The sequence below is a fragment of the Gopherus evgoodei genome, chromosome 1 (genome assembly GCF_007399415.2).
Source record: "Gopherus evgoodei ecotype Sinaloan lineage chromosome 1, rGopEvg1_v1.p, whole genome shotgun sequence".
Classification (NCBI taxonomy): domain Eukaryota; kingdom Metazoa; phylum Chordata; order Testudines; family Testudinidae; genus Gopherus; species Gopherus evgoodei.
In genome coordinates, this window is record NC_044322.1 from 329,547,211 (window position 1) to 329,619,299 (window position 72,089).

The following is a 72,089-nucleotide window of genomic DNA, read 5'->3' on the forward strand; positions in this document are numbered from 1 at the left end:
TGATTTTCAATAGTCCTCCACCCCACAGTTCCACAATGCACTGAATCCTCTTCTTCCTGACCCTTACCCATCCTATAAAGGTCCCTGCCCCCCCATAGTACCATGCTGCTCTAATCACACCTTAACTGCTTTCCACTGCTTTTTTGATTAGTACAAGTTAACATGGATCCTGCTCCTAGAGCAGCCACCTGGCCCACCAATCATACCTGGGAGCTGATCAATGTGAGGTTGGACTACACCATCCTCCATGACTTCACCCAGAGCATCAGGAATATTCATATGTACTGGGAAATTTCAGGGATGCTGTAGCAGGTGGGCGTTAAATGGACTTTGGCCCAGGGCTAGGTTCCGGAAGGGGAAGGGACCACTTTGTTTATCAGAGGAAAGTTATTCACAACAGTCTATTCTTCTTCGAGTGATTGCTCATATCCATTCCAGTTAGGTGTACGCGCCGCGCGTGCACATTCGTCGGAAAACTTTTACCCTAGCAACTCAGTGGGCCGGCAGGTCGCCCCCTAGAGTGGCGCCACCATGGCGCTCCATATATACTCCTGCCGGCCCACCCGCTCCTCAGTTCCTTCTTACCGCCCGTGTCGGTCGTTGGAACAGTGGAGCGCGGCTTAGCTGACCTCCACTTCCCTAGCTACTCGTTTTCTCGTATATAATTATGCAGTTATAACACTTTTATATATATATTTGTATGGTTAGTTTAGTTAGCGGGGTTCAGGAAGTAGCCCCTTCCATGAGCCCAGTGCCGGAGCCATGCATGGCTCACCGGGTTTTAAAAAGGGGCCCGGCTTGCCAGAAGCCGCGGCCGAAGAGAGATCTACATGACTCCTGTTGAAGTGCCTCAGGGAATCACACTTGACAGATAAGTGCCCCATTTGCAAGGCTTTTAAGCCGAGAACAAAAAGGTGCGGGACTTTCACTTGCCCCTCCACCTTGGGCGCGGAGCGATGTTCAAGCGGCGGGCAGAAGCGCCTCCTCGGCACCGGACCCCGCCGGTACCACCAAGGCCTTTCGGCACCGACCGTCGCCGGCACCGATGTCGACTCGGCACCGCTCCCTTCTTCCGAGGTCGAGAGAGTCTACGATTCCTGCTGGTGCCTGGCGGCTCCCCGGCACGCGCCGTGGTTGAGCCCCCTGCTCCCGCTACTTCCGTGCCACCTGCATCGCAGCCAGAGAGCTCGCCTCAGTTGCGTTATCCGGCACCGTCTCCTGCAGAGGCACCGATGACTTCGGCTCTGTCGATTCCAGTCCCCCAGGACCAGGGAATCCGCTGCCTGGCAGCTCCCCGGCTCGCGCCGTGGTAGAGCTTACTGCTCCTGCTGCTTCTGTGCCAGCTGCACCACAGCTAGACAGCTCGTCTAAGATGGCTCGCCCGGCACCGACGACGTCGGCACCGTCGATCCCGGTCCCACGAGGGCCGTAGAATCCGGTGCCTGACGGCTCCCCGGCACGCGCCGTGGTTGAGCGTATTGCTCCTGCTGCTTCCGTGCCAGCGGCACCGCAGCCAGAGAGCTCGTCTACTCGGATCGCCCGGCGCTGACACCTGCTACGACACCGATGACGTCGTCACCGTCGATCCCGGTCCCATAAGGGCCGTAGAATCCGGTGCCTGACGGCTCCCCGGCACGCGCCGTGGTTGAGCGTATTGCTCCTGCTGCTTCCGTGCCAGCGGCACCGCAGCCAGAGAGCTCGTCTAGTCGGATCGCCCGGCGCTGACACCTGCTACGGCACCGATGACGTCGTCACCGTCGATCCCGGTCCCACAAGGGCCGTAGAATCCGGTGCCTGACGGCTCCCCGGCACGCGCCGTGGTTGAGCGTATTGCTCCTGCTGCTTCCGTGCCAGCGGCACCGCAGCCAGAGGGCTCGTCTACGTCGGATCGCCCGGCACCGACACCTGCTGCGGCACCGATGGCGTCGGCACCGTCGATCCCGGTCCCACATGGGCCGTAGAATCCGGTGCCTGACGGCTCCCCGGCACGCGCCGTGGTTGAGCGTATTGCTCCTGCTGCTTCCGTGCCAGCGGCACCGCAGCCAGAGGGCTCGTCTACGTCGGATCGCCCGGCACCGACACCTGCTGCGGCACCGATGGCGTCGGCACCGTCGATCCCGGTCCCACACGGGCCGTAGAATCCGGTGCCTGACGGCTCCCCGGCACGCGCCGTGGTTGAGCGTATTGCTCCTGCTGCTTCCGTGCCAACGGCACCGCAGCCAGAGAGCTCGTCTACGTCGGATCGCCCGGCACCGACACCTGCTGCGGCACCGATGACGTCGGCACCGTCGATCCCGGTCCCGCAAGGGCCGTAGTATCCGGTGCCTGACGGCTCCCCGGCACGCGCCGTGGTTGAGCTAATGCTCCGGCTGCTTCCGTGCCAACGGCACCGCGGTCAGAGAGCTAGTCTAAGTCGGATCGCCCGGCACCGACACCTGCTGCGGCACCGATGACGTCGGCACCGTCGATCCCGGTCCCGCAAGGGCCGTAGAATCCGGTGCCTGACGGCTCCCAGGCACGCGCCGTGGTTGAGCTCCTGTTCCGGCTGCTTCTATCGGCACCGTCGATTCCAGTCCCACAAGGGCTATCGAATCCGGTGCCCGACGGCTCCCCGGCACGCGCCGTGGTTGAGCGTATTACTCCCGCTGCTTCAGTGCTGACGGCACCGCAGCCAGACAGCTTATCTAACTCGGTTCGCCCGGCACCGGCACCTACCGAAGCTCTGATGACCTCGGTACCGTGGATCCCGGCCCCACGAGGGCCGTCGAATCCGGTGCCTGACAGCTCCCCAGTACGCACTGTGGTTGAGCCTGCTGTTCCCTGCACGCCGGAGATGTTACCAACGGCGAGGGCTCTCAGTGCCATGACAGAGTCAGTGCTGCCTGACCCGGGCACCGCCGGTACGGGTAATACAGTCTCTTCAAGGGACTGTCCCCTGTCAGTACAGCAGAGCGGCACCGTCCATGATCACGGTCCCGCAGACACTCCAAGTCCTGTCGGCACGCCGGACACCACTGACAGTCCCGGTACTGTTTTCCTCGGTACTGGTCACACTCGCTGCACCGGTCGGTATCCCGTTCGCCGACCCGCTATCGGCACCGTTCCGACATCTGGCACCGGGGCAGGTACCTTGACTCCTGTAGCTCTTCTCCGAGCCTCGAGATCTCGGTCGACCTCCCGACACCGTTCTGGTTGCGGGTCTGGATCTCGTTCCAGGTACCGATACGCCTCCCGATGCCGGTCCCCGGTGCCGAGTTGGGCAAGGTCCGAGTGAGTCAGAGACTCGGCCCGTGCCTTCTTTTAGTACCTCCATGGCCATCCGGACACGCATCCGTGTCATCCCATATGCGCAGATTTTATGCTCAGGACCACGATCCTGATATCATGGCCAGCGGGCGCCAGCCCCGAAGCAGAAAGAGCCTTGGCGAATGCAAGGTGTACTCTGCAGGGGCCCTGCGCCTCTGGGTAGCAAAGCAACAAGCCTTGCTTAGCTGCGATAATTATAGCACCTGGGTGGAGGAGTTTCTCCCTCGAACCTCCCACCTAGAGTTCGCTGCCGTCTTGGAGGACGGGGGAAAGAATTTACCCTTTGTTGGTAAAGGCATCTTCGCGGCAGAGACAGCCCCAGACTGCGAAGCCTGCTGGACAATAGGGTCCTAATGCGTCTCAGCGTGTATACGCTTGCGACCAAACGCAGGCCTTTATGGCCCCAGCCGCCATACTCTGTGCCTAGCCAGAGGCAGAACTCTGGAAAACGGCAAGGCCAAGGTGGTCGCAGACAAACGTCAGGCCCCCTAAAAAGCCACAGTCGAGGTCCCTCGCAATTACCACTGGGACCAAAGACGGACCTTCCAAGGTTCGTCGGAGGGCGGTGTACCAGTCGCAGGACGGGATCCTGATCCCGCTTTCTCCTGGCATGGCCCCAGTTACTTTTAGATCGCTGGGTCCTGCGCACGATGGAGCATAGGTACCACCTTTAAATTGCTCCAGCCCTGTCCCCCTTCAGCGGACGAAAGGGGCTAGGGGTTTTACTCCCATTATGCCCTAGTTCCCCACTCGAACACAGGTCTCAGACCTCCCTGGTCCTGCATGGACTCAACCGGTTTGGGATAAGGTTGAAGTTCTGCATGGTATCCCTGGGAACCATTATTCCATCCTTGCCTCCTGGGGGCTACTATGCCGCCCTGGATAGGAAGGACGCGTACTTTCGCAATGCCATCTTCCCTCCGCACGGGAGATGCCTCCGCTTTATAGCCAGCGGTGAATACTCCCGGTTTACGGCCATAGTCGCCGCCTACCGTAGCTATGTCGGATATGCGTTTTTCCGTATTGGGACGATTCGCTTATCCGAGGAGACTCTGACACACAACCCACTCAGCCGTGGGCATCGTCACGGTCTTATTCACAGATCAAGGCCTGATGATTACTATAGAGCAATCCACTCTGGTTCCCACGCAGAGGTTGGGCTTCCTAGGGGCTATCTTGGTCTCCTACCTAGCCGGAGCCTGCTTATCGCAACTGCGGTTTTAGGCGATGGCATCAATCATCTGAGGTCTGAAGGCTTTCCCAACGACCTCAGCTCGTTCTTGTCTCAGTCTCCTGGGTCCATGGTTGCCCGCAAGTTTGTAACCAAACACGCCAAGCTCTGCCTCCGTCCTCTCCAAGTCCCGGCCCACCTCGGCGTACCGCTTGGACAGGGAGCCAATGGTCATGGTAGTCACCGTTCCCTCGAACGCCTTAGGCTCCCTAGAGTGGTGGCTAACCCCCTCCTTGGTGTGGACAGGATGCGGTTTCATCCGCCCCAGCCCTCACTGCCCCTGACGGCGGACGCATCATCTCTCTGCTCGAGTGCTCATGGTCACCTCCGAGCTTAAGGCCTTCGGTCTTCTAGGGAGCTGGCATTCCTCATTAATGCCCCAAAAATCAGAGTAGTCCGCCTGGCATGCCAGGGGTTCCAGCGGCAGCTGCGAGGCCGTTGTATCTCGGTGTTTACAGCCAACACAATGGCCAGGTGCTTCATAAGCATTCAGGGGGGACATAGTCCTCCCCCCTTTTTTGTCAGGAGGCCATCCATTTCCGGGTCTTTTGCATGGCCCGCTCGATGGAGCTGGCGACGTCCTTTCTCCCAGGCGTTCGGAACGTCTTATCTCTTTGACTCAGCAGGTCTTTCCTGTCTTACGAGTCATCACTCTGCCCCATGTGAGGCGTCCCGCTTTCCGGAAGTGGAAATGGTTCCTCACACAGACCTGTTCGCTCACCGCGAGTGCAGGAAATGCCAGGTGTTCTGCTCCTTCCAAGGTCTCTCCTCGGAATCGATCTTGGACGCATTCCTGATACCGTGGAACGGCCAACTGCATTATGCCTTCCCGCTGTTCCCACTGGTTCGTTACGTCCTGCTCAAATTCCGCAGGGGCGGAGCGTGCGTCATCATGATCACTCCAGAGTGGTCCAGGCAGCACTGACATACCACGTTGCTCGGCCTGTCAGCCCAGACCTCATCACTCAGGGCAATGACAGGCTTCGTCACTCGGACCTGCAGCCTCTTCGCCTCACGGTGGCTCCTGCGTACCTGAGTTGGGGTGACAGGCAGCCTTCCACCTGGTCAACGTACCGAGCCAGGTGGAAGCGTTTCCTTTACAGCTGCAGTACGCTCGATCTTGCTCCTGCTGAGGTCTCGATCCCCTCTATTTGGCCTGCCTCTGGCCTTCAGCGGCAGGATCTGGCGGTATCATCGCTGAGGATACTCTCAGCAGCCGTCCCTACCTTCCGGCAGGCTAAGATGGACGTTCAGTGTCCCACGCTCTATGGGTTCGAGGTCCCTCAAGGGCTTGGAGCGCTTGCACCCTCGGGTGCGCCGCCCAGCCCCGCCCTGGGGCCTCAACCTAGTCTTGGCCAGACGGGTCTCTGAGATCAGAGCTCTTACGAAGGTTCCACAAAGACAAGGTGCAGTTGTGACCGCACCCGGCTTTCCTCCCTAAGGTGTTTTGGCCTTTCATGTTACCCACAGCTCAACGCAATGGGCATAACCGTTGCACTCCTTGGACATCTGTGGAGTGCTCGCATTATGTTGTGCTGACAGAATCATTTCCTAAGGTGCCCCAGCTCTGCCCCGGTAGCGGGCCAAAGGGAGGGCTTGCTTGTTTTCCTCTCAGAGGATCTCATCTTGGGTGATGGCGGACATCCCCACTTGTTCTGATTTGGCTCATATTTCCCCAAGCCACATCACCGTGCATTCTACCAGGGCTCAGGCTTCATCTGCCGCCTTGCTGGCTCGTGTTTCTACCCACGAGACCTGTCGCGAAGCTCCATTGGTCCTCGGTCCTTACCTTTGCTTCGCAGTATGCCCTGGTTCAGCAGTCAAGAGAGGCTATAGCCTCTGGCTCGGCAGTTTTATTCTGCCACATTTCACTCCGACCCCACCGCCTTTGTAAGGCTTGGGATTCACCTAACTGGAATGGATATGAGCAATCACTCGAAGAAGAAAAGACGGTTACTCACCTTTGTAACTGTTGTTCTTCGAGATGTGTTGCTCATATCCATTCCGCACCCGCCCTCCTTCCCCACTGTCGGAGTAGCCGGCAAGAAGGAACTGAGGAGCGGGTGGGCCGGCAGGAGTATATATGGAGCGCCATGGTGGCGCCACTCTAGGGGGCGACCTGCCGGCCCACTGAGTTGCTAGGGTAAAAGTTTTCCGACGAATGTGCACGCGCGGCGCGTACACCTAACTGGAATGGATATGAGCAACACATCTCGAAGAACAACAGTTACAAAGGTGAGTAACCGTCTTTTCCTTGGGCAATTACAAAATGTTTACTGTCCCTCTCCTTGGTTTCTGGCCTCTGTGCACTAATCATTGATACACGAGTGGCAAAAAGGGAAGTGAGAGAAGGATCTGGTCTTACAGATGGATAAACACAGTGTGGTGTCCTTTTGTGTTAAGAAGAGAGGGACCTGTGGTGCTGATCTGACACTGTGGTGTGTCTCTTTCTTTCCTTGTCCATATCATCTTTGTTAGGCAGGCCCATGGGCAGGATTTTTGGTGATGCCAGGGATGGAGTGGGGCAGGTAGTTTTCATGCTTTGCATTTCCCGTTGCACAGAAGTTCCATAAGCTAGCTGAGCATATAGTCAATACCCAGTCAAATTGCTTCTGAGTCCTGTAACCATATTTCAGTAAATTTCTCATGTAGGCAGGGCCGCCCAGAGGATTCCGGGGGCCTGGGGTCTTCGGCGGCGGGGTGCTCCTGCTTCAGCAGTAATTCGGTGGTGGTGGGGTCCTTCCGCTCCGGGACCCCCCGCTGAAGTGCCCCGAAGACCCACAGCAGGGGCCCCCAGCCGCCGAATTACCGTCGAAGTGGGGCCCACCACCAAATCGCAGCTGTGTCTTCAGGGCACTTCAGCTGCGGGTCCCAGAATGGAAGGACCCCCCACTGCAGAATTACCGCTGAAGACCCAGCTGCGTTTCAGCGGCGGGTCCCGCTTTGGCGGTAATTCGGTGGCGGGAGTCCTTCTGCCCCAGAGCGGAAGGACCCCCCACCGGCAAAGACCAGGAGACGAAGAAGCTCTGGGGGCCCAGCCCCCCAGTTTTCCAGGGCTCCAGGAGCGAGTGAAGGACCCTGCTCCAGGGGCCCCAAAAGCTCTCATGGGAGCCTCTGCCGGGCCTGGGGCAAATTGCCCCACTTGCCCCCCCCCCCGGGTGGCCCTGCATGGAGGAGAAAGTCCAGCTGGGTCTTGAGGTTGAACAGCAGTGCAAATCTGCTTAGTCCACCTTCATAGATGACCAGACCCCTCCATGCATCAATACGTTAGCAGAAACATCTTGCTGGCATTGCTGGATTTCTTCTACTGGACTGGAAAGCCACCTCTTTTCTATTCTGGAACCTTGAAAACAACCGTTTTCCAAATGTAGACCAGCTTTTAAAGAAGAAACTGCAAACTGGTAACTTAGTACCTGAAGGATCTGCCACACACACACACACACACCCCGCCACCTCCCACTTTGGGACACTGAAAATTTTAATTTTTTAAAATATCAGTACATGTATCTTACTATTAGTAGCCTCTGCTCCTTCCCCATGGGCTGCAAAAGTTATCTGAGAACTGAGGAGAGTCTAACAACTGTATTCCTGGAACAATGAAAAGGGGAGACATGGAGAGGGTTTCTCAAAGTCTTCCAAAGCATATATATATATCCTTGTCTTCGAACTGTCAGGACTATCTGGTTTCCAAGAGAGAAACCAGTTGGACCTTGGAAGAGTTGCAAGGGTGGACAGAAGGAATCAGAAACAGTTTGAGTTCATCAGGGCAGGGGAGTATCGGGCTTTTTAGCAGGAAGAGACATTGATGAACTGGTTTATGGAGTAGGAGGCATGGCACATGGAACAGGATCATTCTCTAACGGAGAAGTTGATAGAACTGGTGACCAAACATGTTTGGAGTCTGTCTATTGCCATGGCCACTGCACCTCTCTGTGAACCACAATTACCAGCTTTTTCTGCTCTAGCTGCCACCCAGGGTGCTGCTGAGCTGGAGGACCCAATCCCCTCCGAGTGACCAGGAGGAGTCTGCAGGACTCCCAGGAGCACACCCTCCACTCACATCTGGAACCCCTTCCTCCTGAGCATCCAGGAGGGGAACAATATGCCTGAAGGAGTCCCTGAACCCCATTAAGTGCCTGGCCCCCACAACACATACAAGAGGTGACCCCAGTTGTCCCCAAGAACAATTTCCCCTCATTACATAAGAACAGTCATAGTGGGTCAGATCAATGGTCAATCTGGCCCAGTATTCTGTCTTCTGACAATGTCCAATGTCAGGTACGTCTGAAGGAATGAACCAAGCAAACAATAATCAAGTGATCATTTTCCTCCCTAGTCAGTGGGAGGGCAAAGAGGGGTTCCATCTCTTTTTAAAAATGTTTTACTTACACTTTCCATATAGTACTTTTAAGAAATGTTACAGTTTCCTTGACTTGTGTGTGGGCCCTCCTTCCTAAGTATTATTAACTGCAGATATTTTAGGTTCAGGGTTAGGTCCCATGATTTACAGCACATAAATTGGAATGATATAACTTTCTGGTGCCATCATACTGCAAGTGCTTTTCTGTCTGTACCTCCCCTCCCCCAATCTCAGGTCAAACATTTCTAAAGAGCCAAGGATACATGGGAGGGATGAGGAAAGTACAATTAGTGTTATGTGGTTACAGAAAGCACTGCTAGTTGTAAATATGCAGCAGAACACAAAATATGGTAAATAAACATTTTATTGTTTGGTTCACATAGAGAAAAATGAAACACAGTTCAAATATCAACAAAGGCATCTGCAACTACCCAGTGAGTAAATTGCCTCTTTTCCCCAGTTTCAACTTTGGTAGGGATTAGTGCTTCATAACAGCTGCTTTTGTCAATTAACACCACTGACAAAAACAGTTAAAAAAAAAAAGAATCAGTGCACCACCACCCCAAAACAAATGTTGTTAAGGCCATTAAGAAAGACTGAGTGCTCCCAATAACAAAGGTGTGTAAACAAGTGCAAATAGTAAAGACAGAAGCATTGTGCAATAACTGCATTACAATTCAGCCTCCACCTCTGCAACACAAATCCAACCCTAAGGTGTTAACCCTCTGGAAGTGCCCTGTTATAATTTTCTATAATGTGTGAATTGTCACAGGAATGAACAGCTAAAGGTCTTCAGCTACAGGGAAACAAAACTCTCACAAAATAAGTAGCCCCACAAGTGTATGCCAATGTACATGCCTGTGCTTTTCCAGCATCTGCACAAAGTTGTGAAGGCATCCCTTGGCACGGGCAGATATCATCCTCTGTGTCCCAGCTGTGCCAAGATATGTGAACAAATGGTATCCCTGAGTTCCCTCACCTACTGGAAACTTGGTTTGGATCCAGCTGCTTGTACAGAGTTTGTCCTGAGCCCCGTTGGGATGGAAGCATCCCCTTCCATGCTCACAGGCGTTATGGAATGTGCAGCAGGTGATGCTTATATGAACAGTGTTTGCCACACTGGCATCCAGATGGGTGTGTAGGCAGCATCAACAAGATCTAAGCTTTTCAAATGCACTCTCCACAACTGTTTTGAAGCTAGGGAGTTTGTAACTGAATTCCTTTTTTCCAGTGTCATTGATGTCAACGTTTGGTTTCATGAGCTAAGGTAGGAGTGGATATGCACCCAAACAACAGTTGACAAAGACATACTGAAAAGAACCATATCATTTCTGGGGAATAAACTCCCTTCTTCCCCCTTCAAGTACACTCCCAATCTTCTCAGCACTGTGATGCCATGAACCTTTCCATGTTTGTATTCATGAATCTGCCTTGCAGCCTTTTTGGTTCACATACACACTTGCCCATTTTGGTAGCTAAAGTATTGGGATACGGATGTCATTGATGACTCCCTGTACTGTTTGGAAACACCAGCCTCTCAAATCTAGCTATTACTTCAAGAACTTTTCTTAAGTCAACCACTTGTGGGTAGATCTCAGTGTTAATAGCCTCGTAAACCTGCATAACTATTATCCTGACAGTGGACTTTCCAACCCCACAGTAGTTTGCAATGGATTGATAGCTGTCTGATGATGCCAGCTGCCATAGGGAAATAGCCACCCGCTTCTGCACAAGTAGGGCTTCTCTGAATAGCGGGTTCTGGTGCTGGAGGTTTGGGGCAAGTTCCTCACACAGCTATATTAAGGTATGTTTCTTCATTTGCAAGTTCTGAAGCCACTGCTGGTCATCTCAGGTTTTCAAAACAATGTGATCCTACACCACCCTCACCCCCTGCTTGTTCTCCTGCAGCAAAAGCAATGGTTCACCCACAGGCACATGGTGGCAATACCAGCATTTATCATATCTGTATCATGGGAGCTGAATAAATTGTCATTGACCCTCAAGGTCAGCTGTCTTTGATGTGCCAGAAAGGTCTCCCCAAATTCCATTCAGCATCTTGCTGACAGCCTACTCCACAAACATTTGTTCTGCAATAAAGAGAAGGAGCAGAACCACATCATAATTCCATTGTTCTATGTTTTCTATTCAATTTGATGCAGGGGGGAGACGTGATCAGGAAGTGCCATTGGCAAATGTGTGAATTCAGTGGACAGTATCAACAACACACAGCAAAGCACTTCCTCGAGCATTTCCCTGTGACTCATGGAACTCTAGGATACCTCCCCTGAAATGCAGCACTAACGTTATGTAACAATAGTGGCAGTGTGGACATGGGTATACATGTATACGTAGCATTATACCTGTGTCCAGCACAGCATAGGTAGACATGTGGTGCAGGTATAGGGAACGTGCACACAATCAAGTAACTGAGTTTGTGTGTCACTCTGGAGCAGGTGCATATGTTGTAAAAGATCACATAGGCCTGCACTGTGTCCCATACGCAAGGCCACCAGGCGACATGAGAGACTAGGTGCTGAGTTTTATAGCAGTCAAAATATCCTGCTAGAGGGATTCATGACATACTTGGTTGTAGTCCTCAGTGGCTCAGGAGGAACATATTTATGCCCTTTTATGGAGATTTCCCAATTTTGAACATAGTGGTGTTCCTTACTTATGGCTTCCTGCTCATCAGAAGGGATTCTGTGAGCCAAGGCTGATCACATGAAAGCTCCAGAAAATTATGCCCATGGCTGTAGCTTGATTGAACAGGGGCAAGCTGGCTGTTTGGTTTGTCCCCTCCTTCCCCCCAAAGACATCTTTATAATGACTGTATTTGGATGCAAGTTGAGGACCGGAATCAAGGGGTGGCTCTACTGGGCCAGCTACCCCAGTGTGAGACGGCTGGGGAACTACCGCATGCTGACCATTTTCTGGGGTCAAGTTGTGCTGCTGGCAAAATACGGTTGCATAGATGCATCAGAAACTAAACTCTTCCTGAAATGTATATGTAACCTCTTAGCCCAAAAGTGACACTGATTTACACCCCTTGCGGACCCAGGCACAATCTTCAGTAGAGAAGGAGCGAGTACAAGGAAACTACATATGGGATCAACCTTAATGAAAAACCCACTGTTTATATTAGTAATCATTTAAGCACCTTGAGTAACTGCAGTTAGAGTTAAGTGACAAAATCAAATTAGCATATCTAGGGAACATGCACATCATGATTATAAATTAAAAATATCATCATTTACTGGTTTCTGACTGAATTGCTCCTTTCAAATGTCAGTGATTTTTTCCAGTAAAAAGAAACTGGCACAGGTTTAGTTTTCCACTTTACTTACTTTTGGCCATAAGCATTCCCATACTCCTCCATGCACTCCAAGCTAATTTAGACTGCCATGATTTAGTATAGTTAATCTAGAATTGATTAGATATATCATAATCTCAGCTAATTAGTCTTCCAACTCTGAGAGAGTGGGAGGGGCTGACATCAATGGAGCTATCCTGAATTATACAAGCTAAGGATCTGGTCTTGGTCCCAGAAGTGTTTTTTCTGGAGAACTAAACAACAAAATAGCAATACTGGCCAAATCCTGCAGTGGCACAGGATCCATATACTTAATATGTCAGTAGGCATTCTCCAGTTTTAGGGTGACCAGATGTCCCGATTTTATAGGGATAGTCCCGATTTTTGAGTCTTTTTCTTATATAGGCTCCTCTTATCCCCCACCCCCTGTCCCAATTTTTCACACTTGCTGTCTGGTCACTCTATCCAGTTTTCAGACACATATATTATTATTATTAGAATAGTAGTAAAAATTTAGACAATTGCAGCATTCAAAGATCCTAATTAAGGTTTGGGGCACCATTATGCTGGATGGTGAAAAACCATAGACAAATGATAACCCCTGCCTCAAAGGTCTTATGTTATAACAAACAGATAGCACCCAACTCATTTTTTAATACTGAGAAATGTCACAAGCTCTTTGCAAATGATCTCTAGGACCATCCATATTATTTGCAATATGAAGTAATTACACTGATTACTGCAACTTATACTTTTATTTAAACTGCTCTATTGACAGCTGTACTATAAATACATTAAAAAGGGTATATAATCAGATATCGACACACCTGGTTTTGTTTTTATCACTGGATCAATAGTCTTAACTTATATGGAACTACCCTCCCTCTCTCTTAGGAGGGTCCATTCAGGTCAGGGTCAAGGGACATGGATGTGAGCAGATGCCTGGAACATCAATCTCCAGAGCTTTCACTGGGGCCCTTTTCAAAGTTCATAACTTCATAATGTTTCCCTAAACAAAAAAGATTAGCTCACCATTGTAATGATTATTGTTTTATTTCTGAAGTTTACATGGCAGTGATTTGTAAACCCATTATAGCATCTACATACATAATTTTTTATTAAAAAATAAGTCAAGCAAATAAACAGGCACAGCTCCATTCTGCAGAAAGTCTTACACCCCTCTGAAATCCTAGTTCCTAATATCAAAACTGGTGGTGGCCTTCAAAAACCAAACAAAACAAACCCCACAGACTTTTGAGTTAGCTCCTGTCATGTCTCCCTCTTTCCCCATTATTTTTCAGAAGGACATGTAATATTTGCATGTAGAATCACAGAGATTTCTTTGGGACACTGTAAGTACCAAGTCCAGTACACACAAGCAGGACTGAAATTCCTGCTTAATTTCATCAGCCCAAATCAATCACATACAAGACAACAACTTAACATGAAGATAAGAATATAGTGCCATCTACTGGTGGAGGTGTGGTCAACACAAAACATTACAGAACCAAGGCTAGATTCCAGTGTCCTGAACTTGAACTCTGCACAACTTCAAGCACAATCATCTAATGGAAAAGGAAGAGGATGCTGGTAATAATTTTTCTCAGGCTTCTAACTCCATCTCATATGTAGATTTCTTCTTTTTTGTCCCTCTCAGTTCCATTCCTTTTTAACTTTGCGAGTACTGACCATGGATATCATAGTCACTTGGTAAAAATAAAATGCATTTCAGTAAGAACATCCCTTCCTACACAAACCCCAAAACAGTTATACTTCGGGCTTCTGTACATGGTGGAGTAATGTGCTCTATAGGGGTGTGATTTCTAAAGCAACCTAAAGTGTCACACATTCATTGGCCTATTCAGACCTTGCTGGTGCACTTTCATATAGTGCTGTTTGAAACTACATTTATGCACAGTAGGGAACCTTTAGTGCACACAACCTGGGTCTACACAGACCAACTAATGAGCAATACGTTAGTACACTTTAGAAATCACACCTCTATAAAACAAATTAGCCCATCATGTAGGAAAGCCCTTAGCACAGTGATGCCCTTAAGCACTCTTAAAAATAGTAAGTGGAGGCAGGGCCACCAGCCAACAGAGCAAGCTATCCATGAAGGACAGCATGCACCATAAATCTTCAAGACGGAGCTACTATAAGGTGAGTGAATAACTGGTTGGAAACCCATAACCAGAGAGTAATCATGAGTGGTTCACAGTCAAGGTGGAAGTGCATATTAAGTGAGGTCCCACAGGGATCAGTTCTGGGTCTGATTCTGTTCAATATCTTCATCCATGATTTAGATAAGGGCATAGAGAGTACACTTATAAAGTTTGAGGATGATACAAAGCTAGGAGGGCTTGCAAGTGTTTTAGAGGATAGGATTACAATTCAAAATAATCTCGACAAACTGGAGAAATGGTCTGACGTAAGGTATCAGAGGGGTAGCTGTGTTAGTCTGGATCTGTAAAAGCAGCAAAGAATCCTGTGGCACCTTATAAACTGACAGACATTTTGGAGCATGAGCTTTCGTGGGTGAATATGCTCCAAAACGTCTGTTAGTCTATAAGGTGCCACAGGATTCTTTGCGGTCTGAAGTAAATTAGATGAAATTCAATAAGGACAAATGCAAAGTACTCCATTTAGGAAGGAACAATCAGTTACACATATACAAAATGGGAAATGATTGCTTATGAAGGAGTACTGCAGAAAAGGATCTGGGAGTCATAGTGGATCACAAGCTAAATATTAAACAGTGTAACAGTGTTGTAAAAAAAGCAAACATCATTTTGAGATGTATTAGAAGGAGTGTTGTAAGCAAGATAAAAGAAGTAATTTCTCTACTCTATTCTGCGATGATTAGGCCTCAGATGGAGTATTGTGTCCAGGTAAGATGTGGACAAATCGGAGAAAGTCTAGAGAAGAACAATAAAAATGATTAATAGTCTAAAAATCATGATCTATAAAAGAATATTGAAAAAATTGGGTTTGTTTAGTCTAGAGAAGAGAAGACTGAGAGGGGACATTATAACAGTGTTCAAGTACATAAAAGGTTGTTACAAGGAGGAGGGAGAAAAGTTGTTCTTCTTAACCTCTGAGGATTGGACAAGAAGCAATGGACTTAAGTTGCAGCAAGAGTGATTTAGGTTGGACATTAGGAAAAACTTCCCAACTGTAAGGGTGCTTAAACACTGGAATAAATTGCTTAGATTCATAGACTTAAGGTCAGAAGAGACCATTATGGTCATCTAGTCTGACCTCCTGCACAATGCAGGCCACAGAATCTCACCCACCCACTCCTGTAACAAATCCCTAATCTATGTCTGAGTTATTGAAGTCCTCAAATCGTGGTTTAAAGACCTCAAGGTGCAGAGAATCCTCCATCAAGTGACCCATGCCCCACACTGCAGAGGAAGCCGAAAAACCTCCAGGGCCTCTGCCAATCTGCCCTGGAGGAAAATTCCTTCCTGACCCCAAATATGGCGATCAGTTAAACCCTGAACATGTGGACAAGACTCACCAGCCAGCATCCAGGAAAAAATTCTCTGTAGTAACTCAGAACCCACCACATCTAACATCCCATCACAGACCATTGGGCATATTTACCTGCTAATAATCAAAGATCAATTAATTGCTAAAATTAGGCTATACCATCATACCATTCCCTCCATAAATTTATCAAGCTTAGTCTTGAAGCCAGATATGTCTTTTGCCACCACTACTCCCCTTGGAAGGCTGTTCCAGAATTTCACTCCTCTAATGGTTAGAAATATTCATCTAATTTCAAGTCTAAACTTCCTAGTGTCCTGTTTACATCTATGTGTTCTTGTGTCCACATTGGTACTAAGCATAAATAATTCCTCTCCCTCCCTGATATTTATCCCTCTGATATATTTATAAAGAGCAATCATCTCTCCCCTCAGCCTTCTTTTGGTTAGGCTAATCAAGCCAAGCTCTTTGAGTCTCCTTTCATAAGACAGGTTTTCCATTCCTTGGATCATCCTAGTAGCCCTCTCTGTACCTGTTCCAGTTTGAATTCATCTTTCTTAAACATGGGAGACCAGAAATGCACACAGTATTCCAGATGAGGTCTCACCAGTGCCTTGTGTAACGGTGCTAACACCTCCTTATCTTTGCTGCAAATAGCTTGCCTGATTGGCTTTTTTAACGGCCATATCACATTGTCGGCTCATAGTCATCCTGTAATCAACCAATACTCCAAGGTCCTTCTGCTCCTCTGTTACTTCCAACTGATGTGCCTCCAATTTATAACCAAAATTTTTGTTATTAATCTCTAAATGGGATGTTGTGAAATCTCCATCATTAGAGATTTCTAAGAGCAGGTTAGACAAACACCTGTCAGGGGTGGCCTAGATAATATGTAGTCCTGCCTTGAGTACAGGCGACTGAACTAGAAGACCTCTCAAGCTCCCTTCCAGTCCTACAAATTTATGATTCTGTGATATGCAACAGTGGATGCCCTACCACTATGACTTTGAACACCTTTGTGTCTCGCTGAGGAATAGTATAATAGAAGCCACTTATGGTTAGTGAAAACTCATTATATGGCGCATCCTACTAAATGATGAGCACCTTCAACTCCATTTGATGCCTTGCAGGATCAGGCTGTATAATAAAAGTGGAGTGTGATATATATGAGAGGCTGTTAGCAGGACGGGGCCCTCTAAGTGAAGTCCACTAAGCAGCGTTCCTTCCACTTTATCATTATTATTACCAAACATTGATATAGAGCAATAAATTGATATTCCACTTTACAAACATACAAAAAGGAAAGTGGTTTCATTATAATTTAGTTCAGGGTACATCTACAATACGGGATAATTCTGATTTTACATAAACCAGTTTTATAAAACAGATTGTGTAAAGTCGAGTGCACGCGGCCACGCTAAGCACATTAATTCGGCGGTGTGCGTCCATGGTCCGAGGCTAGCATCGATTTCCGGAGCATTGCACTATGGGTAGCTATTCTGTAGCTATCCCATAGTTCCCGCAGTCTCCCCCGCCCCTTAGAATTCTCGGTTGAGAGCCCAGTGGCTGATGGGGTAAAAATCATTGTCGCGGGGGGTTCTGGGTAAATGTCGTCAGTCATTCCTTCCTCTGGGAAAGCAACGGCAGACAATCATTTCGTGCCCTTTTTCCCTGGATTGCCCTGGCTGACGCCATAGCACGGCAACCATGGAGCCCGTTCAGCTTTTTTTTTTTGCAGTCACCGTATGTGTACTGGATGCCGCGGACAGAGGCGATACTCCAGCGCTACACAGCAACATTCATTTGCTTTTGCATGATAGCAGAGATGGTTACCAGTTGTTCTGTACCCTCTACTGCCAGTATAATTTGGCAATGAGATGACAGTTATCTGTCCTTCTATGCTGTCTGCTACTATCATGGGGGCCCCTGGCTGAGATCGGCCGGGGGCGCAAAAGCAAAACTGGGAATGACTCCCCGAGTCAATTCCTCCTTTATGGTTTCTAAAAATAGAGTCAGTCCTTCCTAGAATATGGGGCAAGTGTACTAGAGAACCAGTGTATCAGAGAGCACAGCCACTCTGTGTCAGATCCCGCAGAAATGATGAACTACATGCCATTCACGGGGGGTGCCACTGCAATAACCCCACCCGTTGTTTCTCTCCTCCCCCAACCTTCTTGGGCTACCATGGCAGTGTCCCCCCATTTGTGTCATGAAGTTATAAAGAATGCAGGAATAACAAACAGTGACTTATTAGTGAGATAAAATGAGGGGGAGGCAGCCTCCCTGTGCTATGACAGTCCAGGCAGGACATTAAGTGGTGCGGGGGAGAAGAGCCCAGCATGCCGCTGCTATGATAGTCCAGGCAGTACAGAATCTTTTCTTTACACAGGAAAGGGAGGGGGCTGATGGAGCTCAGCCCCCAGTTGCTATGATGAGGATGATTACCAGCCGTTCTGTCCTATCTACTGGGAATGACCAGGAATCATTCCTATTTTTTACCTAGGAGCCCCTGAGGCCAGCCAGGGGTATTCAGCAGTTATCAAGCACGGGCTAATGGTGACGACAGATAGGAGTCATATTGTACCATCTGCCACCGGGGCGGGGAGAAGAGCGGATATTGCTCTTCACTGCTGCAGCATCGCATCTACCACTAGCATTCAGTAGACATAGGGTGACATTGAAAAAAGTCAAGAAACTATTTCTTTCCCTTTTCTTTCACGTGGTGGGGGGAGGGAGTAAATTGACGAGCTATACCCTGAACCACAGTGGACAATGTTTCTGAACCTACAGGCATTGGGAGCTCAGCCAAGAATGCAAATACTTTTGGAGACTGCTGGGGACTGTGGGATAGTTGGAGTCCTCAGTACCCCCTCCCTTCCTCCATGAGCATCCATTTGAGTCTCTGGCTTCCTGTTACGATTGTCACGCAGCACTGTGTAGCCTGGAGATTTTTGTCAAATGCTTTGGCATTTCGTCTTCTGTAACAGAGCTCTGATAGAACAGATTTGCTTCCCCATACAGCGATCAGATCCAGTATCTCCCGTACGGTCCATGCAGGAGCTCTTTTTGGATTTGGGACTGCATTGCCACCCGTGCTGATCAAAGCTCCATGCTGGGCAAACAGGAAATGAAAATCAAAATTTCGTGGGGCTTTTCCTGTTTACCTGGCCACTGCATCCGAGTTCAGATTGCTGTCCAGAGCGGTCACAGTGGTGCACTGTGGGATACCGCCCGGACCAATACCATCTATTTGCGGCCACACTAACCCTAATCCGATATGGTAATACCGATTTTAGCGCTACTCCTCTCGTAGGGGATGAATACAGAAATCGATTTAAAGAGCCCTTTATATCGATATAAAGCGCTTCATAGTATGGACGGGTACAGCGTTAAATTGGTTTAATGCTGCTAAAATCAGTTTAAGCACGTAGTGTAGACTAGGCCTCAGTCTCAGTGATTCATTGTATTATTAGAAATATATGCAAAACCTTGGGACATAAAACAAATAGCAAGTCTTACACCCCAAATACTGTGATGTGTGGAAAAGGCGCTCTAGGTTTTTTTTGTTTTTTTTCAGTCAACCACGTCCTGGACTCCTTTTTTCCACATTGGAACTGTTAGAAAGGGATACTTGAAGGCTAAATTATTGCTTAAACTGTTATGGTTTATGATGGAATTATTTTGTCATTATCAGACTCCATAACTAAAACACCCACTCCCGTTACACTGTTCCCAAAGTTTTGTCTTTAAGATTTTCAGTGCATTTCTTGGAACACATATAATGGGGTTTGTTCATTAATACTAGACGGATTTTCAATGGCATCGTGTATAGCTTGTTGAGAAAGCTGCAAAATCACACGCAAGTATTCCACGAACATCTACTGAATAAGTTTCAATAGCACCTTCTCCTATGCCTATTGTACACACCCCTCTGTTCTCATGAGTAGTTTTTTGCTATTCTGCCAACCTTTCCAACACGTAAAACATCATGTTCCAGTGAGCTGGACCCTCTCATTTTAATTTCTCCAAAAGTAATTTGTCTTTCTTCTGCAGTTCACAGGAATTTTATGGTTCTCCTTAAAGAGTGACTCAAATGGGTGAGATTTGGTGCCAGAAGGCATTAAAGACAATAGTCATTCTTAAGAAAATCATGCAGCAGGAGGTTCAGACAGTGGACAAAACATGGCACATGCATTAATTGACCCCTAAGTACTGCCCTTATAACACTGGTGTAACATTGGGTTGTAATAAAACCAGAAGACAGAGCCTGGGAGGTAAAGTTTTTATTCTTGCAGCATATTGCCTGTGGTACATTGGTTATGAAATCCAAAGGGCATCTTGTTTTTGAAAGTGTCTGCCAACAGTTGACAGATGCTTCTTGGAATGATACCAAGAGAGAACTGTAATCATTATGTAGTATGCCCCATTGGTCCACAATTATTCTGATAAATGTGCCTACAATCAGCCCCTTTCATAACTTGTTCCATCAAGGTTTAAATGGTGTTATGCATCTATGACATTGGACAAAGTGTGAACTTAGTCAGAGATCTTAAACCATACCACTTTGTTGGCTGTGAATTGTTTATATACTAAGTGTATACAAACAATGATGGCGTTAACCACAATTCATAGATTGGGAATGAAATGGTAATATTATTTATATGTTTAGATAGATAGATAGATAGATAGATAGATAGATAGATAGATAGCAAGCAATCTAGGGGAAAATCTTTTTTTTTTCAGTCAAAGCTATTCACCAAATTCACCCTGAATTTGCTAATAAGTTTGGTGACCCCAAAAGTGCTTTTTTCACAAGTTTATTATTCACTGACAAATTTTCCCCTATCTCAAATGTCTTGCCTCTCTACTCCCTCAGCTTTACTTTGAAAAATAAGGCTCTACCTCCTATTTGTAAGGTTCACAGTTAGGCTATGCCATACAATATGCCCAAAGCATTGTTAAACCCTTTCAGTTCATGAAGTTAGAATATTTATTTATTTGCAGGTTCTGCATAGCTCAGTGTCATGGTTTACACAGCAGATCAGAGCCCACATAAATACCTAGATAGATTTTCTTTTAAGATTGCAAAAAAGAAAAAAAAAGAGAGGTGGTGGTAGAATATCTGTTATGCTATCTGTCCATTCAAAAACTAAACTGAGAATAGCAACCAACCTCACCTATGTTGCCCAGCAGCCATCAGCTGGTAAAGATCTTTGGCCAAAACTGGCAAATGATGCAAAACCAATTTAAAATAATCACTTCCACCATGCTCCAGAAACACGTAGTGGGTTTGTTTTCCATGAACATTCATACAATCCAATTTTACTGAATGTTCATGGAAAACAAAATTCAAAGTCATATGTCTGTGTTTTTAGAGAAACAAAATTTAAATTTGCATGTGTGCACTTATCTAGTCAAACAGAAATAAAACTGTGTGATGTAACTAACCAGTCATAGCTAACCAACTCAGTTGGAATAGCAAATTCTCAGAGAGAACTGCTTGAGATAAATCCAGAGTTAATAAAAATTTTAAAATAATCTGAACACTCAATTTTTAAAATAAAGTGATGTAGAAGAAATTGCAATGTGCTTTCAGTTATAGTGAGAACAGAAAAACATAGGTGAAATTGGGTGAATAGATTATCCCTGGCAATTATTTACTTATCTAAAACCATGACTAATTTTTGAAGTTTATATCATTTCAGTTAATTCCTTTGTTTTCACCCTTTTATTCCTCAGATCCTCTGAACTTTCTAATTACTTTTGGTAACATAAAACCTGTTCTTAAAAGATTTCCAGCCCCATTTTAAAGTACAAATTTTCCAACTTGAATCTAAGCTTTTGTCCAAAGCTGTTCAAAAATAGTTTTCGTTAAGTAATTAAGTATGAAATATGGAAATTTTGAAAAACATTTGGAAACAGATATAAAAAGCCAGAACATGGAAAAATAAATGCAATGTCATTTTGTAAAGTCATTTAAAATCAATAAGTTGCATGTATTTTTCATTTAAATAACAGAATGTAGCTGAAATCTTTGTGAAGGCTTCACTAAAGGCATGTATTATAAATACAATTCCAGAATTTTCATTTCCATAGTAACGCAGCAATAGCAATCCAATTATTCAAAAACAAGTTTCAGAACCTATACATTTCAAGTGAAGAATCATGCATTTGACATTTTAATCCTAACCGATATAATTTATGCAAATAAAAAAAATATTTTCCTCTGACAGTCCTTAGGAAGAGAGAGGACAATGAATATGCTAAATATTTAATCTGTTCCTTCATGTATAGGTGGGATGTCATAATAAACAAGAGTGGCTGACCTGTGCTCTTTTCTTGTCACCAATGAAAGAGGGAGAAAAAAGAGAGGAAGAAATATATTATTCTAACACTGGAATGAACCACGGTTGTTTAAAAACAAATGCACTTATTGCACATATTGCTATGTAAAATCAATTTATCAGATCACTAAGAATCATGTGATTTCATCATTGCATAAACATTTGAGATTCATCTAACTGGAGAAATGTGACATTTGATGGACTACTAATAAAAACCTGATCCTACAATTTTTATTCAAGCTATAACCCGTGTAGGCTCTAATGAGGTCAACTGGAGTTTTGCCTGACTAAAAACTACAGAGTTGGGCCCTAACTGTGGCATTTGGAGCTGGAAAGCTGAAATGTAATAATATTTTGTGTGTGTCACTGAACAATCTAAACCAAAATGACATGAATGCTGCATGCTCTTTTAAAATGGCCCACAGGTAGAATTCAGAGAACATAAAATCACATAATTCCATTACTGACCACGTGTCAGGAACCATGGGTCATGAAGGCTAGTTCACAAGGCTCTTAGGAGATAGTAAGTTCCAACCTGCTGTCCAGAAATCTGCTAACCATTGCTAGAATAAAAGTTGAATTCTGAAAGAGGACTTCCATTCTAGAATCTGATTGGAGGAATGCTGGGGGGTCCTGATGGGCTCCCAGCTTCTGTTTAAATCAAGCACAGGAACAGGAAGTTGTCCAGGCAACTGGGTTCCCTTTGCTTAGGACTGCTTCCCTTGTGCTACCTGTTCTTACTGGCTGACTCTGATCTCCTGGTAACCTGACCCTACCTGCCTCCTGACACCTGACTCCTGGTTTGCCCTCTGGCCTGTCTCAGACTCTTATCTGCTGGTGTCTGACCCAGCCTGGCACCGGACTCCTGCTCCAACCGCTAGGTCAGACTGCCCATGTCCCAGATCCTACACCCACCTCTGGCTGAATTGTTCCTATTAACTGTCTCCTCTTTCTTCGAGATAAGTACAAACCCTTGATCCTCTGTATGAAGGGCCATGGCTACACTTACAGTTCTGCAGCGCTGGTAGTTAGAGCTGTGTTCGTACAGCTGTGTAGGGCCAGCGCTGCAGTGTGGCCACATTTGCAGCACTTGCAGCGCTGTTGGGAGTGGTGCATTGTGGGCAGCTATCCCACAGAGCACCTCGTCCCATTTTGGTGCTGTGGCTTGTGGGAAGGGGAAGGAAGTGTGCGGGTCTTTCCGCTTCCTGTTCCAACGCCCCGTGGTGCTTTGCTACACATTCCGAGCAGTTTGGCGGCATTGTGAGTCTGCAGCGCGATTTCTGAGATTTCTGTTACAAATGGAGCCTGAGCTGCTGAGGACCTGGCTGATGAATGTTGCCAGCACATCACACATGGCAGTGGAGCTATTCCTTCAGCTGCAAAGTGACAGTGAGGAGTCAGACGATGATATTGAAATGCCTGACGCTCAAGACACTCAATTGCTTGTGGCAGTAACAGACGTGTTCAGCACCGTGGAATGGCGCCTTTGGGCTCGGGAAACCAGCACTGAGTGGTAGGATCACATCGTCCTGCAAGCCTGGGATGACGAGCAGTGGCTGCAGAACTTTCGGATGAGAAAAGCCACTTTCATGGGACTGTGTGCTGAGCTCGCCCCTACCCTGCGGCGCAGGGACACGAGATTGAGAGCTGCCCTGCCAGTGGAGAAGCGGGTGGCTATTGCAATCTGGAAGCTGGCAACTCCAGACAGCTACCGATCGGTGGTGAACCAGTTTGGAGTGGGAAAGTCCACCGTTGGAATGGTGCTGATGCAAGTTTGCACAGCCATTAATCTCACCCTGCTAAGAAGAACTGTGACTCTGGGGAACGTGCAGGACATTGTGGATGGCTTTGCACAAATGGGTTTCCCTAACTGTGGAGGGGCAATAGATGGGACGCATATTCCTATTCTGTCACGACCCCACCTGGCATCAGAGTACATTAATCGCAAAGGGTATTTCTCTGTGGTTCTGCAAGCGCTTGTGGATCACCGTGGGCATTTCACTGACATTTACTCAGGATGGCCCGGAAAGGTGCATGATGCACGCATCTTTCGGAACAGTGCCCTGTTCAGGAAGCTGAGGGCCGGGACTTTTTTCCCAGACCGCAAGATCACAGTAGGGGACGTCGAAATGCCCACTGTGATCCTTGGAGACCCCGCTTACCCCTTAATGCCTTGGCTCATGAAACTGTATACAGGGAAGCTTGACAGGAGCAAGGACTGGTTCAACTACAGGCTGAGCCGGTGCAGAATGACTGTGGAGTGTGCTTTTGGCCATTTGAAAGCCCGCTGGAGGTGTCTTTATGGGAAGCTAGATTTGGGGGAAAGCAGCATCTCCGCTGTTATATCCACGTGCTGTACCCTCCATAATATTTGTGAAGGGAAGGGTGAAAGATTCAGTGAGGAATGGACCTCCGAGGTTCGACGCCTAGAGGATGAATTTGCACAGCCAGAGAGCAGGGCTACTAGAGAGGCCCAGGAAAAGGCTTCAAGGATTAGGGATGCCTTAAGGGAGCAATTTGATGCTAAGAGCCAACAGCAATGTTTGGTTCCTTTGCTGTGCTCCTTTCTACCTTGAGGTACAGTATTTACCACTTTCTGCAATAATAAAAAGTATTGTAAAAGCCATAAAATCCTTTATTCAAAGTACAGTACATAAAAGGCCAGGGGGGTTAGGGTGGTGGACTGTACATTCGGAGGTTTGAATATGTCCTGTTTGGATTGCTGTTCAATGTCTGCTGCACTTCAGGATTACTATGCTGCAGAGTAATGGGGGTGGAGTGCACAGGGTAAGGATTGTAGTTATCAGGGCTGGTAGGTGATCGTACAGGTGCTGGGGGCAGCTGGGAGTAATAAGAAACTGGCTGCCGGAGAAAGGTGTTTTGTGCAAATACTGGGGAACAAGAAAGAGAGCTTTGGGAGGGTTGTGGGTTACCACGGTACAGATCTGCCTGCATGGCTACGAGAGACTCGAAAGAGTCAGTTTGGTGAGCCAGGAGGCTTATCATGTGCTTTGAGGGTTTTTTGGTAGCCAATTCCTTTCTCCTGCTTTGTGTTTGCCTCCACTCATACATTTTCTCTCTCCATTCCTGCGTCTTCCTACTTTCTCTGTTGTAGTGATTCATAACTGCTTTGATCAATTCTTCTTTCGATTTTCACGGATTTTTTCTCAAGTTCTGCAAGCGACGTGAGGCCGGTGATCCGGCTGCATTAGTCAAGGTCACTAAAAAAAACATAGATAGAAACATGTAATACACAGAGGCTACATTGTTTATTATCACACAGTGAAGGAGTTTGTAGACTTTTTGTAGCATCATTCCCACATACCTAACATAACACAGAGAGGCCAGGGAAGTGAAGGCATGGCGAGCAATGGGGTGAGTGTTTCTGCCCCGACTTCACCTGAGAGGGGGAACTGACTGATGGCTCACTGGGGTTTATCTGCACTGGGTAGAGGAGGTAGCTGGTGGCCTGCACAGGGGACAGTAGGGAACATGAAGCTGGTGAGCTGCTGGCGGGGGGGGGCGGTCCATGGAACTGCCGGCCTGCTCGGGGGGGGGGGTGAATGCACCGCGGTGCTGGCTACCTGCTGGAAGGGGATGGGGAGACCGGAACGCACCGCGGGGCTGGCTACCTGCTGCAAGGGGGTTGGGGAGACCGGAACGCACCGCGGGGCTGGCTACCTGCTGGAAGGGGGGGCGGGAGACCGGAACGCACCATGGGGCTGGCTACCTGCTGGAAGGGGGTTGGGGAGACTGGAATGCACCGCGGGGCTGGCTACCTGCTGCAAGGGTGGGGGGGAGACCGGAATGCACCGCGGGGCTGGCTACCTGCTGCAAGGGGGGGGGAGACCAGAACGCACCGCGGGGCTGGCTACCTGCTGCAAGGGGGTGGGGAGACTGCGAAGCTGGTGCCCTTCACTGAAGTATCCCTAAATTCTCAACAGGGTTTCCTACTGCCAGATATATCACTGCTGCATGTTACCTGGGAAGAGAGGGAGGGTCTTCTACAGCAATGTGGATTCCGCCCTGGCCCCTATGCAGCTTGCCTGTGTGCAGCCATGGTACCCCCACCCCTCGCTGCACAGTGGATCGGATGAGTTAGCCTGATCGGGACAAGGACCACGGTGGCTCTCCCTATAAACTTGCGAAAGCACATTGCCCACTCTCTGGCTGCAACTTTTCAAGAGATTACCGAGGCCGATTACAGAGACGTGATAGAGCAAATCAGTGGGCTATTCCATGTTTAGGCATGCATGCAGGCAGCCATAACCCAAACCGTCCTCTCCCAAAACATAAAAATCTGCTTACCCCGAGCACTCTCACCAGCAACTTCCAGTTGCTGCGACTGGCTAGCCTCCTCCTGGCTTGAGAAGAGCTCCTGGCTGCATGCCTCCTGGGACTCCAGGGTGTCTCCCTCCACCCCAGTAGCCTCACTCTGGGCTTCCTCTACACCCTCCCCCACTTCTCTCTGCTCTGAACGCTCCATCGTGCTCCTAGGATTGGCAGTGGGGTCACACTCAAGTATGGCATCCAGCTCCTTGTAAAAACGGCAGGTCGTGGGGGCAGCTCCTGAGCGGTGATTTCCCTCACGGGCTTTGCAGTAAGCACTGTGCAGCTCCTTAATTTTTACCCTGCACCGCAACGTGTCCCGTTCATGGCCCCTTATCAGCAAGGACAGTGATATCTGCCCATAGGTATCATAATTTCTCCGGCTGAAGCGCAGCTGTGCTTGCACAGCTTCCTCACCCCAAACACTGATGAGGTCCTGCAGCTCGGAACTGTTCCATGCTGGGGCTCATCTGGGGCATGGAGGCATGGTCGCTGATTGATTGATTGATTGATTGATTGCACTCCACACCTGGCTGAGCAAACAGGAAGGGGATTTTTAAAATTCCCTGGGCATTTAAAGGTGGGGTCAGCTGAGCTCAGGGCAGTGGAGTGTGCAGGATTACCAGAGAGGCTTAAAAGGTATGCTGGGATACCTCCTTATACCCCGGAGGTCAATAAAAGTGCTGGTGGGGTCCACACTTGCTGACCAGCGCTGGATCACGAGCGCTGGAATCGCTACACCCGAGGCTCGACCGGGTGTACAGCCAGCGCTGCAACCACGGAGTTGCAGCGCTGGCCGTGCTTTGCAAGTGTGGCCACATCCTAAGTTGCAGCGCTGTAATCCCCTCACCAGCGCTGCAACTCTCTAGTGTAGCCATGGCCTCAGACTCTCATCTGCTGGTGTCTGACCCAGCCTGGCACCGGACTCCTGCTCCAACCGCTAGGTCAGACTGCCCATATCCCAGATCCTACACCCACCTCTGGCTGAATTGTTCCTATTAACTGTCTCCTCTTTCTTTGAGATAAGTACAAACCCTTGATCCTCTGTATGAAGGCACATACCTTTTGATAAGTAATGGAACTAGAGTAAATCTCAGCTGTGACTTTTCCAAATTCTCCATCCTTGTCATAAGGAATCCCGTGCTATGACAAATCCATTTACTAGGGCTAGGCATTAAGATCAAGATATGATCCTTTGACTGTGAGAAAATCTGAGAGCAGAGAGTGCAATTTACTCAATGGACAGTGATCCCACACTTTACAGGCAGGCAAGACTCACACTGACTAGTGTGGGCCTTTGATCTGATCACAGCAACAAATGGCAAAATTCAAGATAAAATTTCTACAAAAAGGTCATTAAAAAATAAAACTAAATTGCACAATACATGCAGAAGACACAGCACAGAAACATAACACTCAAATAGCCTGTTTCAGAACACAACATAATCATTTAAATTGAGTTAACACAATTTTTTACTTTGTGGTCCGGGGCAGCATCAGGTGGGAGCCATCCCTGCATCTGTAAAACACAGACTGAGGCTGTCCTCAGCCCTTCATTCTCTTCCCTCAACCCCACGCATTCATTCAAGGTCAGGGACAAACTAGGCCTGTATAAAATAATGACATTTAAAGGCCATCAGCAACAGGGAAATATTTCACTTTGTGCCTTTCTTGCTTTCTTATGATATATTAAAAAGGCCTGAAAGGTGGTAGTGCTTTTTAAAAGAGCGATGTTTGCTTTTTTTTTCACATTAGAATTTCAGGCTTTTTCTGCCCTGGAAGAATCCAAGGAAGAGTATAGAAGTAGCAAGTTTCTGACATAGTATGCACCAAGGAAGAGAAACTTGATTAACTGAGAGCTGAAGTGATTGAATTGTGTTTGTGTTTTGTTAAATAGGGTAACCAAATACATAGGACCTCTCTTTTCTAAGGATTCAACACTCCCACCTCCTTCAGTTAAGCGTTAAAAAGTCTGAAAATGCCCTTTCCAAGTCCGCCAAAGAGTTTACCATCAAAAAATCAGGAAGGATGAGACTTGAAATCCCTGATATTTCTGAAGTGAAAAATACACAGAAAAAACAGAGGAAAAATCCCATCATCTTCTCAAACCACTTTTACATCACATAGTGACAAAGAAAAGCAGAAAACATGGTTTATCTCCTTTACATATGTTCTTTTAAAATACCTTAAATCAGTACTTGCATTTTGGTCATAACTGAAAAATTATGGTCGTCAGATCCAACTCTTTTACCAGCTATTCACAAAATAGCTTTTAAAGCATTGTATGATTGAAAGTAACACTGGAGTTAAATGAAGTTAATATTATTATTTGCAAGTACAGCAAACCCAAAAATTTATGATGCTGCCCAGTCATTGTTTCTACCTATTTAGAGGACAGTAAACTGGTAAGTGTACTCTGTACAAAGGTGCCAATGACTGATTACTGCCTCTGAAGCCCTTCAAAAGCATCTTCAGTGGAAAAACGATCTGTACAACAAGAATATTTCTCCTGGATGCTGAAAGGTATCCATAAGAATGGGCCATTTTTCCAAACTGGAGAAACGGATATCTTTAGACAGAATTGTACAGGACAATTAAAATTCTATACATACAATGTATTATGCAAAATAAAATAAAGTATTTGGCCCTTTTGCAAAGCCTTCAGTGCAACAATGATTAAGAAGTGTACTTCACTAATTGCTGAACAAAAAGCAAATAGAGTGGTTCACGTTGAGCCCTAACAGAAGGATACCGATATGTGCAATCCAGATTGGTTTTGGTTTAACACGTACAACATAAATCAGTGTTGCCGTTTGTGTAGGAAAGGGCCAGGCCAGTTTGTTTACCTGCCCCATGTGGCTGATCATAGCTCCCACTGGCCGCAGTTCGCTGTTCCGGGCCAATGGGGGCTGCTGGAAGCAGCGCGGGATGAGGGACATACTGGCTGCCGCTTCCAGCAGCTCCCATTGGCCTGCAGCGGCCAGTAGGAGCCGCGGTTGGCCGGACCTGCGGACGGGGCAGGTAAACAAACTGTCTCGGCCCTCCAGGGGCTTTTCCTACACAAGCGGTGACCCCAGTTTGAGAAACACTGACATAAATGTTTCTGTTAATGTTAACTGCTCCACCCACTTGATTCCATCGATACTAGAAAAAAATGGTTCTCCGAAAACTGATCTCAGGTGGCAGAAACATGGAGAGTCACTAAGTAGGTGCAATGGAATTTCCTGAAAAGTAGAAGTGTTTGGTTTCCTGTGGAAAGGCAATTTAGTTATAAATGAAATGTGACCTATGTCCTACTTCACGGTTGTTTATTGTTCAATCTTGTTGATGTTGTTTTCAGCTTGTCATATACGAGCCTTCAACAGCCTGCAAGGAGGCACTGTGTTGGGAAGAAGCAGTGCTATGATGCCACACTGCAAGCCCCAGTATAGGGGTCATGCCAGGGACAGGTCCAGCAGCAGGAGGGAGTATAGACATAGCACATAGAGCTGGAGCCATTATGGCTTATGTCACAAAGCATATACAGCACAGGGCACATTGCCATAGCTTCGAGCAGCTTCCCAGGATGCTAAACTACATCAGAGACTGTTTTGACCCCTTCAGTAGCCCAGAGTCAGGAGGGCACAAAGGTGGTTTAAAGCCTCGTTTGCCTCTGTTCCAGGGCTGAGCCTATGTGGTGCACCTGCTGAACGGATGCCACAGAATTTAGCCTCTATATTTTAAAACACATTGAAAGACCAGGAACTAATGGACCTTCCTACTCCTGAAAATCTAAGGTCTGATGCTTTACTGTATGTGCCAGTGTAGGATTTTAGTTGTCAAGTGGTCAGCCTCCACAAACTGAACAAGATTCCCCAGACATGTTTTACCATCAAACACACATGGCTATACACTGATAAATGAAAACCCTTAGCCTCTAAAAACAGGCACTTAGCCTATCTCTGACTGGCAAGGCAAAGTCTTGCAGTTCAGACTGGAACATGGTTGCATGTTATCTGCCCCATCACTCTACAGTGTATTAGCTATACTGTAACCATCCCATCAGGTCCTTATTTGCCATATTGATTCCTCCTCCCTCCCCCCACCCACTCCCTACAAAGAAGTTCCAGATAGTAGCAGTTTTTTCAAATAGTTCTTACTAATTTCAGTTGGCCAACTGGATTGGGGAATCAAGAAATGGGTCTATAGATCAATCATTTCTTGGCACTATTGGTCTTCCAGCTGAAACCAAGAAAGGCCAGTGGATGCCAACCCAGACCTGTAGAAACCACTAGAGATCAGGTGGAAGATTCTAATGGAGACTACTGGGATTTCCACAAGATCCATCCACTGTAAAATTATCTCTCCTGCAGACCTAACCTCTGCCCCTCCCAAACACATGTGACTTTTTCTCCTCATCAAGCCTGGTTGGGAAGAAGAACAAGGTACTCTGAGACTCTGGCAATGGGCACCATCCAAATACAGAGAACGAAAGAAAAAGATGTGGATGAGAGTGTGTGTGTGTGAGAGTAAGTGAACATGGATGACGTCAGGAGAGATTGACGTTCAAATATCAGCAAAGATGTTTTCAGACTGGGTGAGGAGGGGCACCAGCTGCGATGTGAGTGGAAAGTAATGTACCTGGGAAAGATGGAATTTGGCAGAGTATTGGGACAGGAAGAATAGGGGAGAAGTAGAAGAGAAATACAACCTAGCCCAATTTGGTCTCTGTCCTGATAGATGACAGTTGTGAGTCTATCCAAAATAATCACAAAAATAAAAAGTTAGAACTTCCATAGAGTTAACCAATATTTATTAAAGTTAATAACACATTATTTTACAATACAGATTGGCCTATCCATAAATATTTCGTTAAATAAAAAATGTAGTGTTTACATTAAAAATAATATATTTTGAGTAAGAGGAATTGGACTTTGCCATCTATATGTCTTGCCAATTAAGATAAGACAATTAAACTACTCAATGTTTATTAAAAACCAAGCAGAATTCATTGCAGTGGTTTAACTAGCACAATCAGATAGATTACATGGTAGTTTATAGTTTCAATAAATGCTTTCAGTCCAGCACTATAAAAGCGAAGGTGCTGTACCACAGCAAATAGATATATTGGCAAACACCAGAATCTCATCATGTTAATTAAGATAAGGCAGATTGTGGGTGAGCTTGTAAACATATTTTAAGAAATCAGAAACATTATGATTAGATAACACAGAAAGAATCCAGAGTTTATCCAAAACTCTTGCAAAGTTTACATGGTGTGACTGCTTGGCATGAGAAGCTTGCCCAGGTACTTGAGCAGAAGAGCACCCAGACGAGAGACCCAACAACAGTGCAGCAGTGTATTTCTTTTGTGGAAACTGGCAACCCCAGATAGCTACAGATCTGTTGGCAATCAGTTTGGAGTTGGAAAATCTACAGCTTGCTCAGTGGTTATGGAGGTTTGCAAGATAATCAACACCGCTGTTCCCCATGCTTGTCAACATTGGAAATATTTCTGAAATAATTACAGGGTTGAATGGATGGGCTTCCTGAACGGTGCAGGTGTGTTGAATTGGATGCATATTCTTATCGTATGCCTGCCATTTCAAGCAAGCAAATATCAACATGAGAGGATACTGCTTCTTTATTATGAACTTCCTCACGGACCACTGTCGTAAACAAATAAGTAAGCGTTAATAGCACAGAAGTACTTTATATCTCTTTGACTGTAAAGGGTTAACAAGTTCAGTAAGCCTGGCTGTCATCTGACCCAAGGACCAATCAGGGGACAGGATACTTTCAAATCTTGAGGGAGGGAAGTTTTTGTGTGTGCTGTTAGAATTTGGTTGTTTACTCTGGGGGCTCAGAGGGATCAGATGTGCAACCAGGTTTCTCTCCAATACAGGCTCTTATAAGTTCAGACTAGTGAGTATGAGGTAGATAAAGCGAGTTAGGCTTATGGTTGTTTTCTTTATTTGCAAATGTGTATTTGGTTGGAAGAAGTTCAAATGTGTATTTGGCTGAAAGGAGTTCAAATTGGTATTTTGCTGAAAGGATTTTAATTTGTACTTGTATACTTAGGCTGGGAGGGTGTTCCCAGTGTCTATAGCTGAAAGACCGTGTACCTATTCCATTTTTTTTAAATTTACAAAGATAATTTTTACTGTTTTTTCTTTCTGTAATTAAAAGCTTTTCTTGTTTAAGAACCTAATTGTTTTTTTTATTCTAGTGAGACCCCAGGGGACTGGGTCTGGATTCACCAGGGAATTGTTGGGGAGAAAGGAGGAAAGAGGGAGAGAGAGGCTGATTTTTCTCTGTGCCAGGATTACTTTCTCTCAGGAAGAGTCTGGGAGGGGGAAAGAGAAGGAGGGAGGAAGGTGAATTGTCCTCTCTGTTTTGTGATTCAAGGAGTTTGAATCACAGTGATCTTCCAGGGTAACCCAGGGAGGGGAAGCCTGGGAGAGGCAACGGTGAGGGAAAGGGTTTACTTTCCTTGTGTTAAGATCCAGAGGGTCCGGGTCTTGGGGGTCCCCGGGCAAGGTTTTGAGGGACCAGAGTGTACCAGGCACTGGAATTCCTGGTTGGTGGCAGCGCTACAGCTTCTAAGCTGGTAATTAAGCTTAGAGGAATTCATGCTGGTACGCCATCTTTTGGACGCTAAGGTTCAGAGTGGGGAATTGTACCATGACAACCACCATAGCATTTTCATGGACACCTACATTGGATGCATTAGCAGGAAACAGCATGACAGCGTGTTCCAGAAGTCTGGCCTGTTTCAACATGGACAAGCTGGTTCAATCTTCCCCACTAACATTATACTCATCAATGGGGCGTCTGTGCCAACTGTGATTATTGGCAATCCAGTGTGCCCTCTGTTACTCCGATTGGTAAAGCTTTATCCTAGTGTGCACCTACGAGACAAGAGACTTTTTTTTCTCTGCTAGTCTGCCATCTTGAACAGCATGATCAGGAGTGTTTGTGTGCAGGACTGTCCTTAGGATTTATGGGGCCCTATGCAGTATTATTAAACTGGCGCCCATATGCCCAACAGCAGCCCTGGCTCGCATGTGTATTTTAGATAAGGGTGGTCTTTTGAAGGATTTATTTTAAAAACTATATGTCTGAAGGTTTAAGGCTAACAATGAATACTCAGATTGTGCATCCAAAAATCTATGCAAGAATTTTTTAGAGATGTGATTTTATCATGAGCAACACACTAATAAAATATTTTTAAATCAAAATTTAAACTATGGTCCTGTAGACTAACATGTTCTGAGTAAATATTACAGTAATGCACAACTGTTTTTGTCAGTAAAATTCAGAAACTGACACCATATATCTGGGGATTTAACAGTTTCAATGTTGTGCTAATAGGTCTGGCAGGCTGGAAGGCTTTTTCACTTTAAAGTACTAAATCCTCTCCAGAGGAAGACTCACCAGGCTGAAGCAGCCAGCTGTGGTGGGACCCTGCAGGAAGGGTCAGATTAGAACAGGGATAGGAAGAGCTGGGAGGGTAGAAACTAAACCCCAGGGGTGCCCCAAATTTTTGGATGCCCTACGCAGCCGCATATGCCTAAGGATGGCCCTGTTTGTGTGCATATGTAACACCTGAGGTGGGTGAAGCTGGAGCAAAGCAAACAGGGTGGGGCCAAGGAACTCAGCAGAGGACTATGAAGGTAGTCCATTTCTGGTCAGAACACAGATAGCTCAGGATGATGACAAGGTAATACAAAGAACTGGAGGCTCAGTGGGCTTATGGGAAATGACAGGAGGACCATGATATTTCTTTGATGTGAAAACCCCATAGCTGCATATTTTCCATGCATTAATCTTGTGATAACTAGCGTTTGCTTTATAGCTTAGCGCAGGGTGGCTGCCTTGCCATGTGGCACTGATAGAGGCACGTAGATGCATGACTGTGTCCTGTGTTAAGGGTTTAGCATGTGGTTAGTACGCAGTGAAGGCAAAGCCTAGATGATCATAATGGCCTGGTTTTGGCCTTAAAATCTATGAAACCTCTGTATGCCTTAGTTTACCCATCACTATAAATGAGAATAATACAGCATGATCTTAATGATCTGGTCAGAGATAAATAATTAACATTTGTAAGTGCTTTATGATCTTGCAAAATTGCATGAAAGTGAAGAATGTCATTCGTAGAATACAGGGCATTTGATTCTAACCTACTCCACGTCCAATAGCTGTTCAATAGCTTTTGTGAAAGTAGATGGTGGTTGCATTTCAGATCTGAGTGGACTCGTGTTCACATTAGAAACATCTTCACCTATATCTTCATTTGGCAGCACTGGCAGAGCGCACATGCTGCCATGTAGCATTGAGAGCCCAGAAAGCAGTGTAAACTCCATCCTTGCTGATGTCGAGACCTATACAAGTGTCCTGAAATCTGATTCAGTCTTGGACCATCTACCCAAGTGTAGAGGGTTTGATTCCCAGTAAGGTCCATGTAAATCAAATCCTACCCCTCTCTAATGATTTCAATGGCATTTTGTATGTAAAGTCAAAATAACTAGTCCCTATTCATAAGAGAGTATGAATTTGGCCCAAGGAGTTGAATAGATAAGAACTAGTTTTGAGAGATTGGCAGCTGGAGCAGTACACGTTTGCATTTCATTGTAAAATACATTTGTGACTGCATTTGAATGTTTGTGCTGTATAACAATGCAGCAGTGGCAGCAAACACAGTATTCCAACAGAGTTTAATAAAATCATATGTGCGAGGTTTTCCTCCATTATTATATACACAATCTTTGTACTATCAATCACAGAATAATGATTGTCTTTTTCAGAAGGGAAAGAAATCCAAATGCTGGCAAATCTGTAGGAATTATATTAAAAACAAACTGCATTTAAATGCAAATGGTTAACGTTTGTTCTTACAAACCTGTTTTTTTTTTAAAGAAGTTGCTTATAAAAAAACTAAAGCTAAAATCCTTTCTTCATTACTAAGTAGATCATTTATTTTCTTTTGTGGTATGTTTCATTATGTGCTTTTACATCACATATTAAATAGATCAGTACAACATTAGTCAATTGAGTCTCTTCTCAGATAAGCCCAAGATTTGCAAGTCAGGCCCAGATCTGGATTTTGAATCACACAAAACGTTGTATGCTTATTTTTGTACCTGGAAGGTTATTGGTCACATTCAAAATGTCGGGCCTAAATATACTAGTTCTCCTTAAAAGCTAGCATGAGGCTGAATGTCTTGTTAGTAATGTTGTTGGAATCGATCCAGGAGCTGGGATCAATGCAAGAGAGTAATGCCTGACTCTGTTTGAACATCTGAACACTCTACTGTAAGTGGCTTCTAATTTTGGAATGGGTGGAACTTGGCTTGTTGGCAGAGTTAGGGAGAGCGCAACCACCAACAACCCCAATTCAAGCACCGATAGATCTGTGATATCAGCCTGTTAGCCACTAGAGCTGAAGTGAGAAGGCATCACATTTTAGGCCTTGTCTATGCTAGCAGCGGTGTGTACAGTATATGTAGCTATATGTCTCCATGAAAAGCACACTGCATCTACACTGCAACACACTGAGCAACACACTAATAAAATATTTTTAAATCAAAATTTAAACTATGGTCCTGTAGACTAACATGTTCTGAGTAAATATTACAGTAATGCACAACTGTTTTTGTCAGTAAAATTCAGAAACTGACACCATATATCTGGGGATTTAACAGTTTCAATGTTGTGCTAATAGGTCTGGCAGGCTGGAAGGCTTTTTCACTTTAAAGTACTAAATCCTCTCCAGAGGAAGACTCACCAGGCTGAAGCAGCCAGCTGTGGTGGGACCCTGCAGGAAGGGTCAGATTAGAACAGGGATAGGAAGAGCTGGGAGGGTAGAAACTAAACCCCAGGGGTAGTTTCTCACCTTCTACACTAGTTTGTAAGTGTAGTTTCTCACCTTCTACACTTTTATACCGAAGTTGAGGGGCATATGTACTCCACACACCAACATAAGTGACTGTGCAGTGTAGACATAATCTTAGATAAGTTTGTGCCCCAGTGCCAGGCAGCGCCCCCAGCCCTGGTGTGCCAGGCGGCCAGCCCCAGTATGCCAGGCAGGCAGCCCTGTATGCCAAGTGGCCAGCCCCGGAATGATGGGCAGCCAGCCCCAGAGCACCAGGCAGCAGCAGCACCCCAGCTCCGGAGTGATGGGCAGTCAGCCCCAGAGGACCAGGCAGCAGCAGCACCCCAGCTTCGGAGTGATGGGTGGCCAGCCCTGGAGCACCAGGTGGCAGCAGCACCCCAGCCCCCGTGTGCTGGGTGGCCAGGCAGCATGGCAGCAGTGCCTCCAGCCCCACAGTGCCTGGCAGCATGGTCCAAGTGCCAGGCAGGCAGCACAGCCCGAGCACCAGCCACCCCAAACCCCTGTGGGAGGCAGGGCCTGCCAGCCCCAGCCCCAGCCTGGGCCAGGGCACAGTGCCAGGAACTACAGGAGGAGGTCTGGGGGTGGAGTGTGAGTGGGGCCACATTAGGCAGTTTGGGGAGGCACAGACTTCCCTAGCCTATGATACCCACCACCCACTCCATTAATACCTCTGCAGTCATAGGACAAAAAGAGGGTGTTTGCGGGTTACAGATTGTTGTAATAAGCCATAAATCCAGGGAAAATGTCTTTCGGAAGACAAGCCTGGAATCTTTAATTCATTACTCTTCTAGACACTAAAAATCATGGATTGAACAGAGACACTGGCATGCCAAGAACACATCATTCTCAGAAAATTCAAGAAGAGAAAGCTGTTAATAAAATATTAAATTTAAAAAAATAAATGTATGGGGAGTAAAACTTGCATTACTTCTCACTAAGAGGGTGTTGATGTGCTTGCATCTAGACAATCATCAACATCAGTTTAGTGAGAAAAACCTTTGGAAGACAATAAGAAATTGTCAGCCAAAATGGGGACAAATTTAGCGGATTTCTTAGAGATAGTTCACTAGAGAACTTCAAAAGTCCGGAAAAATAATAAAGATTAAATTTTAGTGCCTAAGATCCTCCCTGTAAGTTACAACAGCTGCCTCCTAAAAACACAGAGAGTTTTTATACAAAGAAATACTATCTGCAGATACTATATTAGAGAAGAAAGCTTCAGTGTGTACAGGAGAAAAGATAAGGATTATGCACATTTTGGGAAACTTCTAGTAGCTTTTGTGTTGCTCATCTCTCCATTTGCTCATACATCTACAATTTTGTATAGGAGTCACTTGACAGATATGCTAGTTTAGAATTTTCTAAAAATACATCCGAAGCCCTAAAGGGGAGTGTGACAGCTTTGGGACTAAATAAAAACAAGTAAAATTGGAAACTACTGATGTACTTCTGTTATGTAGGCAGCCTTATCTTTGGCTGACAATGTAGATTTCCATTTCAGAGAACCATTCATTAACTCCACTCTTGAGCTTTATGATGAGAGAGAAAAAGGTCTGGCTTTCACTAACTTCCTCGCTTGTGATCAGTGCACCCACTACTGTTACACTGAGAATGCATATATTTATAGCTGTGCAGTAATATCATCTCCAATAGCTGAATAAGACTTTGTGCTCCTGAAGATGTGCAAATTGTTACCTTCCTTAAGAACAGTCCAAGCAAAATGACAAATAGGTTATGGGAGCCGTGGCTTGAGACTAAAAGCAAAGATATCGAATATGGGCATGAGGCCAAAAATGAACAATGTACTGCTTAAATCCCTCTATGAAGAAGTAGGCTTATTATTGAGCAAAGAAGCTGCTAAAGCACTGAAGGAATGGGAACCTGCAAACTGACTTTGTGATGAACCATTCAGAAGTCATGGTCATTCAGTGTTATGCACCAACAAACAATAAATATGAACAAGTCAAAGACTGTTTCTATGAAACACTGCAGAGCGTCATTGGCAAGATCAATAAATGTGACATTATTATCCTTATAGGAGATCTAAATGCACAGGCTAATAATGATAATTTTGGATTGAACCCATTATGGGCAGACATGACATTCCAGGACACATTGACAATGGAGTCAAATGTTTTGCTCTGGATGGACAACAGTGGGAAAAATGGGTTGCCTCCTGTGCCACAGGATGCCACAAGGCATAGGATTCTCAGTATGTCTTTTTGTTGAGACTGCCAGTAAGAATGTTTTTTGTTTGTTGGTTTATTTTAATGCTTACTTGTGACTGCTAAGGAGCTAGACTGACACTTGCTTATTTCACATAGGCCTCTATACTGGTATCATAGAACTATGACCTTTGGTTACTGTTAATCTGGATGGGATGCAAACCATGACCTAGAGGTGAAAAGTGCTTGATCTCATTAAAAAATTCCTTGAGCCACCTACTCTATCATGTAGTGGTGATTTAAGATGAAAGCTTATAATGATGGTATTGAATTATATGAAACTTTACTGATATAAGAAAACTTCAAAGACAAAGTAATTTTAAATATATGGTGGGAAAATATAACTCTCACCTAGGCCTGCATAACCCCATTAGAGACAAAACAATTGTAGCAGTATGAGTTCATCACATTGTGTTAAAAAGCTAAGTCCTGAATGCTACTCAGCTCCCTTTTTTATGTTTCTACATTGTTGATGATGGCTACAACACAGGAAAGTAGAAGTTTAATTGTCAGCATCGCTGGTTTATTTTAGGAAATTGGTGATAGTCTTTAATAATTGGAAAGTAAGATTGGAGGTGTAGATCTATTGCCTTCCCCCCATATCTGCTTCAATTATGATTGAAAAACCAAACCTACAGTCCCCAAGCAAGCAGCTCTGTGTGTTTCAATGTTTCCAAGGAAAAAAGTTCACTGCCACCTTTACTACTGATAAAGAAGTGTTTAATTGTCTTCCTGGAGTTTTCTTTGCACTGTCTGTGTTTTGCTAAGGTAAATGTTTCGGTTTAAAATAGAACAGCAGAGATGTTGTCTGTATTTAATTATCTTATACAGTAAGTTGTTATCTCAGATTGTAAGCTAAATGTTTATATTGATTGATCTATAGCAACAGTGCAACCTACTGTGAAAAATATTGCTCTTTCCATGAGAGCAAATAATATATTTTACCTTATCAAACACTCAAACTTGTAAAAGAATGTTAAGTTACAGATCGATTTAGATATTAAGATATCTGCTCGTATTCCATCATTTTTATTGCAGTGATAGTAGGTAATGTTTATGTTGGTTTCATACACAGTGAGGAATCTCAGAAAACATTTGGCTCTTATTAAATTGGTTGAGGTATTACGTTGTTACACTGCACCATTGCTGCATTGGTTTTTTTATAATGATGCCTTGTCCCTGTCTTCTACTCTTTCTCCATCCTCAACTCACCTATTACAAATCATTTATCTGCTCTGCTATATAAAACATGTTTTTTTAATTCAAGGAACCTACTCCTATTCCTTCTCCTACCATGGTAAGTTCCTAATAATTTCAGTGGAAGCAGGATTTGACCCAACACAAATAATACAAGGCAAAGCTTCAAGGGAAATTATTGAAGATCATATGGTAGGAAGGACTGTTAGAAGAGCATGACTCAAATAGAGATTTGAAGGAGAGAAGAGAGGGCACCAGGTGGATGAGGAAAAAACTGGGTGGTAGAGGTAGGAAGCCAATAGTAGATAAAGACAACTAAGGGAACAATAAAACAAAATGATTGAGATGGGAGTAGGACAGGCACTGGGAGACGAGGGGAGAAGATATAGAAACAGGAAGGAGAGGCCTTATAGGTGAGATTGAGAAGCCTAAATTTGATGCCGTTAAGGAAGAGGAAGCTGGTTTGAGGATTGATAGAGGGATAATTGATCAGAACAGCAAGAGAGGACATTCAGACTGACTTGGAGGATCAAAACAAGAAAATAAAACTGATCAAAAATCTCAGGGTTCATCTTCACTGTAAGAGACATTGATCTCCATTGTATATTATCACACCCTCTACCTCCCTGAGCCAAAAATACCAACCCATATCAATGTTTGGAAATGATTTTCACATGCAAACCCCACAAATTTAATGAAAAATTAGTCAGTCTAGTTGCTCACCCATATTTTTAAAAACAACCCTTGCTCTGTATATTTGACCTGAGATAATCTGAATGTGCTCTCCCTCTTTCACAGTAGACTATCCTCCCATTGTGAGTTTGAATAATGGAAACATGAGGCAAGAAGTTACTCTGTTCCTTTTAGCTCTTGTTCCCTGCTCTGTTACCCAGGGTGTTTTCTTGTCTAATAATAAATAACAATCATAATTCTTTGCACTTACATAGTGCTTGCCATTTGAAGATTCCTAAGCCCTTCACAAAGGTGGATAAGTATTATTATTCTAGTTTTACATCAATACTTAATGAGAACAGGCTGGAGCCATGTGACTTATCCAAGGTGACACAATGATGTCAGTGACAGAGTTAGAAATAAGATTGAGGTCTCCTGATTCCCAGCCCTATAGTCTAACTCCTAGACATTGAAGTGTGGAAGCGCTGTGCCTAAAGAAGCCCTGAACTGCATATAAATATATGTTTTTGGTGACTTGTTTATGTAACCAGTAACAAGACAAAAATATTTATGTCACACAGCTCTGCCTTATATACCAGTGTGTTCCACATGAGAGGTGGAGTAGGCTTTACTTTTAAAGCTTAATGGTTCTTGTAAGAAATTATCCCAGAAATAGAAAGGTCCAATGTTGTCTAATAATCTCTTCATAAAAAAGGTCTAATCTTTTGTATGGCAAGAGAGGTGGCTAGCAACACTCAAGTAACTAAATCCAGTTAGTGAACCAATAAGTAGCTTCAGAAGTGGCCTGGTGTAAGTTTGAGATGCAAACCATAGAAGCAGGCACTGATTTACCTTTTAAAAGGTCTAATAATAAACAATCACAGCAGTACAGCAATAAAGCCTCAGCATATGCTGGTAAATTCAGTTATGATCAACTAGTTTTAGATATGTTTTAAATCCTGATTGGTTGAAGACTAAGACTAATTGTAATTTACAGTACTTTAAAACACTAGAAGATACTATCTTGAAAGATTTTGATGGCTTCACTTACATTTACACTCAGGTTTCTTTAGGCTAAATATGTTTTACTAGATTATAAACTATTAGGCCAAATCCTGCAGTTCTTACTCAGTAGGGAAATGCTCTTATCCCAACATTACATGGAAAATCGAGGAGGACTGGGGGGAGGAGAGGAATGCCAGAGGGTTACGCTAACAGTAATATCAGATAAAGCACAGTTAGCTTCTTATTCTCAGACTAGATAATGACTGAGGCACTACTACTACTGTGTGGTAACTATCTGGTAAATCTTGACCTTTTAATAAAGATCACTCTGTTTTAGCACTGGATAGAAGATCAACGTACAGCTCCAACTTCTCCTCTTCCTTTAGTCATTGTGCATAGGGGGTGATTCCCTAGCACATTTGGGATTGTCTTTGTGCTACTCTACCAATCCAGATGCTTTACAAATACATCTTCACTGTCCAGTTCAGTTAGGTTTATGCCTGCTTTGTGTCACCTGAGTAACACAATGCATCTGTGGTGCACCAATGAGTTATTGTATACCTATTATACATACCTTATAGTGTTGACTAAGAGAAGAGCTGAAGTTAAGCCCCCCAGTCCTGCAATGAGCTCTGGTTTTCAATGGGGCTCCATATTCTGAGGTTTATGGATCATGTTAAGTTTCTTCTAAGCCTCAAACTCCTCCACTTCCTCTAGGAGCTAGACTGTGGCCTAGCTTCTGTGTCAACACAAGGGAGTAGGTGGGTATTTGTGCTCTCAGCCCCATATTGTAGCTACTTAACTGCTATGTTCTCTCCCAATGCAAATGGATAGGAATTGCCAGAAAGTGGACAGAGATGCATCTCTGCATCCCCCCCTCAATCCCACTCCAATCTCCCAATGTGCCAGCTAGCACTGTTATGCCAGCAAGCCACGGGGTGTATATTGCATCAAGTATAGACCTGGCATAGGGCACTTTCCTCTTGGAGAAAGAGGGAATGCAGGTCTATGCTGAGAGTGAAAGTGTGATTGTAGTATGTGTAGGCATACTCAGGCTAGATTTAATCCAGCTGGCACAGGTAACAATAATAATGAAGATGTGGCAACCTGGACTTCAGCACAGGCTGGAAACTTCAGTATATACCCAGGCTCTCTGGTGCACTTATACTAAGATGGCTAGTGTGGGCTGAAGCTGTTGCCATCACATCTACACTACTGTTTTTACCCTTGCTAGCTAGATGAAAGTTATGTGAACACTTGGAGTTGGGGGTGTGATTCCCAGCTGGCGCAGACATACTCACACCAGCTGTCACTGAACTAGTGCACCTAAAATAGTAGTATAGCCACAATAGCACAGGCAGCGGTTGCATCAGCAAACCACCTCATGCACATACGCCTGTGGCTGTGAGCAAGTTTATATCTGGAATGGCTAGCCCATGCTGCTTCTCACCACTGCCCATTCAACCATGGCTACATTACTATTTTTAGCAGGCCAGCTTGATGGAGCAAGCATAACTATGTCTACTCAAGCTGGGAATCACATGAGCAACTTCAAGTGCAGGTATAGCCTAAAGTTAGCATGAGTATGCCTACATGTACTACAATCACACTTTGACTTGCAACATAGCACAATTTAGCCCTCAAATTGCTATTTATTGATCATTAGAGCTGATAACACTGCTCTACAGCCAAAATGCTTCTGAAATAAATGTAGTCCAACTTTACTAATTCTGGGTCACTGAGAACGAAAATGATGCTTAAAATTGTTGATTGGCTCTAGTTTTCAAGATATGCTATTGGGTCAGTATATACAACCCTTGACTTGGGAATGGCGGAGGATAAGTGAGTTATAAAGGGAAGGGATCTCAATTTAAACCAGAAATGACTAAAATACATCTTTGACTGGATCTATGAATAAATCTATGACTGGGTTTGGACAGTACTTGCTTTTTAGGCAAAACAATGAATGATGCAATCTGAAGCTGGTATTGCATCATACATGATATGAATTGCATCATGTTATTCCTAGAAGTCATGGATGATGCAATCATAAGGAAGCTTACATCACTCTGCTGAACAAATTGCCCTCTATCAGCTCTAGAAATCATACAGTGTCGTGCTCTCTTATTTGTCACTGTTTGATTTTGCAAAGGGACACACTTCTATTTAGCTAAAGTGAGCAGAGATGCAGATGTGTGAAGAATGCAGATAACTTCTGCTATGTTTGTGGTAAAGTGACTTTTGCATCACAAAAGCGCAGTCTAACCACTATGGTTAAGAAAGTCTATCACCTTTATTTTGGCTGCAAAATTGGAGAGCAGGACAAGAGCTGGGCCCCACACATATGCTGCAACACTTGTGCAACAAATCTTGGCCAGTGATTGAACAGGAAAAGGAAATGTATGCCTTTTGCAGTGCCAATGATTTGGAGAGAGCCAACAGATCATAGCAGCAATTGTTACTTCTGCATGGTGACTCCAGTTGGGAAAGGTGTGTCAAAGAAGAAAAAGTGGACTGTGCATTATCCAAACATTCCACCAGCTATACGCCCAGTACCCCACGGAGAAGGACTGCCGGTTCCTGATGCACCAGAATCATTCTCACTTGAGTCAGACGAGGAAGAGAAAGAGGATGAAACTTCTGGTCCTGAACCATTAATGTCACAGGACCCACATTTTCTCCCATCCTCCTCCTCTGAACCACACCTCATAACACAAGGTGAACTGAATGACCTTGTCAGGGATTTGGAACTACCCAAGAGTAAGGCAAAGGTGTTAGGCTCCAGACTACAGCAGTGGAATCTCCTGGCAGGCTATCAGGGAGCCCATCAATGCTTGCAGACTATTGCTGGACAGTGACAAGAGATGCTCCATTTAATGAATACAAGAGACAAGCCAAGAAGCGCCGAGTAGACACTGAATAGGACTAAACTATGTACATAATAGTTTTTGCCTTTTGTTTCATAATAAATTTTATTTATAGAAACCTTTTGCTGATTTTTAAAGTGTTACATAAACAGGACAGGTGAAATATTATCATGGAAAGCAACCATAAACACATGAAAAGGCCTAGGTTTGCAATTTATGATTAAAACTCTACTATCTACACAATATACACAGACATAAAATGTAAAAACTTAAATATCTTAGAAACAGTAGCCAATCAGTTGTTTTAATTGTCATATTTGAATTCAGCACATCAAAATACATAATAAATATCACATTTTATCTCTGAAGCAGACGACTTCTCAAAAATTGTAGACCAGTGTAATTTGACAAAAAGCCTTTGGTCAAACGATATTTGTTTCATGTCTTATAATTTATGAGGTTATGTTAGTTGGTATTCACAAATATTTGGACAAATACTGGTATCCATGAAATCTATGGTATTCATGAATCCCAAAAGCTGTGTACATTTAAAAACCAGTCATTATGTGCCCAAAAAACTTGCAGAAGTAATGTGTTGCTTGGCATACATTATTCCTAGCTGTTACCCATTACTCTCCTAGTCCAAGTGTTGCAGTCATACAGACAGAGTACAGAAACAATAGCATGTGACTTAGCTGACCAACCCACATATCATGAATAATGAATAGCTAATAGGAAATAGCAAAAAAGAATAGTTGGCAAACAAAGAATAGTATCCATATTTTGTTCAGACTACTCAACAAATGCTTATCAATAAAGAATATGAGAGAAGTATTTGAAAATCTGACTTGGGTGAAATTTTTCATTAAATATTGGAAAACCTCTCTTTCAAAAGTAATATGCTCTACTTAGTCTACATTATGTAGTGAAAAACTATCTCAAGCAATAAATTACAAAAAAAGTAGTATGATCTTCAAACTGTCTGATCTCTCTTTATCTTTTTTCTAAATCTCTGTGTCACTTCTTTTTGATTCCCATTGAGTTAAAATCTGCCAAACTATCATCACTGAATATAAAATGTAATCAATCCATTTTAAAATGGGGGTAGGATTGCACTATTGAATGAGCTACTGTCCCTTTAATTTTGAGATGTCATTCTCATTTTCTCTTTTGGAAAATAAATGAATGGCTTTCCACCTAATTTTTAAAGTCTTGCTATATATGGCAAGGTATAATTTACAAGTGGTTGGAAAACAGAAAATCTCCTGTTATAACTTCATTGCCACTAGACTCCAGAGAATTAAGGCCTCATAGTCAATAACAGAGTCTTTTAATTAAAAGCATAAAGCACCATCATGACAGTATATGGGGGAACCTTTCTAAAGAACTCTCACACTGTCTGGTGTCATCCTGATATGGCTAATTGCATTGTAACTTGCCTTTATGTGGTTATGTAAATAGCACAGGCTTCTGAAGTAAGGCATTCAGACTCCCTTTGTCAGTAGGAGAGTCATTTTCCCAAGAGCTTTTTCATTGTGAAACACCAGCTGGTGGGGAGTTTTGCATTGTTGCCCCTTATCACCAGTAGCAAAGGGGAAAAAGACTAAATCAGAAAAAAAAAAGTATAGGATTTTATCTTTTTATTTTAACAGCTCTGCTCCTAGAGGCTTCCCATAGAACTGAAGCCTCCAGGGCCTACAGCAGACTCAATTTATCTCTTATTAGTATACATTAAGATAGGGTTCTAGCTCAGAAGCTTTATTCAATATGTCACAATCTCCTGGCTGGCACTTTGTAAATGTGTTTCATTTACAATTTTACATTCAAACAATTGTTTTTTACACTTTTACTACTTCTTTAAACCCTGATATTTAATCTGTGATCCTTCTGTTTTCCATTAGCTACAATGGAATAGAAAAAAATAGTAAAAGAGACAGCATTGAAAAAAAAATCAAGCAAGTTCCTTAATGCACCTTAGAAGCATATGACCTAATAGATTGTGAAATGTACACTTATGAAAAGTTAAATTATTGTTTATAAGCTAGACAAGAAAGTGTAATTACTTACTGATAACACCCTGGGTTACTGTGTAATTAAAAAACACCCAAGTAGATACTTAGCTATTAGAGCATTGAAAGTTACACTTGATTAGTTGGTCATGTGTAGAAAGAATGACCTATACAGAAGGAATTAAACTTACATTTCTTTTCTCCACTACTTGTCAAGCACTGTTCATTCATTGTATGCAAGCACTACTTCCACTATACTTGTTTTTAAACTGTAAAGTGACATAACCACAATATACAGATGTCAGTGTGAATTTCCTCTTTTACTAGACTTTTCGTCATAGTGCACCAAGGCTTGGGACTTTGCCATTTAGCTACATTTTGTAGGGCTATAAGAGCTTGGGAAATCTAGCCTCCGCAAACAAGGTTATGGTGTTTTTAAAAGCTCATGAGCTTCAAGCCAGTTTAATTAAAGACAATGGAGAAATTAAAATTGGGCAGTATGGGGTTGAGGGCAAAAAATAAAGGTAGTAAGAATAAAATAAATACACCCAAGAAGAAATAGCACATCTAAAATCACAGCTACCAAAAGAAAGAAGTTGAAAGAAGAAAAGCAAAAAGTTGATTAATTTTGCTATAGAATTTTTTCTAATGATTTTTCTCATCCTGCTACCATGCTAAGCAAGTCACCTCCCTTGTCTGCATTCTGCATGGGGGATGCCCATTATCAAATTCTGTAGAACTGTTTATTTTAGCATAGAAGACTCTGACCATTCATGTTATGTCATTTTCATACCTTTGGCCAGCCTCTGCAACTCGATTTTTACAAATAATTTCTACAAGGTAATTTTTTATGACTTTTCAAATCAGAAAATATAGCAAAAATCAATTTAAAGAGGACGTAGGCAGCTCCAACGACTTCAACAGAGTGATGCTGATTTATACCTGCTGGGGATATGGCCTAGCATCACCAGTTCTACAGTATACAGCTGTGTATATATCTACTACATAAAGGATTGCAGTTGCCACTAAAACTGTTTGGTAACAGAGATTTTGCACTGAACACACTGTTATTTGTCAGGCAGGAGGAAGAAAATGAATAGGTCAATTTGGTTGATAGTGTGAAATGTGTAATATTTGAAAAAGTAATAATATATAGCAGTGGCCAGCAACTTACCCTTTTGTGGTTTTTTTTTCCATTATATTTGAGTTTCAGCTTTGCTTTGTTTTAGTTTACACCAGGGATTTGCAACCCTTTTGAGACTAAGAACTACAATTCCAATTGCTGTCATATGTCTGAGCACAGATAGGCAACAAGAGGATTAGATGTGACATTTACATCATACTCAGACCTAAATAATTTGTCTTTACAATTCAGCTGGATTCCCCTCCCCTCACTGCACACACACACACACATACCTAAAGTGCTCTAGCTTAAAAATGAAAATAAAAATCAGAGCTTTTTAAAAATTCAAATGTAAATACAGATTTTGAGTAAGCTTTTCCCCAGGAACGTCATGTGTAAAAAACCCAACACCAATTACAAAAGAAGCACCCTCAATCAAATAAAGAAACTCTAAAATTCAGATACCTCTGCTCCCAAAGGAAGAGAAAAATAATACCATTTATGTTATGTACTTATACTTAACTGTGTATGGCACTCTGTTCCTGGTCCTACATTGTGATCTATATGGGTAAACCAGATACCTAGATATCAGGGTGATACGTGTTAGACAAAGATAAATAGAGATAGATAAAATTAGTTTAGAAGAGTGGAGGGGAGGTGGGGAATCATTGCCCATTGCATAAAGAATAAAGTCATTACTTTGATGTGCCATTATATTTTACAGACACACTATTTAGCTACCGCAACCTCCAGGAATCTTTCAAAATCAACCAGAAACCTCTAGCAAACCTCTAAAATGTGTTCTCATAACTCTCCCTCCTTGTCTCACTCTTTTACTTAGCAGTGTGCTAACCGATGGTAGTAAAGAGAAACCTCTTCATTAAATAGCCACATGTGTCCCCATGTATTTTGAGAAAAGAATGTGCACTATTTAAAATTCAACATTTCACTTGGGTTTGATGGTTTTTTCCTTCTCCTAAAGCTGTAACTGCATTTTTGCAACCATTTCTTATTTGACCTCTGATTTTTTTAACCTTTAGGGGTTCATATTCTCTAGCTTTTCTCCACAACCATGAGAACTAGAAACTCACTTTAAAAAAAAATGCTGAGATTCTTATATAATCACATGACTCCAGGAGAAACTGAGTTAAGAAAAGTACAGAGTATTACAAGACTTGCAATGTGAAGGACATAAATCCACACTGTGAAAAGGTCAAGCATAAGAGTTTATTACACACAGCGCTGGCGGAGTGTCACCTTGCTTATTAGGCTCAGAGACACTGTCAATCGATTACAATAGAATATATGGATTTTCCATGGGTGGGGGAAAGCGAAGGGTAGGCAGTTCCACACCCCGGGATAGGTTTTGCAGCAAGACAAGACAGCACATTAGCCAATGGTTAACAGGTTACATAATGTCTCCACCCATGGTTTCAAGTTAGCAAATTAACATTTAATTAATACTTTGATAAAATATTATTAGTATAAAATATAGATGTTGAATTCTGATTTGGGGTCCATAGGAATGGAGCAGCTCCTCTGATTGTCCAGCAGATACATTCCTAGGGGTTAAAACAAAGAAACAATGAAAGTATATGGCAATAAAGATTGTCTCCTTTGTGTTTTAAGGCAGGCATTGGTCCCTGGGAAAGGGAGGTGGGGCATGCCATATCTTATACTGACATGTTCCAACCCTTCATGAACTCAAGGTTGGAGTGTAGGAAGAACATCTCCCTACAGAAGAAACTAACACAACAGAAACAGGGCTGCTTTGTTCTATTTGCAACTTTGCATAAGACACAATATTCAGTTATTACTCCAACATCTGGCAATTTGCTGGCTAGGCTTATTTTAGCAAAACAAGATTAGCTGTTTACCTCAGCTGTCTCTTAGTTGATCACTATTTGCTAGGCCTCTGGTCCCTTGACCATACTCTGGACTTTGGGTCTGGAAAACAGCTGGCACAATCCATATACCAGGTTGCTATATAAAATGCACATGGATTTTAACCCTTCACAATGAAAATGCAAGAGTTGGCAACACTGTTTTCCTTCATTAGCAAAGTCAAATAAAGAGGCAGCCAGGAGACCACAGAAAAAAAAAGATGAGGATCCACATATATTTAAGTAGAAATGTTTGTGTTTAGTTTTACATTGACTTTTGCTTGTCTTGATTTTTTAAAGTATTAATACTTCAATAATTAAATCCAGTTTAATGGCTAAGGGTTGGCAGAGAGCTTACTGAACTTCTAATATTGTAATATCATAGCTATAGAGTATTAAGTAGGTCATCTGATTCTTGGTGCTCTAATTGGTCCACACTTGATAAGTCCAAGTTTACGACCCCTAACTGAGATGTAAAAGAATTAACACAACTAATAAGATTATTCTGTGGAGGGCATTTTCTTGGGGTGGGGGTTGGAGAGGGCTTGTGGGAGGCGGCATGAAGAGAGAAATAGAAACGTGTTATACAAGTTATGTGCACAGACAAAAAATGAAAAACTTTTGAGTGGCAATGTCTGATAAAACTATATTGGTCATTCAAACAATAACTTGAAGGCACTTCCCTTTTATGAGGTTCAAAGGCCAAGGTATTTATAGCAAATAAACTCATAGGCCAAAGGTCTCAACGTTTATTAGCCTAGGATATGGTTGTTACTGAATTAACAGGAAGCACATCAGTTATCATATTTAAACTGACTTTTTCAAATAAATCCTCAAATTGAATGAAATATGAGGGAAAACAAACAAAAACTAAAATGCAATGTAGTTGTAGCTGTGTCAGTCCCAGGTTATTAGAGAGACAAGGTGGGTGAGGTACTATTTTTTATTGGACCAACTTCTGTTGGTGAGGCAAGCTTTTGTCCACACAGACCTGAAGAAGAGCTCTGTGTAAGCTAGAAAGCTTGTCTATCTCACCAACAGACGTTGGGCCAATAAAAGATATTACCTCCCACACCTTGCCTCTCTAAAAATCAAAATGTGCTGTCAAACACCTGGAAAGTACATTTTAGAAATATATATTTAAACTACATCAACTCTTTGGCCTTTTCCTCCCCACAACTTCCTCATACCACTTTCCCCTTCCTATAGGTGATCTGACTCTTTTTTTCCAGAACAATTGACTACTATTTTTGTATTGTGTTTCAGAACGAAGTGGGAAAGAAGGGCTGAGATTTCCCCAATATGAGCAAACAATGCAAAATCACAAATACACAGTTGGGAAGAAAAGCCTTATTGTAGGAAAGGAAATAAACTCGTGACTGACTGGCTGATCATGGCTGTCAACCAGAGTATATGCAATGCAGTTGTAGCCCCAGAATATTAAAGAGACAAGGTGGTGAGATAATATCTTTTATTGGATCAGCTTGTATTGGTAAGAGAAACAAGCTTTCAAGCCACATAGAGCCTTTCTTCAGATCCAGGAATTTGCATGCTGTAGGTGCTAATAAATAAATGTACAGAGCCCTTTTTCAAACCTGGGTGCCTAATATGATGTTCCTTAATCTATATGTAGATGCCTTTAAAAATCAGCCTGAACACAACACCTCTGATAATCATGTCATGTATTGAGATGCCTCAATATGGATTTAGATTTTGGCATCCACATCTGAAAACAACCCCAGCCAGAGTACAGAGGCTTGCATGATAGAAAATAAACAGTATAGTTATACGTCACTAATGATATAACATCCTTGCACTCTAATTTGCTGAGGTATAACTCAATTGTCTGCAATACAGCCATGTAAGTACAAATGTGTAACATAACCTAATAGCTATTAATCTCTCAACACAAAAATTGGCATCTCCCCACAAAGGAAGGCTACTTTGGCAGAGTATATGTATAATCTGATCATATTCTGGAGAATAGCAGCCCACACATAATCCTCTTGCACTGAGTGCTCCTGCCAGCAGCAAAAAACATTTACACATTGGCTATTGCATGGTCGGGGGAGTACAATGAGCCCACTGCCTTATCTGGACTTGGAACACTTCTCCATATCTCTCATCAGAGAAGATCTCTGGATAATCCTCTCTATAGTTTTTGAGGCGAGTCAGCATTAAAGTACAAACAGCTTCTCCTCCAGAATCCTCCCACTGATCATCTGCTTTCTGGCAAACTCCACACTTGGATCCTAGTTTCATCAAGTACCTGGCATATGCATCTGAGGTTTTAGTTGAACCCATATCTACTTTAAATAAGTTCATTGTTATAGTAAATATCTAAGGTACTTATATGGCCCCATTGCTATAGTATCTAAGTGCCACAAAACTTTAATGTAGTTATCCTCACAACAGCTCTGTGAGGAGGGATGTATGTTACCCCCATCTAACAGATGAGGAACTCCGGCTCAGAGCAACTAGGATCCAGATCTTCAAAGATATTTAGGTACCTAACTCCCATTGATTTCAAATACCTTTAGGGATCTGGGTCTAAGTGACTTGCCCAAAGTCACACAGGACACCTACTGGTAGCAAGAAAGTGAATGTGGGTCTCACAGACTTGTGCCCACTGAACCATCGTTCCTTTGAAGTAGCTACTAAACACATTGCTAAATCTATGACTGGGTCACTTATAGATGTACTGAAATGAATCCTAACTCTATGTCCAGGGACTTTCTCTACAATGGGATGAACTAGAGCGCTGGACACCCACTGAATTTTGAGTGTGTTTATACTTTGGGCCCAGATCTGTATATTCTGTACTGGGTTCGCCTCTAGTAAGTTAAACTTAAAGCCCAAACCACCCTTGATAAAAACAAAACAACAAAGCAATGAGCTGCATGAGAATAAGATAATGCAACAGAGTGAGGGCTATCCAGTGTATTGCACCCAATGCAGCATGTATGATTATTTGCCCTATGCAGGTGGCATATGTGTCCATTTGGTACAAGGAGCTCCTGACCCTCAGAGACCGTGTATGGGCTTTGGAGACCAGAGTGGCTAAACTGAAGGAGCTAAGGGAGACAGAGAGGTACATATATGAGACTTTCCAGGACACAGTATTACGGTCCCACCCCCAGTCTGATAGCCTGACAGAGGAGGATGAAAGTATCAGGGAAAGAGAATATCCAACTGGAGCAGAGGGAAATGATCCCATAGTTGGGACCCTTCTCACAGATGATGTTGTGATATCCTCTCGCACTGAGGGTACCTCTCCAGGGGAGGAAACTCCAGTTAATAGGAAGAGACAGATAACAGCTATGAGCATCAGAAACATAGATAGCTGGGTTTGCGATGACCAGGAGAACTGCAGAGTGACTTGTCTGCCTGGTGCAAAGGTTGCGGATCTGTCTACATTTTTAAACTGCTTATATACCAATGCTAGAAATCTAAATAATAATATGGGTGAACTAGAGTGTCTCGTATTAAATGACAATATTGATATACTAGGCATCACAAAAACTTGGTGGAATCAGGATAATCAATGGGACACTGAGATACCAGGGCACAAAATGTATTGCAAGGACAAAACATGTTGGGAGTGCATTATATGTGAAAGAAAGCATAGAATCAAATGAAGTAAAAATCTTAAATGAACCAAACTGTACAATAGAGTCTCTATGGATAGAAATTCCATGCTCTAATAATAAGAATTTAGCAGTAGGGATATATTACCAACCACCTGACCAGGATGTTGATAGTGACTATGAAATACTCAGGTATATTGGAGAAACTACTGAAATAATTAAAAAAAAAAAATAATGGGGGATTTCAACTATCCTTATGTTGACTGGGTACCTCAGGACCGGATACAGAGATAAAGTTTCTTGACCTTAAATGACTGATTCTTGGAGCAGCTAGTCCTGGAACGCACAAGAGGCAATTCTTGATTTAGTCTTAAGTGGAGCACAGGATCTAGTCCAAGAGGTGAATATAGCTGGACCACTTGGTAATAGTGACCATAACATAATTAAATTTAACATCCCTGTGGCAGGGAAAACACCACAGCAGCCTCAAAACTGTAGCATTTAATTTCAGAAAGGGGAACTACACAAAAATGAGGAGGTTAGTTAAACAGAAATTAAAAGGTACAATGCCAAAAGTGAAATCCCTGCAAGTTCCATGGAAACTTTTTAAAGTCACCATAATAGAGGCCCAACTTAAATGTATACACCAAATTAAAAAACATAGTAAGAGAACTAAAAAAGTGCCACCATGATAAACAACAAAGTAAAAGAAGCAGTGAAAGGCAAAAAGGCATCCTTTAAAAAGTGAAAGTAAGATCCTAGTGAGAAAAAAAGAAAGGAGCATAAACTCTGGCAAATGAAGTGTAAAAATATAATTAAGAAGGCTGAAAATGATTTTGAAGAACAGCTAGCCAGACTCAAAAAGTAATAGCAAACTTTTTTTTTTAAGTACATCAGAAGCAGGAAGCCTGCTAAACAACCAGTGGGGGCACTAGACAATCAAGATGCTAAAAGAGCACTCAAGGACAATAAGGCTGTTCAGAGAAACTAATGAATTCTTTGCATCAGTCTTCATGGTTGAGGATGTGATGGAGATTCCCAAACCTGAGTCATTATTTTTAGGTGACAAATCTGAGGAAATGTCCCAGATGGAAGTGTCATTAAAGGAGGTTTTGGAACAAATTGATAAAGTAAACAGTAATAAGTCACCAGAATCAGATGGTATTCACCCACAAGTTCTGAAGGAACTCAAATGTGAAATTGCAGAACTATTAATGTAGTATGTAACCTATCATTTAAATCAGCTTCTGTACCAAATAACTGGAGGATAGCTAATGTGACGCCATGTTTTAAAAAGGGGTCAGAGGTGACCCCAGCAATTACAGGCCAGTAAGCCTGACTTCTGTACCCAGCAAACTGGTTGAAACTATAGTCAAGAACAAAACTGTCAGACACATAGATGAACATCATTTGTTAGGGAAGAGTCAATATAGTTTTTGTAAAGGGAAATCATGCATCATCAATCTGTGAGAATTCTTTGAGGGGGTCAACAAGCATGTGGACAAAGGAATCCAGTGGATATAGTATACTTAGATTTTCAGAAAGCCTTTGACAAGATACCTCACCAAAGGCTTGTAAGCTGTCATGGGATAAGAGGGAAGGTACTCTCGTGGACTGGTAACCGGTTAAAAGGGTAGGAATAAGGTCAGTTTTCAGAATGGAGAGAGGTAAATAGTGGTGTCCCCCAGGGGTCTGTACTGGGACCAGTCCTATTCAACATATTCATAAATGATCTGGGAAAAGAGGTAAACAATAAGATGGCAAAATTTGCAGATGATACAAAACTACTCGGGAGATAGTTAAGTCCCACGCAGACTGCAAAGAGCTGCAAAAGATCTCACAACACTGGGTGCCTGGCAACAAAATGGCAGCTGAAATTCATTGTTGATAAATGCAAAGTAATGCACATTGGAAAACATAATCTTAACTATACATATAAAATGATGGGGTCTAAATTAGCTGTTACCACTCAAGAAAGAGATCATGGAGTTATTGTGGATAGTTCTCTGAAAACATCCACTCAATGTGCAGGGGCAGTCAAAAAAAGTGAACAGAATGCTGGGAATCATTAAGAAAGAGATAGATAATATGAAAGAAAATACCATATTGCCTCTATATAAATCCATGGTGCGCCCACATCTGGAATGCTACATGCAGATGTGGTTGCCCCCTCTCAAAAAAGATATATTGAATTGGAAAAGGTTCAGAAAAGGGTAGCAAAAATGATAAGGGGTATGGTATGGCTTCCGTATCAGGAGAGATTACTATAACTGGGACTTTTCAGCTTGGAAAAGAGATGACTAAGAGGAGATTCGATAAAGGTCTATGAAATCATGCCTAGATGGAGAAAGTAAATAAGGAAGTGTTATTTACTCCTTCCCATAAGACAAGAACTAGGGGTCACCCAATGAAATTAATAGGCATTGGGTTTAAAAGAAACAAAAGGAAGTATTTTTTTCACACAACACACAGTCAACCTATGGAACGCCTTGCCAGAGGATGTTGTGAAGGCCAAGACTATAACAGGGTTCAAAAAACAACTGGATAAATGCATGGAGGATAGGTACATCAATGGTTATTAGCCAGGATGGGCAGGAATGGTGTCCCTAGCATCTATTTATCAGAAGCTGGGAATGATCTACATCATCACTTGATGATTACCTGTTCTCTTAATTCCCTCTGGGGCACCTGGCATTGGTCACTATCGGAAGACAGGATACTGGGCTAGATGGACCTTTAGTCTGACCCAGTATGGCCATTCTTATGTTCTTATGTAAGTTAAACACCAAAGAGAATAATGTGAACAAAGATTCAAAAGAGTGAGAAACACCTTAGTGCTTTTGGAAAGAGTGTGGTCCTGTTCTCAGCTCTGACTCTTGTCTGTAAACTGGGATGTTTTGAGGTATAATTAAGTTTGAAATCAAGATCCTCAATGGTAGGGGATTATATCAGTTCACGATATAAATTTGATAATCAGTATTTAATGTCATCTTAAAAGAGAAGTTTGTATCACCCTTTTCTTCCCATGATAAGTTTGTTATGTTCCATTGAAGACTTTTTAGTTCACAAATTTGACATTATCTTGACTCTCTCCATTAGAAGTAAAAAGTCCATAAGGAGTTATGGAAGTCAGAAGGTATAGGTTCTGGAAGAAAAACAGCATCTTCTGACAATCAAGCATACTAGGGGAGTTGTACCATTAATTTGTAGCTGTCAAGGAAAAAAAGCTCTTGAGTGGTGTGAAATTTTAGCTGTTTAGTTAACCCGCGATTTTAGGTTCAGAGACTCTTGGCAGGAAGCCCAGACTCTTCGGACTGCTTCTGGCAGGTCTCTCAAATGCTTGCCTGCCTTCTCCTCTTTGTTTTACATAGATCTTTGTTGCAGAAGAGGAATGGCCTCATTTTTGAGGGTTGTGCTGTACAGATCCACCATTTTCATTTGTACTTAATCTTCAAAAAATATTTTTTCCTCTTCAGTGGGCACTGGAGAAATAAAAAGAACACTGGCTTATCTTGGGGAGATATGGACAGCTAAAGTATTGAATGACAAAATTTCATAAAACTGGAATGATGAATTACTAGCTATTTGCACTGCAGTTTTGCTTCCTGGTATAGTTACTTAATGGCAATAGAAAGCTAACTTTTCTGATTGAACATCACCATTGCCCACACTTCCCAGCAAAGGGAAGGTCTATTGGGGGCAGGCCAGAGATGAGAGAGGGTGTGATGGGGACAGGAAAGGGCAGGCTCTGCAGGAGATCTTTACTAGCCTAAGGGTCCTAAAAGGTCACTGCATTGTGATATAAGCCACAGCAAGCCTAACCTGTCTTTGCCTTTCTCCACTGAGGTCTGCTTCAGCACAGCAGAGGATTGAGGGCTGCTGTGTACACAGATCAATGTTTCTTTCTTTATTTTAGGATGCAAATAAGTCAGACATATTTCAGCAACACCCAAGCAACTAGGCCACTTATTAGCCAATTAAAGAACAAAGAATGCCTCTGAGATGTAAGAATTGCTATTCAGTCCCTTCTTCATTTTTTAATATGTATTGACAAACTTGTTATTTTCATAAGCACGACATCTGATTACACATTGGAAGACCAGTAGCATCAGTCTTCAGCACACTTTTATCATTCATATTCTGTAAATATGCCCCCCTTCCCTTCCACACACACACCTTAAATAGTAAAATTAAAGAAAATACTAAGGGTTCATGCAGATCTGCTGTTTGTAGATGATTAGAAAGCACTAATTACAATGATTGCAATACCAGCCCACATAACATTCAGACCTGGATCACCTTAAATTTTTAAATAATTACAGGGCTTCTTTTCAAAGGCCTTTTTGGAGATCCAGCCTGACAATTTTTTAATGGATTCTAGTCAGCCTATGCATTTCAGTCCCCAAAATACTCTCCCACAAGAAGTGCATTAGTCTACTGAACTAGAACTGATTTATGGCATGCTGTGAAGCCATTACTGTAAGTGAGGAGCAAACATTTGTTCCTATAACTCATTGACATTTACAGAATCCCCAGCTTTCAGTAACAAAAAATCCACTTATCCTTTCACACTATGGCTCTAAGAAACAGGATGCAAGTGCAGCCTCCTCAGCTTAACTGAGTGAAGACTGAGCACTATAGCTCTTTCTGGGGCATACTCTTCTGGAGAGGATGAAGAGCAAGAACAGTATTCTGTTGAAATTACTCTAGTCATCTTTTTGTATTAAGCCATGGTTTCCAAATATCCCTTCTGATGAAAACCCTTCTGATGTTACCTCACTCACTTTGTCTTTCTAATATCCTGGGACTGATATGACTACAATTACACTGCAGACGTGTATAGAGAAGTGCAAGCAACCCTTATATTAACATTGGATAGTGTTTTCCATTTTTAAAACTCCTGCAATCATTTTTGGAAGGGTTCCACTATTGCCAAGATTTGCCATAAGACTTTGAAGTTTGGCAGGGGGTTGTTAGGGTGATGCCTTTTGTTGGCCTCATGAAAATCCATTCAGAATGGCAGATTCAATAGCTATCAAAAGTAGTTATTTCCAGGCTTTGGTTTGCCTGTTACAGCTTGGTTTTCGATTGCCACCAAAATCCCTTAACATTCTATGTCACCGTGCAGGTATCATCCTGGTATCTCACCTCAGCACTTTACACTGAGTCAAGATGGGATAAAAAGTAAATGATTCCTGTATTCAGTATTATTTTGCCTAGAGGAAGATATACTGCACATTGAAAACCAGGGGTGGAATCTTGGCCCCACTGATGACAGTAGCAAAACTCCCATTAACTTCAACAGGGCCAGGGTTTCACCCCAGGACAAAATGAATTCTAGACTTATTTCTTCTGATTGATGCTACTAATTATGTATGCTGCACAAGCTTTATTATTAAGAAGTCTCTTACCCCACTGAGAAGCTACACAAGCTGGGAACAGAACTCAAGCGTCTAACACTGCAGACCCATCCATTAGCAACACTATCTTTTAGAAAGAACCTGCATACCTTTGCCTTTGACTATGCTGGATACAATGGAGCAACTCAGGCCCAGGTCTTCCTCTACTTGTTGGATTATATAGGATAACAACCTTCTTCTGCTGCCAGCCAGTGTAGTTAGTCTTGTGGTAAAAGTGTTTTTCTCTCTTTTCCTTCTAACTTTTCATGTTATCCTAATAATTTATCTCCTTCCACCATTTCTTCTCACCCAACCCGCACCCTACCATGGTTTTTAAAAAATTGTTTAAAATAAGTAAACATAAAAAAATCCACTAACGCCATGCATGCAAATGAGCTCATGAGTTGCATCTGTTTCTGCCCTCTTTCCTACTGCCTCCTGATTTGGGCTCAGGTGACTTGGCTCCACATTGTTTGTGTCTATTTTATTTCTCTCTGATGTGCCTAGAACCATTTTGGGCACCATAAAATAACCAAGGAAGAAACACTTTCCTTTATCTCCCCATTCACTTTTTATTGCCATTTGTCTATGACTTGTGCCACAGCTGTCAATTTGTAGGAAACAGCATATGAATGATATTTGGTGGAAACTTTCCCAGAAAAAAAAGTAAAACATTTTAAGAAGCTGAGACCAACATCTTGCATGTATAAATTTTTCCTACTTTTGATGACGAATATGACCAAAACAAAAAAGAATGTTTGCTCTATTTTCTCCTTAAGAAAGTGAGAAGAAAAAGAAGAAGAAATTAGCAGACCTGGAACATAAGCTGGCACATGTACGTTCAGGCACCATTGTCAAACATGGTATCTATGCCAATCTGCTGATGCTTGCCAATTTAAGAAAAACAATGATACTGTTGAACATCAAGGTCCCATTGTCCCATTACCTTCCTTTTCCCTCTCCCATTACTCTAACGATTGAGCTGTTCAAAGACCACAGGGCTACTGTAGAACTAACACAAATTAGCTGAAAGTGGCATAATCTGTGCCCATGTGATTCTAATTCAAACAATTTACTACCCATTTGTGGGAATCTGATAGTGACTCTGAGTCGGGGATGGAAAGCGAGACTTGTGTCTTGGACTTAAGCCCTGAGCAAACTAATGAAAGAGATTATAATAAGAGAGATGGGAATACTGGTTCAGATAAAACAGGAACTCTACCTTCTTTCTCTGTCCCACAATTGTCATCCAGGTTTATGATCAAATTCAAATGGAACCTTTTTAGAGGTTCTAATGTGGTTGGTTACTTTTCCTCTTCTTCATTTTTGGAGTTATGGCAAAGAGGGAAGCAAGCACTATCAGAATTGTCCCATAAAAGGTTGTTTTCACATCATTTCTGGCTGGGACCAGAAATGGAATCATTGAAAATATCATGATGAAACCCCTTACAAAATTTTCAGCCCAGTTTCACTGAAGCAAGAAGCACAGATAGTTTGGATAAGCTTTGAATAGGTTTAGAGTTTGGTTTAAGTGCTTAGTCAAGGCATAGCCAAACATCTCAGTTTTGTAAAATTAGACCCATGTATTTATTATATTTTGTTCCAATTGCTAATTCTTGGAACTTCCTATCACATGATTATTGAGGATCCCAGACAAAATTAATATTTCATACCTTAAATAATTTCACTTTTGCCACCTGCATGACACACGCCATTTGACATTTTAACAGCTGGAATACAAACTACTGCACAAGAATTCTTTACAGGAAAAAAAAAGATACCTTAGTGGTTCAGTAGGGACAGTGTGCTAGGCCTTTCTGATTTAAAAACAAAAAAAATAGGGTACACAATCAGACCTGTGGATGGATTTCATGAACTAAAAGGTCTTTCAATCTCTAATGTCTATAATCTATTTATACCACAAAGCAAGTGAACAGAGTGGGCTAGGCAGCATGTTGTGTGTCCTGTCTTGTGCCTGATCCACAGAGTATGAGTCTGTTACAGGCCCCACTTTCAAATCTCAGCTCTTTAACTCAAGTCGTAGAGATTCATGTTTTACTCAGGATGTCCCCAGTCCAATCCTTGGTGTTAGCCAAGATAATGGCCAGCAACCAAGATTAGCTAATTTGCTTTAGTTCAGCACAGGTAACACAATCTGCTTAGGGTGTGTTAGGGATCATGACTACAATGCAATAATCAGTTGAGTGGTGCAAATATCACAATGCATGCCAATACTACCAATCCCTTACCTACATGAATTATAAATTCACTCACGCTATTTTTAAACCAAGAAACTCGCTGAACATTTAGGGAACATTTTGGAGGGCTAATTAGCATTACAGCTCATATGTCTACACCTAGTCCAACAATCCATACAATGCAACACAGTGACAAATATATAATTGAGGTGGAGGGGAGAATAAGACACTGATCCTTCTTAATATAGCTAAGGGCTTGTCTACACAGAGACTCTCAGGAACATTAATGCAAATTAACTAAAGAAGTGATTTTAAAATGGATTAATTAACTGCATTAAACCCCGTGTGGTCACTTTGATTCAAAATTAAAGTGGGCTTAATTCGCTTTATCTTAATTAACTTTGAAGGTGAACTAAACTCAGTTAACTTAAGGACACTTTAATTATGTTAGAGCGTCCATGCATGTCAATGCAGTTTAACTAATCCACTTTAAATTCACATCGTTAGTAAATTTGGATTAATTTTCCTGAGTATTTCCATGTAGACAAACACTGGGTCGAACTGATGTGAAGCAAGGAATTGTATTTACAGATACATGGGCCATAGTCAAATCAGTGATTGCTGAGCTTCTTGTTTGATAGCTCTGTTCCTCTAGCTCTAAAATAAGAACCATTTCAGGGGCAAAATGCAGACCTATTGGCCTGTTTTTTAAGAGGCTGATGTATGTTGCAGGCACTCAATATGTTTTTAATCTGACTATACATTAAATGCACACTTACGTTGCTAATTATTCACAATAATTGACCAACGAGCTCTCAGCCATGCCTTCATCATCTCTTACATTATCCCTTTCTTCACCTACAACATTAAACCCAAATATCTTTTATCAAATAATCAGCAAATCCAAATACTGTCTCCCAGAAACTCTTTAGTACTGCTGGGTAGCCAGTTACTATCGAACCAGTTATGTGTGCACCAGACAGACAAAAGTCTGCATGTGTTATTGACAGTCATTCTCTTGAATATGTTACATTTTCTTTCCTTGACTGAGAGGGATATGTAATTCCAGTAGAGGCTGATATTCTGATTTCTCATAGCTCATCTCCCTGAATAGTCATTTACATCCATGCAAAGTAACTGGGGAGTTGGTATAAAATGCTACCATTTTAATTTGGTAAAATTTTATACCCACTTAGAATTTGCTTTGCAATGGTGTAAAAGAATAGACAGGAAGCATAGTGACAGACAATCAGGCCTTAAAAGGCAACTTTTCCCCCCTACAACTCTTGTTTGCATTTCCTACACAACCTCCATTGAACTTCTACACACATTCTAAATATTGGAAGGTTTACCTTCCTGCTGTGCCGGCGATGCTGAAAGTTGATGAAACACTCCAATTCCAATCCTATGGAGCAATTCAGGTGATAATTTCCTCAGGTATGAAACACTTGACCAAGGTGCCAGACAGCTCTTGCTAAGGTATTATTAGCAATTATTGTGGAATTCAGTAGACATGACTGGCTAGGCATCTCGGTCTTTACAGTTAACCTAGCTAGGTTAGAATCTGTTATTTATGGTGATTACCATTCTTGTAAATGGCAATAGGTTAGTGTTTTGATAGTAATTAAGGCTTCCATTACGAGACAAAATATTGACTCCTCTCTTTTGAAATAGGAGGTGGCATAAGAATTTGCAGGACTCTGAAGAAATTATTGCCAGAAAGAAACTATGGTGTATCGTTTTTTCATTTTCTATATTCTGAAACTGCATTTCTTTTCTATGGCCTCCTATATATGTTGCAGCACTAAAACTAATTTCCCTAATGCCTTCTCTTAAGGAGTTCATTAGAAAGCTGTTAGTGAAGTTTTGCATCTCTCTATCACTGCTGCATTCCAGACGCAGACGGATAATATATACAAAAGTCTGAAATATGGGGAAAAATTAGATATGCAAAGTATATAAACTTTGTATCCTTTCCTGTCTTTTTTATTGCATTGCATGAGTAAAGTCCCTTGATGTTTGAACATATACACTATTTTATTTTTTAATAATGCAACCTAAATGTCACAGATGTCTTACAAAGCTTTTAGTTATAAAGTTTATTAGGTAGAGATATGCTAAATTACTCCCAGAAGAGTTTGATATTGCTGAAAAATCAGAAAACCAATGAAACATGGGTTGTGGAACTCCTGCTATTTACTAATCAAACAGATTCAGACTGAAGTCATGCCATCCTTAGATACTACAGAGAAAAGGACTGAAAAGGCTGGGTGCTGTGCTGTGTAAAATATACTGTAAGTGAAAGGTTTTTTTATGGTAAAGCTGTTATCAGACTGTCAGGCTTTGATTCAGATAGTTTTGGCTGGTGCCAACAGTGTAAGGGTTTTTCTGTTGTACTGTTCAGCAATATTAAGGCCCTCCATCAAATAGCTCAGAAAGGCATCATATTAATGTGGCTTGATGAGAGTGGGTAAAATGGAAACATTTCAGATGGCCACCACCAAGTCATACAGCATCTTCTCACCCTTTCTTCTGTCTGTGAAGTAAGATTTGTATGGATTGAGGGGTAAAAGATGGTGTAATCTGGAAATGATTGAATCTTTTAAGGGACATAGCATAGCTTGAAGTGCATAGCCCAAGGGCAAAAGGCAAAGTAAACATGCTCCCCACTGCATACCCACTTTGAGTGGCCTCCTGGGATCTTTCCTGACATGGAGGAGGGGACAGAAAATGCTGGGTACCCACAGTCCCAGAGCAAGGGAGCAGAACCTTGGTTGCGCCCCATCTCCCCCACTGTACTGTACACTGCACTGACACAGTGCAGGAGGGTAGCAATCTGGCACTGGGAAGGACCTTTTATCAGTAGCAAATTACTTACCCCTGGGACCATAATTCCTTTACTGGAATCTGAGTCATGATTACTTCTCCGAACTGCTGCAGACTGAACTGTGCACCACCCAAAAGCATAATCTGGTCCCAAATTGATAAGCAGGAGAACCAGTTAAAGTACTGCCTACATGCCTTTCACATGGAAATCCTGTTACACCACAAATCCAAGAGACAGCCCTAGTCCCCAGTCCTGTGAAGAGTTGAACCCACTGGAAACAGCTTCACTGAAGTCAATAAAAATTCTGGAAGTATGAGTTAAACTAAGCATGTTCATGAGTCTTTGCAGCATCAGGGCTTTAGTGATAATTTTACAATTTGCAAAGAGCTTAGAAAAAAGATATTTGTTCTTTAAAAGCTGAGAAGTCAGAAACTTAAATAACACAGACAAAAACTTTGAACACTCATTATATCTAAGTTCTAGAACTTTGAAAAAAGTCTTCAGATTCTAATATCAAATTCCTACCTCTCAAAGACACTCCCCCCCCAAACAAACAAAAACAACAATTTCAAAACCTATAGAACATTTTGTAAGCAGAAGGCCTTAAAATTAATTTAGAATTTGGAGCTGAGGGAATTAAGCAGGTAGATTTTTTTTATTGGAAAACATAGTGAGTAGGTATAATATGATCATAGGGAGCAACACCACAAACCTTGAGACCCAAATTACAATCTAAAGATGTGAAGGAATCTGTTCGTGTAAGTAAAGATTTTCAATATTTATTTACCATTTATTGGGTTGCTAACATTTTTTATTTCCAGGAATGCTACATTACTTCTAGATGAAGGCATTGCCCAGCATGGCATGCCACTACCAGAAAATGCTGATTTACTGGCAATGGAGGCTCAGAGTCTGAGAATGAACACATCAAATAGTCTGGCATGGAGAATGGAAGTGTATGGGCATTAATGATGTACTTGAGTTTAGATGTAGTTGCCAGGAAACTGTACTCACCAATTTCTAGTTCTGGACTACCTTTCACTTTAATGAGAGTGAGCATCATTACAAAAAAAGGAACTCATATTAGTATATAGGATATATAGACTTAGTAAAATAAATTCAAGCTGAGAAACAAAATTATAGATGGAAGTATATTAAGAGTTAATATTGTCATGGTGAGAGTGTCCTTAACTCACTCCTTGTGAGATCTTATACGAGTGTTTAATTGAGCGATTAATCAGCCAGCATTCAATTGCAGTCTCTCAGTCATTCATAGTGAGACAGATTGAGAACTCAGTAATTTGGTTATTAAAAAATCTTACAAATTCTGTTAACACATTGTAGGCCAGTGTAAGTACATGTGGAAAATGATGATCTGTGAATGGATCCATTTTTCTGGTATGCCATAATTCTCTACTACTACATTTCCCTTAAATTCCTATGTTAATCTTTTCCAGCCTAGTTAAACTTTTTCAAAGCAATAGTTTGAAAAGAAAAGATGGCTCAAAACTACAAACCATTCCCCACCCTCTTGTGTTCGTTAATCTCCTGGATTCACAGTAAGACTAGAAACCCCCCTGGTCACCCAAATTGACATTAACTAGTTCAAAACTTCTGTACAAGTGGAAGAGGTGAAGCTAGAGGGATGAGGAGGAGGAAATGAGGCATATAGTTCCGAGCATTCCTCATTTACCATACCCATTCTTCTTCATCCCTGCTACTAATTTACAAGCCATTTAAACAGCTGAGGGGGCAGTTCTGCTTTCTGTTTAAGAGCAACCTTCAAAATCCATTTTCTTTCTGCAGTTATACAAAAATTTAGCAAACTCCCTGACATAGATTTAGCCTTCTTTTGTTTTTTCATTGTAAAATACACCACAGTCACCTTGGGGTTCTCTCCAGGAGGTGGGACTTGCTCGCTCTTCTCTTTTACCTAGAAATGGACTTCAACCACGAGAGGTCAGTTCTGCAAATTATTTTTTCCACAGCTCAGGGGGGTTCAGATCCCAGGTTTTGGCTCAGCCCCTGATGGACACAGAGGCCTGGTGGAATGCGATCTAGAGCTGAACCTCCCCAGCATTGTAAGGTGCTCATACCTGGTGTTTCGGTCACCCTTGTTTTTTTCTCATATCTCTCCGTGTCTCCTCAACCTTTCTGTGTTGTTTTATCACTACTCCCCTTCTATTCTGTATCTTACTTCCATCCTTTCCATTTTTATCCTTTAGCCCATTTATATACCCCTCTCCTCTTCAGGGCTTCCCCTAGAAGCTTTCTATTATTAGTACATATAAACCAAAGTGGAAACACTGGGAAAAGACTATGGGTTTGCTTTCCCTTTTCTTTATTTCATGCTGCAGCGTTTTACATCTTGACTGAAATCCTCTGCTCTGCCCCCCGGGAAGTCCAGCACAGAATTCACAGCCCAGGGGGAGACAGACAAAATCATTTTTAATCTACCTTTGATTCTTGTTTGTACATGAACGGTTTCACAGCCTTAAGCAGTTCAAGAACCTGGTGGTACAAAACACTACAGTCCCACCGTAGCACATGACCTGAGCTGGGGCTTGCAATGGGGGCCAAAATGGGGCTGCTCATGGTGGCCCAAAACAGTGCATGCACCAGAGGAATTCTCTTCCAGTCCCTTGTGGTACAGCAGTAGAGTACAGGAATCAGTCTGGAGGGTGAGATAGAATCTACCCCTTATATCCAAAGAAATATCTCTGTTTCCTAAAGCTGACTGATCTTTGTTGTAGCCTACAGACATATGCTTCTCCATTTTGATTGTCCTAGCTGGAGGTATCATCTGGAGGTCAGCTCCCTGTCTGCCTTGCATCTGAGTTTAAAGAGACAGGCATCATATATTCTTATACTCAACATTAATCAGTCAATAGCTCATATCTGATACAGAGTAGAACTCATGGCAATCTGCCTCACTCCCCCATAATCACCAGAACAGTATTGCATTACCACCCTAAGTGTTAAAAAAAAGAGATGAGTCAGACCCTAAATCATTATGAGGCAGAGCATAAAAATCATGAGATTTAAAAAATAATACATGTAGAGTTCTTTTTATTTGTCTTCTGGCCTCTGAACCTGAGGGGTCATGTGTTCAAGTTTATCTCTGCAACCACAGAGGCTAGAAACTTACGCTTTTATAGAGTGACAGCTGAGATTCTGTTCTATCCACCTGACTGCAAAGTCTAGCACTTTTAGCAAAACACCAGATATAATGAGATTTGGCAACATTGCCGTATGTTCCCTGTAGCAGGCTGCAGCCCTTAAACCAGTTTTTGCAACTGGCTCCTTTAAATTAACTCACTCAGTTCTATCCCAACTGGCAATAAAGTGTTTCAAACTAACAGAACTCAAAACAACTCCTTCATAACAAAGTTCTTCCCTCCTAGGCATCCTCCAATCATCTTCTGTCACCTGGAAGCCAGGTCAAAGCACTTCAGCTCCTCTTTCCTAGGCTGGGAGAGGTCAGTGGGCAAGAAAATCTTTTCCTTAAGGTCTCTCCATTAGGAAGGAAGAGGCAGATTATAAGATGCTCTCCTTCCCAGAGCTTGTTCTGGTTGGCTGAGAGAAAGGGAGCTTTGCCCCACCTTGCATTACACTGCTTTTGGTCCTGGAACCTAAATAATCAGTAGCATGGATAGTTCCACAAACACTTACTATTCCCCGGGACCACTTCCTGTATCCCAGCATCTGCTTCTGACATTCCCTAGGTCATAGTCTGCCCTCAAACTTCTGGAATGGGATAGTCTGTCTCCCTCTTGCCTTAAAGGAATGGTATACCCAGTACATTCTCGTCCCTCTATGTTACTCGTAGGTGTAGGAGGCTGAGTAGGAAGCTTTTAAATCTCCAGCAGCTGCTTCACAGTATATCCCTCAACTCCCTTGTGATCTTGGTCCACTTCCCCAAATCTTAAGACTGGAATCTCCTCATTCACGTGCCCGCTCACTTTGTCCCAAAGTTAGACCCACTGGAATAGAGGCAGAAAGGAAAATAATAGTAACCTTTGTGGACTGCCCAACCTAGCATCTGAAAAACTCTTCTGCATCTGTTGCTTTGTTTGGACCTCTCTTCCACACAGTGACTTCATATGAAACTGTTAACTATCAGTGGTAATATTTATAATCTGATTTACTCATGTACTTGCAGCATTTACACTCTTCCATCTTCTCAGCTAGGATATAACTAGCCAGGATATACGAGGTAGAAATATTCAGTTGTCTTTATATTCTTTTTGCTATCTCTTATTGCAAGAACTATGTTGCCCTGTTACTAACAACTATTACCCTAATGGTTTTAAAGCTTTTAACCTCAGATGACAAGAAAAGGTTAAGAGGATTCAGCTAACAAACCCTGGAAAATGATTTTTCTCTGTTTTCAATCAAACACAGACCATGGCTGTGTTCTCTTAGGTTTCTAAGACATTTATTGTGTATTAAAAAGGGGGAAAAGGTAAATAAAACAACACTCCGACATTCACCTCAGCCAAAATAGAAAAGGAAGGTCTTTTTGTTCCTTGGCAAATTGAACATTGATGTGTGGTCACTGGGTCACAGTGAGCTCTTGAGAAAAATCAATACAATTGACTTCCCAGGATTTTCTAGGCCTCAGTCTCCAATGGCAGCCAAAAATCAAGTCTATGTTGGCTCTTTACTATGAGGAACAACCAGATATAAAAGAATATGTTGACACTTCTTCTATTTAACCTGACAAATCATCATTCAAAGTGTGTAGTCAAACAATGAAAATCAGAGAACTAGCAGTGAAAGCTTTAGACAGTGCGCGATCTCACCAATACAATTAGACGGAAAATGTGTGGTCTCTTTCTTTCCTCTGAAGCAAACATCCTAGAAGTATTCTAAGAAATTGGTTTATAGCTGTTTCACTTGCACTTTGGGATTTTGTAATGCTTTAGATTGTCTTTGAAGCCTTTCAAAATAAAAGCTACTGGGAAAATGTTAAGAACTGAAACACAGGAAAAAAGGTGAGAAAATCCAGAATACAGTAAAATTAATATAAGTGAAAGTTAACTGGTATGATTATCAAATATTTTGAAGAATCCATTTACTCAATACATTTTCCCTGATGTAATTTACTCATGAAGCACACTGTAGATCCAAAGAATATCAAAATAACTGTACATATATTTTAGGCTAGATTATAACTTTGGCTATATGTCCACGCATAGCAGTAAGAACCCCTTTTGTCTTCTGCATGGGCTGCCTGGACCTTGAGATTGGGCACAATAAAGTAAAGATTGCATTAGGCATGCTGATAGCCTTTATCCCAATGGACACAGCACAGGAAAGACAGGGAATGGGGTGAACCAAGGTTCTGCTCCCAGAATGCATTGACCACCAGCGCTGAGCCCGGACCCCAGGGGTAGTAATTTAACAAGCAGGAGAGAGGGAGTTGTGGTTTCTGTATGACACTCCCTTCCCTATGCAGCTCCTAGGCTGGTATACCTATGCACCACACTTCACAATGGGCTATGCCTTTGAGCACAATCAAGCCCTCTTCACACGTTCTTTATTTACTAATATTATATTATTATAATCATTACATTATTACACTATTGTGATTCAAATCTAGCTACCTTAAATCATAAGTATAAAGTAGAGCAGAATAAAATGTCTGTCAATTAGCATACAACTAGAGAACTTGGTGGAAGAGAGTTCTTTGCAGATTTCTTTAGCATTTGCAAAGTTTCAGTTTTATACAATTTTCACAGAGCCAGTCAGAAGTTAGAACCCATTACCGGCTGCTGTGATGTCATAAGAACATAAGAACGGCCATACTGGGTCAGACCAAATGTCCATCTAGTCCAGTATCCTGTCTATCGACAGTGGCCAATGCCAGGTGCCCCAGAGGGAGTGAACCTAACAGGCAATGATCAAGTGATCTCTCTCCTGCCATCCATCTCCACCCTCTGACAAACAGAGGCTAGGTACACCATTCCTTACCTCTCCTGGCTAATAGCCATTAATGGACTTAACATCCATGAAATTATCCAGTTCTCTTTTAAATGCTGTTATAGTCCTAGCCTTCACAACCTCCTCAGGCAAGGAGTTCCACAAGTTGACTGTGCGCTGTGCGAAGAACTTCTTTTTATTTGTTTTAAACTTGCTGCCCAATAATTTCATTTGGTGGCCCCTAGTTCTTGTATTATGGGAATAAGTAAATAACTTTTCCTTATCTACTTTCTCCACATCACTCATGATTTTATATACCTCTATCATATCCCCCTTAGTCTCCTCTTTTCCAAGCTGAAAAGTCCTAGCCTCTTTAATCTCTCCTCATAAGGGACCCATTCCAAACCCCTAATAATTTTAGTTGCCCTTCTCTGAACTTTTTCTAGTACCAATATATCTTTTTTTGAGATGAGGAGACCACATCTATACACAGTATTCCAGATGTGGCTGTACCATCAATTTATATAAGGGTAAAAATATAGTCTCCATCTTATTCTCTATCCCCTTTTTAATGATTCCTAACATCCTGTTTGCTTTTTAGACTGCCTCTGCACACTGTGTGGACATCTGCAGAGAACTATCCACAATGACTCCAAGATCTTTTTCCTGATTCATTGTCTCTAAATTAGCCCCCATCATATTGTATGTATAGTTGGGGTTATTTTTTCCAATGTGCGTTACTTTACATTTATCCACATTAAACTTAATTTGCCATTTTGTTGCCCAATCACTTAGTTTTGTGAGATCTTTCTGAAGTTCTTCACAGTCTGCTTTGGTCTTAACTATCTTGAGCAGTTTAGTATCATCTGCAAACTTTGCCACCTCACTTTTTACCCTTTTCTCCAGATCATTTGTGAATAGGTTGAATAGGATTGGTCCTAGGAGTGACCCTTAGGGAACACCACTAGTTACCCCTCTCCATTCTGAGAATTCACCATTTATTCCTACCCTTTGTTCCCTGTCTTTTAACCGTTCTCAGTCCATGAAAAGACCTTCTCTTTTATCCCATGACAACTTAATTTACATAAGAGCCTTTGGTGATGGACCTCGTTAAAGCCTTTCTGGAAATCTAAGTACACTATGTCCACTGGATCCCCCTTGTCCACATGTTTGTTGACCCCTTCAAAGAACTCTAATAGATTAGTAAGACACGATTTCCCTTTACAGAAACCATGTTTACTTTTGCCCAACAATTTATGTTCTTCTAAGTGTCTGACAATTTTATTCTTTACTATTGTTTCAACTAATTTGCCCAGTACTGATGTTAGACTTACTGGTCTGTAATTGTCGGAATCACCTCTAGAGCCATTTTTAAATATTGGTGTTACATTAACTATCTTCCAGTCACTGGGTACAGAGGCAGATTAAAAGGACAGGTTACAAACTATAGTCAATAGTTCTGCAACTTCACATTTGAGTTCTTTCAGAACTGTTGGGTGAATGGCATCTCGTCCCAGTGACTCGTTAATGTTAAGTTTAACAATTAATTCCAAAATCTCCTCTAGTGACTCTTCAGTCTGTGACAGTTCCTCAGATTTGTCACCTACAAAACCAGCTCAGGTTTGGGAATCTCCCTAACATCCTCAGCCGTGGACACTGAAGCAAAGAATCCATTTAGTTTCTCTGCAATGACTTTATCGTCCTTAAGCACTCCTTTTGTATCTTAATCATCCACGGGCCTCACTGGTTATTTAGCAGGCTTCCCGCTTCTGATGTACTTAAAAAACATTTTATTACCTTTTGAGTTTTTGTTTAGCCATTCTTCACACTCCTTTTTGGCTTTTCTTATTATATTTTTACATTTAATTTGGCAGTGTTTATGCTCCTTTCTATTTACCTCAATAGGATTTGACTTCCACTTTTTAAAGGAAGTCTTTTTATCTTTCATTGCTTCTTTTACATGGTTGTTAAGCCATGGTGGCTCTTTTTTAGTTCTTTTACTGTGTTTCTTAGTTTGGGGTATACATTTAAGTTGGGCCTCTACTGTGGTCTTTAGAAAGCGTCCATGCAGCTTGCAGGGATTTCACCTTTTAATTTCTGTTTAATTAAACCCCTCATTTTTGCATGGTTCCCCTTTTTTAAATTAAATGCCACGGTGTTGGTCTGTTGAGATGTTCTTCCCGCTACAGGGATGTTAAATATTTTTACTATGTCATAGAACATAGCCTATATTATCCAGCAGGCGGTTTGTGCACTTTTATGAAAATAGGACACTTATCCAACATCCTGTGTGTTCTAGCAAGACACAAAGGGAACTCAAACCTATCATATATTCCTTTTATAACAAAGGGTATTTATCAGAAAATGTAAAAAGAAAGTACTTATTAGACGTTTACTAACTGATTAAATTAGGTCTTCATACAGATTACAGAATTATCTAACAAAAATCAGCCTATGAGTTGATGTTATTAATTGGATTTTTTTAAAATTCTGTCAGTGTCCTCTTAAAAATCATTTGGATCCATTTCTTTATATATTATCCTTGTGACTGCTTTATTCGTAGAGTGGAAACCAAGCAACTTGCCAAGATTGCACTTATGTTGACCATAAGATATTTTGATTGGTATGTTATAGGATTCTAATGAAATAAAATAATAAGAATAACAATAACACTACCCCTGCATTTACAACTACAGAGACCCTCTCTGTTGATGTCAGTTTTTCCCAGCTGAACCAGGAGTTGTCTCATGCAAACACACTCGCATCTGCTACAGTGACACCCGAACAGACACTGCCCCTAATGTTTTGGTTTCATTCTAGCTGCCATAGCAATAAGACTCCAACTTTTTGGAAAGTAACCTATGGAGGATGAAATACATTACCAGAGACTTTAGAAACCAATCAAAATCCAGAGACTTTGCCCCTC

At 42.7% G+C, this 72,089-nt stretch overlaps 1 long non-coding RNA gene across 1 annotated transcript; it reads left to right on the forward strand.

The window, feature by feature from the left end:
* Window positions 1-38,570: 38,570 nt before the first annotated feature.
* LOC115648098 lies at window positions 38,571-52,464 on the forward strand. Its single transcript, XR_003999461.1, has 3 exons — window positions 38,571-38,582; window positions 44,682-44,684; window positions 52,384-52,464. It is a non-coding gene; the product is annotated as an uncharacterized LOC115648098 (long non-coding RNA).
* Window positions 52,465-72,089: the final 19,625 nt, after the last annotated feature.